At 47.8% G+C, this 71662-nt stretch overlaps 1 long non-coding RNA gene across 1 annotated transcript; it reads right to left on the bottom strand.

Annotated features, from left to right (window-relative positions):
- Positions 1-31870: 31870 nt before the first annotated feature.
- On the bottom strand, positions 31871-71231 carry LOC103349144 (uncharacterized). The gene is made up of 7 exons (XR_517347.4): positions 70936-71231; positions 68429-68517; positions 68296-68347; positions 63651-66181; positions 50006-50059; positions 45676-45805; positions 31871-33206 (listed from the first exon to the last, which is right to left on the bottom strand). It is a non-coding gene; the product is annotated as an uncharacterized lncRNA (long non-coding RNA).
- Positions 71232-71662: the final 431 nt, after the last annotated feature.

The raw sequence follows: 71662 nt of genomic DNA, 5'->3' as shown, positions 1-71662 counted from the left end.
GGGGGCTTGTCGACTTGCCAGGAGAGACAAAACTCAGTAACACAACAAAGTCCACCATGGGAAACAAACAGAGCTGAGCCTGAAACGCATTATCTCCAGCAAGACGGTTGCTGGCCTTGGCCATGACAGGTGCTGTTTGCTTTGTGGGGTTTGCTCCTGGAAGATCCCGGGAGGCCCAGCGAGATCCATTCCCTTGGTGACTTCACATAGGAAACACCTTAGCCCTTGACCAGTGCCTGGAGAATGAGACCCTCCTCTGCCGTGTACACAGGTCAGCATTTTGCAAGTGTGTCTCTTTGGGCCTTGGTGACAGCGACACACACCCAGAGCTCAGAACCACACTGAGAGAGGCACCTCCTGCGACCATAGAACCTGAACCTCACACAATGAGAACCTTGACCTTGGCTGTTAGTCATGGGCTTTGTGGAATAATCGGAGGCCCCAGCTTGGGAACAAAGCTGGTATTTACAAAGTTTAGCCTTCATTTCCTCATTAATCCTCCTCCGAGTCACCGTTAAGAGGCAGGGAGAGGCCAAACACACAACCTTTTAGCCAGCACAGTGGAGCAGTGGCCTGCCCTGTGTCATGTGTGAGTCATGGCCAGACTGGGTCTACCCTTGACCTCTGGACCCTGGCATGGCATTATCTTAACAGCCAGGAGAAAGGGAGGAAGAGGGCACGAGCGGCACGTAGCTCGAGAGCCGCCCTGCCTTCCTGCCACTCCTGCCTGCTCTGGGAAGGTACAGACAGTGGATTCACAGATGGGCCAAGCAGTGTGACTTCAAGTCCTAGGCAAAGGTCTTCCTCTGTCAGCCTGCCCACTGCTGCCCAGGTGCCTACCATTAGTTCCCTTTAGGGCTGGGCAAAGTTCATGGCGGCATTGCCAAAAGCGATCTCCTGGTCCAGGACATTTGGGAAATGCTGGCAGAGTGACAGCCAGGGCTGGCTGAAGCCTTGTTCCCTGGCCCTGGTCGAACATCACCACGGTCCACTCATCAGGGTTAGTTCATGGCTGGCCGAATCCTGGGCAGGGACCCAGGACAGGTCAGTCTGACTTAGGTAGGAGGGAGTCACAGATTCCCGCTTGGCTTTGGAGGACAGGGCTGGTCCAGTCTCTTTCATTTGTTGCCTTCTCTCTCATGCCAGGCTCCCAGTTTCCAGGTGAAGATTTGACGTTCAGAAACGGGCATTCCCTGGGAAATGGCTGAGCTGGAATTTTGAACTCATGCCTGGCTGGAGCTTAAATGTTCCTGCTTCCCAAAACCTCACCCACAGATTTACCCACAGACCTGAACCTGGGGGCAGGCGGGGGGACTAGGGCATGATGGGACCCACTCAGAAGCAGAGAGGAAATGGCGAGGTGGAGGCACGGGAAATCCTGCCCATGTACACATTGGCTGTCTGCACATAAACTGAGCTATTTTAAGGTCAAGGCCAGGATGTAGCCCAATAGAATTGCAAAGAGAGAGAGAAAAAAATATGTTTGCTTGTGCTATTGGCTTTTAAAATACATTTGTTTTCATCATTTGGAGCTCTGGTGAACATCTGGATCCTAAATTAAACCTTTGACATAAAAAAAAAAATCGAGTCAGATAACAGCTAATATGCTGCAGGCTTTGTAGCCAGATGCCTCTTGGCCTGTGATCCAGGCCGTTCTGCTCACCTGGTCACTCCTTTTAATAATCTTGCTGGAAGGGACTGCAGACAAGAGGGTGCAGGCCTGATGAAGTGTGGTGGAGAAACTGGAGCAAAGAGGAAGGCAGGTGCAGCACATGCGGGTGATCATAAACCAGCCGTCGTGGCAAAGTCCGGGACAGCCGGCTTCAGCTGACTCCCATGCGCAGTCTGGGAGCTCTCTCTGCAAGGGGCAGTGTGTGCTGCTCCTACTTGATCTGCCTGTGCGGCTTGTGGGATGGAGACTTATTGCATACTTCCTATGGCCAGAGGGTTTCCTAAGAGATCTCCTTTAATGCCTCTTATCATGGCCTGGTGACCAAGAGGTTATCACCAAAGTTTAGAGCTAGGACACCAAGGCTCGGACAGGGTCAACAGTTGTAGCCCAGGTCACAGAGTTTGGAGACAAGGAGTCAGGGTTTGATCTCATATCAGCCTGACTGCAAACATTGTTATCTGAGTCATTCCAGCTTCCTCCCTGAAGCAGGACGGGTGGGGCAGGGGCAGGCTGGTGTTCCTTTGCTTGTGACACCTGCGTAGGTGGTTTGGTGATCAAACCACAGCCCTGAGGCCAGCCCTGGTAAGCTGCATCACACTCAGTGTCGACTCCCCTCAGGCACGTCTTTCTGGTGAGCCTAGTAGGGAGTGGCCATGGATGTGACACTGGGAAAGGGACCCGTGCATTGCACAGCTGGAGGCAGCTGAAGCCCATCAGAGGGAAATAGGTTGCTCCAAGCCACACACTGGAGGGCAAAGCAGTTTTCTCTGACAGCTCCTTTCTTGACGTGAGGACTCTGCTCCAGTAATGGGTCATAGGCAAAGCCACATATTAAGGCTGGTCCTCTCCCCAGGGGCGAGTTCAGATGATCACAGAGAAGGACCAGGAACCCAGGTCTGGGGTTCTAGCTGAGAGAGAGAGAGGACAAGAGAACGTAGGAAACACAGGGATCAGGAAAGTTAAAGGAGAAAAGACATGAGGGGGAGGAGGGAAGCTGGAGATTTGTCCCGTGGATGGACCGACCGTGGGAGCAGGTGAGAGGCAGCTATGATCTGTGGGAAATTCAGTCTAAACTCACTGCCTGATTGCTAAGCAACAGCTCGGGCCTGTTTACCCGGCACCCTTCCTGTTCCTGTTGCTGGTGCTTCCGGAGCTGGGCTGTCTTCCTGGGGAGAAGGCAGTCTTTCTTCTGGCAAAGGCACTGCCTAGCTCCAGCAGCTCTCTGGAACATAAGCAGCCACGGAGAGGCATACACATTTGACACAGGATTCCCCAAGTGTGTTCTTTGTGGTCTCTGGCAACTGGAAGGCAAGCCCACTTGGAATCCCTGAGAAGGTAGAGACAATGAAGCATGCTGGCTTCATGGGAGATGTGTCCGAGGAGGGCGATGGATGAATTCGCGGAGCCCCCAGTTGCATTTCTCTACATGGTGGCCAGGAAGGGCCTCTGACGTCATCTTTGCAATATGGAAACCAGGCAGGATCAAGGAACCAAAGGGTCACTGGCCTGGGCCTTGGGGCTCGTTTTGGGTTTAAAAGAAGGGGAGAGGATTAGCCACGAGTCTTGCCATGAATGTAGGCCTTGGTTTTTCTCACTGGCAGTATAAGTCAGTGGATGTAGAACCACTGAGTTTCCCACAACGGGGGAGGGCTAGCACTGGGATTTCAGAGGAGGTCTATTTCACTCCTAACTTTTCCACCATGTTCTGAGACGCCTTGAGGGAGAAATGAGCCCCTGGGTGTTCTGGAGGGCTGGCTGCATTCCCCAGAAACGGGGAGACCCTCCCTCAGTTTTAGCTATGAGAAACTGAAAACCCTTTCGGTAGCGTCTGTTCCCAGCCCCCAGAACAAACGTCCCTACAACCAGGAGCAAGGCCGTCAGCTCCTTTCAAGGGCTCTGCGTGTTCTGTTTTCTTTGGAGAAGCTTCATGGAAAATATTAACCAGCTATTCAGAGCTGAGATCCAAAGAGGCGCAGGAATTCCAAGAATTGTTGAGAGTGAAAATGGCTCACAAGGGCCCAGGTTCCAGGCACAGATTCGGGGACAGAGTGAACACCACGTCTGTCCTTCAGCCCACAAATAGCTCTGCTGCTCACAGGTCATCTCAGGAAAGCCTGGACAAAGGAAGCAGAGGATCTCTCTCTCTCTCTCTCTCTCTCTCTCTCACTCCCTCTCTCTCTCTCCCTCTCTCCCACCCTCCTCACACAAATTTACTAAGGTGTAATGGATAAATAAGAACTGTGTCTGTTTACAATGTACAAGATGTCTTGGTAAATGCATACATTGTGAAAGAATTAAGTTATCTGTTGCCTCATATACTGTGTGTGTGTGTGTGTGTGTGTGTGTGTATAGAACATTTGGGATCTGATCTCTTTGCAGCTTCCAGGTATCTAGTTTATCATTATTAACTGTACTCTCCATGCTGTATGCCAGGCCTCTGGATTTATTCCTGCTATCTAACTGGCACTTTGGGCTCCTAAGCAGTATTTTTCTTTTTTCTTTTTTTCTTTTTATTTTTTTGACAGGCAGAGTGGACAGTGAGAGAGAGAGAGACAGAGAGGAAGGTCTTCCTTTTCCGTTGGTTCACCCCACAATGACCGCTGCAGCCGGCACGCTGCGGCAGGCACACGGTGCTGATCTGAAGCCAGGGGCCAGGTGCCTCTCCTGGTCTCCCATGCAGGTGCAGGGCCCAAGCATGTGGGCCATCCTCCACTGCACTCCCGGGCCACAGCAGAGAGCTGGACTGGAAGAGGAGCAACCGGGACAGAATCTGGAGCCCTGACCGGAACTAGAACCTGGTGTGCCAGTGCCGCAAGGCAGAGGATTAGCCGCAGCGCCGGCCCTAAGCAGTATTTTTCCCCACTTTCACTCTGCCTCCCAGCCTCTGGAAATGATCATTCTACTCTCTGCTGCTCTGAGTGCAGTGTTTTCAGATCCCACATGTCAGCGAGCTCATACAGTGTTAGTGTTTATGTGCCTGGTTTATTTCATTAGCTCAGTGCCCTGCAGGTTCATTCCTGTTGTCATCAATGGGATGATTTCCTTCTTTCTTTCCAATGTTTTTTATTTTCTTCTTTTTTAAGGCTGAATAGTATTCCAGTGTGTGTGTGTGTGTGTGTGTGTGTGTGTGTGTTTCACATTTTCTGAATCCATTCCTCTGTTAATGGGCATTTACTTGGATTCTGTGTCTTGACTTTTATGAGTAATGCTGCCATAAACATGTGAGTGCAAATATCTCTTCGACATGCTGATTTTATTTCCTTTGGATATGTTTAGTAGGATTGCTGGCTCATTTGGTAGTTTGGCTCTTAATTTTAAAAATGTTTTCATTCCCACCATTAATATATAAGGATTCTCTTTTCTCATTTTTCTACACCCTCACCAAAATTTATTATCTTTTATCCTTTTGACGATAGCTATTCTAACAATTGTGATAACTCATTGTGATTTGAATTTGCATTTCCCTCCTAATTATTGATGTTGAGCATTTTTGCACATACCTATTAGCCACTTGAAGCTATTCTTTTGAGAAATGTGTATTTGAGTCTTTACCTACCCATTTTTAAATTGAGTTATGTATTTTGTTTCTCTTGAGTTGTATGAATTCCTTATGCTCTTCAGAAGTTAACCCCTAATCAGGTGTACAGTTTACAAACATCTCGCAATCCATAGGTTGCCTCTTTATTCTGTTGGTTGTTTCCATCCCTGGGAAGAAGCTCTTTGGTCTGACATAATCCCACTTTTCTATCTTGGCTTTTCTTGCCTGTGCTTTTAGGGTCATATCCAAAAAATCATCCCCACGATACACATCAAGATGTTTTTTCCCTGTCTTCTAACAGTTTATGGCTTCTCTACTTTGGGACGGCAGGGTTGTGCTAAACATTCAGTAGCAACCTTAGTGGGAATTGTGAGTACTGATTTTTTTTCCTGGGCTCATAGTGTGTGCTGTGTTCTCTCTTGTGCTGGGCAGCTCCCAGTCAGCCACTCAGTCAGTGGAGGGCAGGTGCAAAGAGCCACCAGTGCTCTGCCGGGTGTTGCGTTGGTAAGCTGGGGTGTCAGGTAGGGGATGTGGGTTAAATGCATTTTTGACTTATGACATTTTCCACTTACGATAGGTTTCCCAAGATTTAACCCCATGGGAAGTCAAGGAGAATCTATAGGTCACGACTCCATCTCATCTTACCACCTGTCACATCCTCCTGGTCCCAGGAGCCATGATCTCACACCTGGATTATGCTGACAGCCTCAGAATAAGTCTGCTGCTCCCACCGTTTCCTGTCGGTAGTTCATTCTCAACCCTGAGTCCGTGTGTGACTCCTCTGCTCAGATCCTCCAATGGTTTCCCCTCTCAGTTGGCCGAGTGCTCCCCCTTTCTGTCTCTCCCCTGACTCCCTCCCTCCCTCTGACAGGCTCTCTTTAAGCCAGACTGATCTCCATGCTGTTCCCAGGACACCCCAGGGGTTTTGCACATGCTGGGAAGCTCTGCCTGCCACTTCCAGGTGCCTCAGTCCATCCTCTCCTTCAGGCCATGGCTTTCAGGCTTTCCCAGCCTAGCCCTTGTTGATCTGCCCAACACTCGGTGCCATCCCTCTGCTGCGATGTTTCCACTGCACCTGTCCCCAGCTGCCACCCTGCTTTTCTTATTCTTTGGTTTCTTGCCTGTCCCCCCCATCCCCACCCCAGTAGACTGTCAGCTAGGCAAGGGCAAGGATTTTTGTTCATCCTCGGTGCTCCACCCTCAGTGCCTGGAAGAGTGCCTAACCCATAAAAAAGCATTCAGTAAATACCTGTTGCATGAGTGAATGGATCTGACAAGTGGGTGGCGGAGATGGTTTCAATTTCGTTTAGGAAAATTAAATGGTGTGACCTACTGGGCACAGAGATGCCAAGGGGGAAGGAAGTTCAGACACAGGAAAAAACTCAGACAATGAAGCCACCTTGCTTGATGTCCTGGCTAGCATGGCCCCCTGAGTAGGCATTTCACTGAGCTTTGTGGCTGACAGTATTTTCACATGCTTCTTCTTACTCAATCCTTGAAGTAGCTTTGTGTCTTGGCTGTTATTTTCCTTCTGGGGGAGGCTTTGGAGGGGTACACACTTTGTCCAAGATCTCGCAGCCAGCGGATGCCAGAACTTCTTTCTGCCTGCACTCCTACTGCAGCACCACCTGCCACTATGGTAAATGCTTTTTCAGAAATAGCCAGAGAGTAGCAAGGAGTTCGGTCAGCACCCTTCCCAAAAAGGAGCGGCTCTCGGGACGGGTCAGTCGCTGGGGTACTTGGGGGAAAAATGTGGTGGAGTGATGTAAGGTTTCATCTAGGAAAAAAGGTGCAATGATCTGTTGACTTAGTGGCATAAATGTGCCTCTGAGGGAACTACTTTTGTTTGGGAATAAGGCCTTTTTTTTATTATAAAGGTCTTCCTTCCGTTGGTTCACTCCCCAAATGGCCGCTATGGCTGGAACTACGCCGATCTGAAGCCAGGAGCCAGGTGCCTCCTCCTGGTCTCCCATGAGCATGCAGGGGCCCAAGCATCTGGGCCATCCTCCACTGCCTTCCCGGACCACAGCAGAGAGCTGGACTGGAAGAGGAGCAGCCGGGACTAGAACCAGCGCCCATATGGGATGCCAACGCCGTAGGTAGAGGATTAACCAAGTGAGCCACAGTGCCGGCCCCGGGAAAAAGGTCTTAATAAATGGGTGACCTTGAAGTTGAAGCAGCACTGCCATTAAACATGTGAGTGCTATTTTTTCAGTCCTAAGGGCGTTTGGAAGGAAGGGGAAGGACTGGAAGAGAGCAGGATAGAGAGCGGCTGGGAGAATCAGACACTCTCCTGCCAGATTTTGAGGTTGTGTTATTGAGACCCAAACTGTCCTCACCGCCCGCCCTAGCTCTTTTACTCCTGAAACAGTTGATACCTTCTGCTCGGCTCAGAAATGTTTCGTAGGAGAGATTTTTTTCATTAAGTTGACAAAACTTGGCTTGCAAGCATGGAGAATGGGGATCACACTGGTGGCAAACAGGAGCCCCCAGGGGACGCAGGAGACAGAAGGGTCGCAAGCAACTCCAGCCTCCTGAGGATGTGCAGAACCATGGAGAGAGCTTAGCTCTTCCAGAGGCTCCAAAGTGATGGCTGGCACCTGTGTTACCTGGGTCTGCACCAGGCCTGGGAAACTGTACAACTCCCTGGGGTACAGCCACAAGGAAGCGAATGGGGCCTTCGTTCTGTGGATCTTAATCTTTGTGTCTCTCATCAAGTCCTGCTTGACTCAGAAACCAAGAATTACTCAGGGAGAAGAACAGCAAACTTTTCTTGGGAAAAAACATGGACCTGTTTTTTTTTTTTCTTTTTCTTTTATAGATATTGTTGCACCACTAGTCATAAGATGAGGACTTTTTTTTTAGTATCAGGGAAAGATTTTCAGATATCAAAGAACTTGGAGAATGAACTATAGGTATTAAAAGTAGTGTGTGGATTTAGCAGTCAGTCCCCTGTGACTTTGGTTAGCATAGATCAACTACTACTTTATTTTCTTGCTGTTTGTTCCCACAAACAAACAGGCCAAAGCCTGCCAGCACTGCATATAAGCTGGTATTTTCCACTGTAAACCATTTCTGCTTCCTAATGCTGGTCATGGTCAGGAGGTGACCCTTAGCTTTGACCATAATATGAGAAGGAACACAAGTCCAGCTTTTCTATGGGACATTCCCAGGAGGCAAGACCAGCGGCATCTTCCCTCTCTTTTCTCACTTTAACCTCTTCTCATCCCCCACCAAGTGCCCTGCAAGAAGGGCCTGGGTCCAGGGAAGCTCCATCTGCTTGTTCACTCCTCAGATGCCTCCAGTGGCTGGAGACCCTGCACCTCCATCCAGGTCTCCCATGAGAGTGGCAGGGAAACAACTCCTGGAGCCATCACTGCTGCCTCCGAGTGTGTGTGAGCAGGAAGCTGGACTCCGGAATGGAGCCAGGACGCGAGTCCAGGCACTCCTGTATGGAGCATGGTGTCCCAACTGCTATGCCAGACTCCCACCCCTGAATCCTCACCGTATAGCAGGGAGGCTCGCACACATGCGTGCTAACTCACACACACATATTCCCATCCCAAGAGGAAGAGAGCTTGGGCATGACCTGGGCAGATAGGAGAGAAAGCGGCCGAAAGCCACTTGTCCTGCTGCAGGCCTGAAGCCCCTGGGCCTGGATACTTAGAAGCTAGAGACCCTGGGAAAACCGAGCCAGCCCCTGGCCAAGGCCTCCAGCTTGTCTTCTGCCATGGACAGTGCATCTGAGTGGCAGCCCCGCAGCAGGTGCCTCTGAAATGGGGGTGATTCCCAGGAGGAGGAGGGGCCACTCTCTGGCTGATATCCCCCAGCCTGCCCATTCTGTGATCCTACATTTCTGAGAACAAATTCATTCATCACTGAATGGCTCACCTTTCCCAAGTAGGTGCTGGGGCCGGGGGCGGAGCCTGAGAAGCAGAATCAGTCCTGGCTCACCAGGGGTCTGCTGTAGGGGAGGGTGTAGGGCGCCACACCGGGGCCCCTTCAGCAAGCATGGAGATGCCAGGAGGGGCCCTGCCGCTGTATGAGTGTGTCCCTGTGCTGATGCTCCATCCCCTACACCCTCCCCCATACGCAACCATATATTGTCTCTTCTCTCTCGCCCTGCCCCCTTGTCTTCCCACATCGCCCTGTCCCTCCAAACCAATGGAAGGTCTTGCTGCGCAGGGCAGAGAGAAAGCTGCTGTGCCCTGCAAAGGAACAGAAGCAGAGAGATACGAGACTCGTGTAGAACATCTCCCCGGGGAGGGGAAAGGCCACGGATGATAATGGAAATGCTGCTTGCTGCCATGACAACTGCAATCATCAGCCACAGTGCCAGGGGTTCGGAGGCAGTGACATCAATTGAATGTTTATTTCTCCAACACGACTCACATCCCAAAGGAAGTGGAAGCCAAGAAGGAGAAGCCTTGGCCCCCACCTCTTACCAGCCAGACACCTTAGAGTGGGTGTCAGGGATTGGCTCTTCTGTTTCCAGCCTGCCATGAGTCGTGACATCAGTGACAGCTATGCTCGGCATCTGATTCCTTGTCTGTATCGCCCTGTTTGGCTACGGCAGTCGTGAATCCATTGGGAACTGGAGAGGTAGGTGGGGCCAGTAGCCTCTGCCTGGAGGCATAGGCAGCACCAGGTTGGCTACAGGGCTTGAGAAGACTCCATGCAAACGCATGTCCCAGACTGCGCATGAGAAGGTGGGCCACTCGAGCCTGCCTCACAAAACAGCTATCAAAAGTAAAGCCTAAAACCAACAACAGGAAGCTAAGAATGATGAGTGGGGACAGGGTTCTGGGTGTAATTCCCATAGCTCATAGCTAAAGGTTTACCAGAAGGCCAAGCCAAGAAAAGGCACCAAGGGGCTCATTTGTTATTTCTTCTTTTAAAAAGATTTGTTTTATTTATTTGAAAGGTAGAACCACAGAGAGAGAGAGATAGAGAGACAGAGACAGAGACAGAGAGAGACAGAGAGAGAGAGAGAGATCTTCCATCTGCTGGTTCGCTTGTTAAAGGGCTGCAATGGCTGGGGCTGAGCCCACCTGATGCTAGGAGCCAGGAGCTTCACCTGAGTCTCCCACATGGGTACAGGGGCCCAAGCACTTGGGCCATCCTCTGCTACTTTCCTTGGTGCATCAGCAGGGAGCTGGATCAGAAGTGGAGCAATCTGGACTCTAGCCAGTGCCCATATGGGATGCTGGTGCTGCAGGCGGCTGCTTAACCCACTGTGCCACAGTGTCGGCCCTCCTTTGCCTTTTCTCTAGTCAGAGGTTGCTCAGTGTGGACACGGGTGTGCTAGCATGGATTTCCACAGGCTGCATGCTGAGCTATGCCAGTCAGAGTCTCAGCAGTGCCCACAACCCCCAGCAAAGCTGCCGCGGCTCTGCAGCTGTCAGCTGGTGCTGGTAGATCATAAAGACCTCACCAGTTGCCCTTAAACTAAGTATCAGGGGCGTCCTCCAGACTGTCTGAGCTCCTCTCTGTTCCTGTGAGTACGGCAACCGAACTGAAGATGGAATTAGCACTCTTCTCCATTCTAGATCTGCCCCATCCCACCTGCAGCATGAAGCGGCTTGCAAGGGGCTCTGCCGACTGCCTGACGTTCTCTACTGCAGGAGATGTGGATACACGGATGAAAATATCGCCCAGTGTGTGAGGCTGTCATTAGCAAACTCCTTTAAGAGGATCCCTCTGTGCAGGGGCGTATTGCGAAGGGGAGGAAGGTAGTGGGACGTGGTTTTTGCCACGTTGTCCATTCTACGAATACAATGTATGGCTGAGAGCCAGACAGGCATTTGTGAATCCCACTCTGTGGGCTAAAATGGATCTCAGTGCTTGATTTGTGTGTGGATCAAAGAAAAGCTACTGATCGCGACAGGATCTTTCCTTCCAACTTACTGGCGTTGTTCAGCAGGGAAAGGTGAAACTAAGGCTGAATTTATTCACGGACAGAAGCACCAAAGTCAAAACATCAAGGAAACAAATCAAAACATAAAAAAAAAAAATCCCGACCTAAGTTCTCCAACACTTCATATTTTCAAAAAAAAAAAAAAATCACAAGAAAAGGATGAATTATCCAAAAAGAATAAATCTGCTTTTATTTCCATGTAAATGCTGCAAAGTAAAAAGTCTTGGGTTCTGACTCATCTCCCAGGGCTGTCAGGAAGACTGAGAGCCCCTCATCGACTCCCTTTCTTACTTTGCCCTCGGGGTAGAAATCCACTTGCCCCACCCCTGGATGGGGGCTGACCCTGCACTTCTCAATGTGACAGTTGCTGTGATGTGCCTGCTTCTTGCTTTGGAATATAAGTTTACATTCAAATATCTCACAGATTTCCCATCCTGCCGCATGAACCCAAACACAAAAAAATACTGGCTTTTAAAACAAATGCCCATGGAAAAGTTTGGCAGGTTCTTGAAGAAAAGTTACATGTATACACACGCACCTGCCATATGGTCCAGCCACTACTTTCATAGGTATTTACCCAAAGGAACAAGAAAGCATCTACCCACACATTTTTTTTACATGGAAGAACATAGCAGCTTTACATGGAGTGGCCTTCAACTGGAAACAGTCCAATTGTCCATCAGACACACATGCCTACAAATGGGATACACGGCTGAACAAACTGTGATGCGTCCGTACAAAATGATACTACCAAGCAGTGACAGAGAAGAAATTACTGAGACAAGCAACATCGTGGGTGTATCACAGTGATTACACCGAGTGAAAAAAGCCAGACCAAAAAGAGTAACGTTGGATGAGTTCCTTCATATACACCTTTGAAAAATGCAAACTCTGTTGTGACTAAAGAAGCCAGTCAGTGCTTGTCGTGGGGAGGCAGGGGCCCAGGGTCAGGAGGAAGGATTACAGAGAGGCATGAAGGAGCTTGGGGAGGGCAGTGAATGGAATCTGGTGATGATTTCAGGTGTAGGCACAGATGACAACACTCATTAACTGTATGCTGTATTTTTGTTTGTTATATCAATAATAAATCTGATTTTAAAATTAGCACAAAAAAAGCATGGGAATGGCATGATGCAGTAGTAGGGATTCAGCCGATTCATCTGCGATAAACAGTTAGATAAACAGACAATGTCTATGAAACAGTAATTTCCAACATTGTTTAACAGTCAGGAAAAGATTGGGATCTTAGAAAGGGCAAAAAAGCCGGCACCACGGCTCAATAGGCTAATCCTCCACCTAGCGGCGCCAGCACACCGGGTTCTAGTCCTGGTTGGGGTGCCAGATTCTGTCCCGGTTGCCCCTCTTCCAGGCCAGCTCTCTGCTGTGGCCTGGGAGTGCAGTGGAGGATGGCCCAAGTGCTTGGGCCCTGCACCCCATGGGAGACCAGGATAAGTACCTGGCTCCTGCCTTCGGATCAGTGCGGTGCGCTGGCCGCAGCAGCCATTGGAGGGTGAACCAACGGTAAAGGAAGACCTTTCTCTCTGTCTCTCCCTCTTTCACTGTCCACTCTGCCTGTCAAAAACAAAAAGAAAAAGGGTAGGCCCTGTAAAGCCACCAGGTCCTTGCCTAGAGAGAAACCCAGGGCCCTCACAGAGTTGAGGAGACGCAGGACAGCATTCTGGGAGGCCACAGAAGCTCAGATGTGCAGGGCAGAGTACCTGAGACATGGGAGTTCCAGGCATAGAAAACTGCAGAGATGGTCAGGTGCAAAGTTGACCTTGAAGAAATTCCTCAAGGCAGGGATGAGATCCACCTGCAAAGAGGAGGCAGGACAATTCCTCGGGGCCTTATGTTAGCAGACATGAGGGGTGTAGTTGCTTGGGGTGTCCCAGAATAATCAGCCTCATGGTGGGGGGTTGCTCAGAGGAAAGTTTTATTTACTTGTGACAAGGAGGCAGTGGTAGGGCGTTCCCTAAAGAAACTGCCTCTCTGAGAAGCAAGGGTTAGGGGGAGCATCAGGGATGTGGAAGACGGGGAGCAGGAGTTCAAGCGACATGCATCTTCACACATTGTGTAAAGATCTGGCTCATACTGGTGTCTTAAGCTTTCCTTGTCCCTGGTGGCCTGGTCCCTTCTGAACACAATGCTATGGGATAATCTTTCCCAGAACATCCTCTGAGAAATAAACTCCAGGGAGTAAATTGTTTCATTCTCTGCCCATGTTCCTGTGCCCCCACCTCCCCGAAGTCCTACACTCTTGATTACACTTAGAGGTCCAGAAAGATTTGGTATTCTTACTAGTCCAAATAGAAAGACCTTGAAAAGCTTGTCCATGGTGGCATCTTCAGAAGCCTATTACCTTAATATTAGGGATAAATTGGTCCTAGGCTCAAGAGTTTTTTTCTGAACTTACCATAGCAAAGTTTCAAAGCAAGTCCTGGAAAGAGCAAATGTTTCCAAGTAGCAGTGGTTGGAGCAAAATCTAATATTCTTTCAAAGAATAAAACAAAATCCAGCACTCAACATTGTAAAGTTTCCATTATTTGGTATCTGATACAAAATTACCAGGCTTGCAAAACAGCAGGACAATATGACTCATCATCAGGAGAAAGAAACAGAAAAAGACCCAGAAATGGCAGACATGATGGAATTATCCAACAAAGACATTAAAATAGAGATTATAAATCTTTTATATCCAAGGCTGTTCACAGAAAACTTAAGCTCAATTATGAAAGAAACGGAAGACATAAAAGAGAGCCCAAGTAGACCTTGTGCAGGTGGAAAGTTCAATATCTGAGAAAACAAATAAATCAGGAACAAGAATTCCTTATTTTGTTGATAACGGAACCCAACTTTGAGGCTGTCAGGTGGCAGTTGAATCATCACTTGCCTAGAGAAGCCTCACTGGCTGGAACAAATCCAACAGATTCTTTTAAATTTTTATTTATTTATTTGAGAGGTAGAGAGACAGATAGGCATATAAGAGGTTGTCAAAAAGTGCATGGAAATTATATGTTTTGACAAAACCACACATCTATTTTAGAATCTTTTTTGTACCCAAATAAACTTATCACTTAATTCCTTTTTTCCAAAAACATTTTGAAGTACCCTTGTACATTGGTACAGAACTCTCTCTCTCTCTCTCCTCTCACTCTTTAATTCCTTTTGCTGTGAAAAAAAAACCACAAAATCATTGTATAAAGTAAATTTATACAGTGGATATCTTTTCTAAGTTGGGGACCAACTTGGGGGCCTGCAATCCAGACAGCAGTCTCAAGGAATAAAAAGGCCTCTCTTTTTATCTGAACTGAGGAGACCCCATGACACCCCAACTGCACCTTGTTCCCCTTCTTTTCCTTCTTTTTCTCACCAGCCATTTTTCAGTCCAGTTCCAACAATTCCACACCCACGCTGCCACTGACTTCCTTGCCTTGCTCTTCTGAATAAATTTCCCAAGTTACTAAGGTCATATCATATCATAAGCACCCATAGACACTTAGCAGGTGCCGAACAAATATTATTATTACTATTTAAAGATTTATTTATTTATTTATTTGAAACAGAGTTACAGAGAGAGGTAGAGATAGCAAGAGAGGTTTTCTGTCCGCTGGTTCACTCCCCAGATGGCTGCAATGGCCGGAGCTGCGCCTATCCGAAGCCAGGAGCCAGGAGCCTCTTCCAGGTCTCCCATGTGGATGCAGGGGCCCAAGAACTTGAGCCATCTCTACTGCTATCCCAGGCCACAGCAAAGAACTGGATTGGAAGAGAAACAGCTGAGACTTGAACCGGCTCCCATATGGGACGCCGGTGCTTTAGGCCAGGACGTTAACCCACTGTGCCACAGCGCCGGCCCCAAATGAATATTATTTACTGCCTTTGTCTGGGCTCTCCAGCAAGCAGAACCTGAGCAAGGAAGGGGCCTTGTTCCCACGCTGGGGTTTGTTTAGACGGTGCAAGCCCAGGGCGACAGAGATGAGGGGGAAGGAAGGAAGTGAGGCAAAAGACAAAGTCTTGTGAAGCAATACATTGTGTTCCTGTGATGACCTGTTTCACCAGGAGCAGGGGTGGGACAGCCGCGGAGTTGTCCTCTTAGCGCAGGAATGGCTGCAGGAAGGAAGCGTGATCCAGGGTCAGCCACAGGAAGAAGGAAAGTTGTGGGGGGATTTCTCTGCTCCCCCAGTCTTCTATGTCTCAGGCCAGGGTTCACCCCAAGGGGAGTGAGTCCCCACCTTGTATTATTGTCTCTGATGACTGCTCACCATGGAGAGATGGTTTACCTGAACCCTCCATTGTAGGGCCCCCCACAGCAGATGTGGCACCAGCTGTGGGAGAGAACCGAGTCGCTGAGGGAGCCTGCAAAGGTGTGCTGGTGCCATCCATCATACAGTTATCCTCTTGGGCCCTTTTGCAACTTCTCGGACACAAACTTGCCAGCACCACCCTAGAAGGACTGGGTTTGTGTTGTTCTGATTGCACCTGTGCCTCAAACGTGCAGTGCAGGTGGCAGGGAGAGAGAGGCTGCGTCATTCTGTAGGGTGACCTGGCAGGCTCCACGACAGACAGGCACACTCAAGTGCTGGCATGCAAAATGCCAGGCTCTCTCTCCCTTCGGCTGGCTGGAGGCTACATCAGACCTCTCAGCTCTGGGGGCCCCTGAGACAGTGGCATTTACCCCCAACTCTGGGAGATGCAGTTCCACAGGGTATAACTAATGCTTTGAACAGTCCCTGGACTGGTTTTGAGAAAATGAAAAATCCCCCATACCCTTGTTTACTGCTAGGAAAGGAGCTTTTCCCTCCCAAGAGTCCTTCAAACTTCTGTTTTGGAGAAACCCTGGGAAAACAGTGGTGAGCAGTTGACGGCGATCCCACGAGAACTTCAGACTGCACTGTACTAGGAGGCCCAGCCCCGCTGCCCTGTACCTGTGAGCATGGGTGGCTGGACAGTCGCATGGATGAGTGTGGGACTGAATGGATGAAGTGACTGCTCAGTTTTGGGAATACCCCAGAGACATGGCCCAGGCACCCAATGCCCTGAAACAAAGCATCCCTGTGGGCCTCTACTGTCATGAATCCATCTCTCTGATGTGCATTTTCCCTGTCCCCAGCACAGTCAAACCGCACCCCCCGCCCCCCAAGCCCCTACCCTTCTGGCTTGTTATCAGCGCCTTGCTGTCTCTTTGCATTAAAGTGACAAGAAGCAGCACCAAGCTGACGACAGGAGACTGGAGCTGTAATTTGCCCTGACAGCCACTGGCGTTATCCACTTACCGCCTGGGAAGCCAAAGAGGAGATTTGTCTGATTTTGATCCCGGGAAGTAAAATGATAACCCTGCTTCACTCTTGCCCTTCAAAACAAGGCCTGGTCCACAGGCCTGATCTGCATGGCGGGGCCCTGCCCTGCCCCGTGTGATGTGGGTTTGTGGTCCCTCCTTCCTTTCCTGTGGCTGGGCTTTTCTTTCAGGCCTGACATCTGGAAAACACTGGCATGGTGGCTTCAGGGTGAGGTCGCATGTCATTTTCTCAGCCAGAGACAGTGCTGTCCACAGGTGCCAAAGGACCTCAAAGGGCTCTTAGGGGAAACCAAGTGCCTCTAAGAAGCCAGACTTCAGTTAAAAAACACCTCACAGCTCTTCAGCCTCGTAACCCCTGTCTTTATACACCCCCAGCTACAGAATTTGCAAAACCCAGTGCAAAAAAAATTTTGTTGTTGAAGAAAAGTTAAAGTTGAAGCTATTAAATAGAAAGCTTGTGCCATTCTTCTGTGATCTCTCTCTGACTTGTAATGGTATTTTTTTTTTTAAATTTGTCCTCTAATGCTGTCCTAAGTATAAATAGTTTAAATTATTAGCATGAATTTTGCCATTAATCTTTACATAATGCAATACTGGTTTTAAGTGCACGTGTAAAAGTATTTAGCTCAGATACAGAACCATCTAAGTGTGCAGTGTTCCTTTTGTAGGTCAAATGTTAACCATTTTTTCTCCATCTCTCCTTATGCACACTTTCCTCCAGCTCCCTCTGCCTTCGTCTTTCTGAGAATTAAGGAAGTCCTGAAAGGATCAGAAACTCTTGCTGTCCTTCTTGCCATGCCATACTTTTCAGAATAAGTGGTTGGTTGACACAGAAGTAACGTGAGTAAGAATACGATCAGGTTCCTCGGATGTGCTTAGCACAGCATTGGCTTCTTTCTGAACACGAGTTCTGGTTCAGTGGAAAGCAGGGCTCTTCTGGACTGTCAGCAGCTGCCATTCACAGAGGTAACACGCGTCCCTTGTACTCACTTTGGGTCCCACTGAATTCCCTTTGCCTCGTGGGTGCCCTGGAATTCTGGGCTTAGGGGCCATCATGATTTCTTTATGCAAATTGGGCAGCTCTGTTGCTCACTTATCTCTGCTCACGGGTATGCACTCTTGTCTCATTGTCTTCACTTCCAAAACACAAGTGCCTCGATAAGATAATTGATTAATAAGATGGAAGCCATGAAGTATTGAACTGAGTACAGGACGCTCTGGGCTTCTGCACCAGCTTCACGTCCGTGAGGTTGCTGGACCTGGCAAGGTAACAGGACAAGAGAGCTGACACGGTGCCAGGCTAGGTGCTGGTTCGAGTGCTTCTTGTGTGTTGTTCACTGCATCTTCCTAACCACCCAACACAGCAGGCGAGTTAGTACTGCACCTTCCAGATTTAAAACTTGAGACACCAGGATGTTAAGTGACTTGCCCAGGGTTGCCCAGCAGAGCGGAGAAGCTGGCCCCAGAATTCATGGCCTAACCACCATGCTAAGCTGCCTCTCAGGGTAAATCAAAGTCAGGCTTGTAGGAAAGTCACACGGTTCTCTCCTCCTTGTGCCTGCACTCCACAGCTGGGGTGCCTCTCACTTCCAATGGGAATCTATAACTTTACTTCCTTAGAATGTTAACTGCTGGAGTCCGGATCCAGCCGCTTAGAGACATGTGTGAGGCAACAAGGAGGGAAGGCTTGCTCACAGGGAGCTGTTGGAGTTGGCTGGGTGCAGAATGGAGGGGTGGAAGCCGGGGTCTAAGGGAGCCCTTCCTCCCAGCTGTTGCTGGACTGAGACTGGGAGAGTTTTGTGTGGGAACCAGCCAGTGATGCCTCGCCTCGTTTTTTCTCTGTGTGGGTGTGTAATGAACAGCATCCACATGTGTGCACACACTTGAAACCCAGCGCTGCATCCAGGCCACAGCCTTAGAAACTGAGGGTCCCCTGAGCAGCCCCACAACCTGGCATTCTCTCCAGTGTGATTCCCCAGCCTCTGGCCTGGAGTGGAAAAACCCTTCCTGTCCTGGACACTGGCCAGGCCCCTGCCGACGTCAGCAGTGCGGAAGGAAAGCCAGGATGGAGGGAAGTGATAGCTGCACGCCAGCACTTGTGCAGGCAGGACGGGAAGGGCATGCAGGCAGGGGGAGGAGGGCTGAGGAAGGGAACCGGAAGCTTGGGAAGGGTGCAGAGGAGGGACATACAAGAACTGACTCCATGCCCAGTGGCTCTCCGTGGGCTCTAAGTGGTTTATCAGCTGTCACCAAATGATCCAGTCCTACTTGGTCATCTTGAGGGCCCACAGAACCAGTCACCTGCTCCTCTGTAGCAGCTGCCCAAACCCGGGAAACTCCAGCAGAGGCCACATCTTCCCTCCCATGAAGGTGATGGGCAGACATTCCCGGCTCACTTGCTGCCCTAACTTCTGCTCCACGGTGGATTAAAACAACAGTCTGAGAGCTGGTGTTTATAGTGTTGCTGTTGTCACTGTTGTATGTGTGCCTTCACGCGCACACACAGCTGAGACAGGAAACTTAAATGTGCCATCATTCAGGATTTAAAAATCCTAAAAGGATAACCTAGCTCCAGATCGATTCCTCCAGAATGGATGCCTGGGCTTGATGAAGGAGCATCGGTGAAAGGAGGCAAGGACTTGGGCATTGTTCTCATAGCAGCAGGTGCAGCTTCCCTGCACCGCACCCCACCCCCAGTCATTTTCCATTTCCTCAGGACAGGGAAGGCTCTCTCTGCTTGTTCCCACTCTCTTGGCTGTAAAGTGCCTTTAGGAGAACTTATCGACCAGCAACAGCAGGAGGCAGACTCCTTCTCCTCTCCCGTTTCCTTTTCTGGCTTGTGATGCTCTCTTTCTCTCAGGGCACATTGTCTGGAAACCAGCAGGCATGCACAAGTATGTGATGCATAATGCAAATGTCATATGGTGTTGTTAATGTCACACTGTTGACAAAAGGTGACAAGGAAAGCGATCCCTGCCGAGGGGCTGGTTTTACGTTCCTGTGATACACAGTTGACTCCTGACAGCCCAGAGCAAACAGCAGCCACTGCACCGGTGGGACAGTCTCAAGGTTTTATGTCATCTCATGCAAGAATTCCCCAAGTGGATATTTTTGGGATCTTCATCCTCCTTTCCTTGGTTCTCTTCCCTCTGCCAGAATGGTGCTGGCCTCAGGGCTTACAGACAGTAAAATTATTGTCCCCTCTCAGCATAAAGCTTGGGCTCCTGTGCTACAGGGTAGATTTTGTAGCCCAGATAAAGGTCAAAATCTGCTATAGAGCAGTGGAAAAATAAGACATTCCTGGTTGTCACACTGGGCCACTTTGAGCTACAGAAGGGAGTCCATGGGTGTGAGCATATAGAAAACTCAATCGTTATAGTCTCTTGCTTGTCATATATATATATATATATATATATATATATTTAGTAAACCAGTATATATATATAGTAAACAGTAGATGGAAGATCTCCCTCCCTCCCTCTCTCTGTCATTCTGCCTTTCAAATTTGGTTCACTCCCGCAAATAGCCACAGGAGCTTCCTCTGGATCTCGCACATGTGTGCAGGGACCAAGCACTTGGGCCATCTGCTACTTTCCCAGGCACATTAACAGGGAGCTGGATTGGAAGTAGAGCAGCCAGGACTAAGCTGGAGCTCCGATATGGGATGGCAGCATCACAGTGGCAGCTTAACCCACCACACCACAAGGCCATCATCCTTGCTTGTGTTTCCATAGTCAGGCAAGAGAGATCCCAGTTTATCTGCTTACACTGGGAGAGTTCGACAGCAACAGCAAAAGGCGTTTTTCTTCCTGTGATCATAATTTCTGTTAACGTAATTTTTAAATCTCCAGCAAAAATCTCGGGTTTATGTTGGAGACAGAGGCTTTTGTCGTGGCTTGCTGAATTCCAGGTTTCAGAGCTCAAGGGTTGTGTAGCTGAGTACTGACCCTTAGCTGGCTATTCTAACTCGGGGTTAATTTTCTCCAACCACCAATCAGACAGGAAGCATCCTTCTGCTGGTTGGCCACGGAGGACCACTTCTTTCTAGCTGTTGTGCGTTGCCACGGAGACAAGGACATCTTCATGTTAAGAATAATTTGGTTTGTAATAAAAATGGTCTCTCTCTAAAGGCAAGATAACATGGAGGCCATCGGAGTCTTCCTTAGTTACTGCCCCCTCCCCACTCCCGCCCTGCTTTCTTCTTCTTGCCTAGAGGTCTTAATTTTGATGATCTATGAGGTGTCAGTCAGAAGGTCTTGTGCTCTGTCACCAGGTACTATAAAAAGGCAGATGTATGACTGTGTCATCCACAAATACCCAAGAAAGTTAAGTGTTAAACCCGTGTTAATAATAAATCGTTTCCTCTGAAGTAGGTTATGGCAATATCACCAGGGCCCCTTAAAAATGTCACAAGCCAGTAAAATCTCAGGAGCTCAGGGACACCTGGCCCCGCCTGCATTTGTAGAGTAGAAACAAGTCACTAAATCCATTCCATCTGGTCTGCTGAAACTCTCAGATGGAGAAGGAATGGCCCCTCCAAATCCCTGAACGTGATCTCAACCAGCAGGAAGACGTGGGACAGGAAGACCCCAAGAAGGCAGGAACGCATCTTCAAAAGTCTCTTTTCCAGGACACGTGGTCCCTGAGCTTCATCGCCACTGACACACTACCCGACCCACCATTTTGCATCACCTGATCTCACCGAGACAAGGCAAAGAAACAACCTCCTACTGGGGACCCTGCCTCCACCTTTCAGCCACTCCCAGTCTCGACTCCCGGCTCCTGCAGAGATTTTCCAGAAGGTAGCCTTCAGATGCGGAACCCGTGACAAGGGCCACTGGCCTGTGTGCATAAGAATTTGACAAACTTACTTGACAGTAGTAACCCATGGCTCGGTTCCTCCAAAGCAGAATCTGAGAGAAGCTTCTAGGAGGTGTTCTCAGGGCAACCCAAAGTGGATTGGAGAAATGGAGCTGGGAATGGTTGTGCTATCAAGCCAAAGTCAAGTGCCCTGGAGTGCAATGCTGGCCTGGTCCCTCACGGGGCACAGGAGAGGTCACACATGAGTGACCCCATCAGGGACAAGGAAGTTGGAGACTTCATCTCTTCATTTCTCTGGCCATTAGCTAAACACTGCAACCAGGGAGGCTCATGGTGTAGGCAAGCAAAGCAGTTCCAGTCACCTGCTAGCCATCCTCTGACAGGCACACAGATGTTGGCGGGGTCAGGGCACAGGGGGAGATCAGAAATGGCCACGGTTCCATGGACATGTGGACATAGGACAGACAGCACCTGCTACACGTCACACCCCCAAATAAACAAAGCAGAGGACTCAGAAATGTTCTTGTGTGTTCATAACTCAGTTACTTTCTTCAGCAAACATTTCCCAAGCACTTGCTATGTTCCAATCACTGTGTTTTCCATGATGGGAATTCTTTTTCTAAGAAGACAATACTGATCTTACCCTTGAAAGGCCGGCAGTCAGCAGGGTAGGGTAGGGAACCGACACCCAAATATCCATCATGTTTGTACCCAAAACGTCCACCTGGTCGGGTGTAGATCCAGCGATTCCTAATTTCTCTCCAGGTCTTTTTGCAACAGATCAGGCTTCCTACCTCAAAAAAAGTCTCTGTACAATTATATAATGCAGGGGTTATAAGGCTATGCTGCTTCATGCTAATAAGTCCCTAGGGATGCCTGCATGAAAAGCACAACATGAGTGCGAGGTATTATTAGTAATAAAAGCGGTGTTTGGTAATGCCATAACAAATAAGCTGACACGGGAGTTCTGCCCTGCATTTAGAAGAGTGTTCCAGGCCTCCTAGGCCCTTTATCTACGAATCAAACGCTCCCAGCAGCTATAAAACATTCCTGCCCCGGTTTGTCTCCCGACCTGAACATTTTTCTGGCAACACGCTTTGGTAAAGTGCCCCGTGGATTCCAAGGAGTGTGACTGCACGGACAGCATTTTAGCGACAGCCTAGGCAGAAGGGTTACTTAAGGTCACATCCATCTGTGGCTGTGACCCACAGCCTGGGACGAGGAGGAAGGGGAAAGGGCCTGCAGTCACTGGGGACAAGCGGCGGCACAGTCCCATTTGTGGGGTGGAGCAGGCTGGGAGAAGAGAAGGGTAAGCAGTCTCCTTGTGCCTCCCTTCCTGGGACCAAAGACTCACAGACCAGAATGAGGCAGGTAAAATGTAGGACACACAGTCAAATCTGACGTTCAAATACGCAACAATTACTTACTCAGTTACAGCAATGTGGGATATTGGTGAAGCAGCCCCTGGATGGGCTGGAGCTGGTCTCTGGCAGGATATGCTCGTACTGAAACATGCGTGGCTTATCTGAAGTTCTAATGGAACAGGGCATCCTATATTTTTATTGACTCACTCTTGCAACCTCACCTCTAGTTCTCTTCCAGAAGGAACTTTTTCCATCCATTGCCTGCCCAGAAATAGGAGGCCAGATGCCTAAGGAGGACTGCAGGCTACATGAGAGTGTCAGATCTCCCCAGTGTAGCCATTAATCTGAAATCAATGAAAAAGGCACTTTAAGATCATTCCCCAGTCATACCTAGGGCGAGGAACGTGCACCCCAAACTGTTCCTTAATTCACAATTTCATTCTCTAATGCCAAGCAGGAAGCTCAGCCCTCCTTGGCAGGATAGCAGGCAAGTGTGTTCCTGGGTGGGAAGAAAGAGGCAGAGAAAGAACCAAGGTCAAGGTTCTCTAGCAGGGTCAAATTCCAGAATATTCCTTTTCAAATGTAGCTCCTTACATGTTTAGTCTGTCTGTGATGGGCTTGCCTGGAACTTGCAAAGAAGTTAAACAATGCTTGATTTTTTTCAAATATTTATTTATTTGAAAGAGTTAAACAGAGAGAGAAGGAGATGCAGAGAGAAAGAGGTCTTTCATCCGCTGGTTCACTCCCCAGATGGCTGCAATGGTTGGAGCTGCACTAATCTGAAGCCAGGAGCCAGGAGCTTTTTCCTGGGTCTCCCATGCAGGTGCAGGGACACAAGGAGTTGGGCCATCTTCTACTGCTTTCCCAGACCATAGCAGAGAGCTGTATGGGAAGTGAAGCAGCCGGGACTCGAAATGACACCCATATGGGATGCAGGCGATGGCTTTACTCACTGTGCCACATCGCCGGCCCTCAGCGTTTGCTTTCAAAAACCAGAATGGGATGAAGGAAATCACCTAAAACTAAATGCCACGTGCAGATTTTAAAGCCAGAAGACACATCTTTTTCACCTGTTGCCTGGCACAGCAGTTCCCCAGCAATTACTGCCTTTGAGCCCTGATGCTGTCTTGGGGGCAGGTAGCACCTGTGTTCTTTGAGGGAGACAGGCAGGTTCACACGTGCATATCCAGAGTGGCAGGGGAGGCACAGAACTCCCTTCCTGGCTCTTTGAACAAAGCTGTTTGGAAGCAAACCTTGGAGTCTGGTTCTGGGTTTAAAGGCCAAGGTCTGGGATGTGTTGTGTAAAGGTTTCAGACTGCACCTTCCACGGTGTACCTGGAAGAGTCCACAAAAGCCATAAGCATTTATGGAACGTGTGTGAGGTTCCAGGTGCCAGGCACAGCTAGTGAGGCAGACAGGCTGCTGCCTTCAGGGGACTTATATTCTGGAAGGGGTGGGCAGGCGAGAAGTACACAAGTGAACAAATTAGGAGGGGCCAGCATTGTGGTGCACTGGGTTAAGTCACCACTTGCAACAAGGTTATATATACTGTATCCGATTACTGGTTCAAGTCCCAGCTGCTATGTTTCTGACCCAGCTCCCTGATAATGTGCCTGGGAAGGTGGCCTAGGGGCCAGCGTTGTGGTGCAGCATGTTAAAGCCCTGGCCTGCAACGCCGACATCAGATATGGGCATTGGTTTAACACCCGGCTGTTCTACTTTTGATCCAGCTCCCTGCTAATGCACCTGGGAAAACAGCAGTGGATGGCCCAAATCCTCGAGCCCCTGCACCCACATGGGAGAGAGACCCAGCGGAAGCTCCTGGCTCCTGGCTTCAGATTGGCTCAGCTCTGGGCCATCTGAGGAGTGAACCAGCAGACGGAAGACCTCTTTCTCTCTGTCTCTATCTTTGTAATTGTCTTTCAAATAAATAAGATAAATCTTACAACAACAACAAAAAAAAACTGTTTAAAAGGGGCGGGGCAGATGCTTGAGCCCTTGCCACCCCAGTAGGAGACCAGGATGGAATTCTGGGCCCCTGACTTCAGGCTGGCCCAGCCTGGATTGTGGTGTTATTTGGGCAGTGAACCAGCAGATCAAAGATTCTCTTTCCTTCTCTCTCTCTCTCCCCCTCCCTCCCTCCCTCCATCTCCCTCTCTCCTGTCCCTCCCTCTCTCTTTCTGCTTCTCTCTTTGTCTCTGTCACTCTGCCTTTTAAATAAATGAATCTTTAAAAAACAAACCACTACGCACATGTCAGTGGTGACAGGTCCTGGCTGTGCAGGTGGGAGGCAGGGCTGCTTTAGGGAGGCTGATGGGAAACTCTTTTTAGAGGGAGGTCACCTGACCAGCCAGCCGTGCACACCACCTGGGGTCCTGGCTTTTTGGCAGAGCATCTGCAGGCTCCAAGATGGGCAAGAAGCTTGGGGTTTGAGTGTCAGCAGAGGGCCCGGTGCATCTGGAGTGGAGTGGACAAGTTTGGAGAGCATCCTTAGTGTCTGAGAACCTGGCGTCCTCAGGCCACCGTGACGAGTCTGGGTTTTATTTGTAGTGTGGTAGAAAGGAACGTGTGTCTACCGCCTGGGGCTTCCCAGGAGATAAAATTCTACTTTCCCTGAGGCTTCTAGAAATCTACCAGACCTCCCGAGAAGGTATCAGACCCTGCAGGAGTGATTTTTAGGTCACCAACACCCAGTCTGCCTTCCTGCCATGAAAGAACTGCCCATACCTAACATGGAGTTGAACAGGGCAGGGCCTGGGCACAGCCTCCAAATGTTATATACACCAAGCTCCCTGGACTGGGGAGAAGGCCCATCTGGCACCCCGTGTGGGGCCTGATTAAAATATTCAGACCAGAGGTCTCAAACTATGGCCCAGACCATCTGCATGGGTTCTGGGTGTGGTCTCAGGTCCCTGCACTCTGAGAAGTCCCCCATAGGATTCTGATTCTCAGGTTTGAGCACCTCTGCCTTAGAAGACAGCTGGGCAGGTGGTTGAAAAAAAGAAAATCAAACCCAGCTTTTGCCGAGATTTGGTTCTCGGTGCAAAGTCAGACCAGAGCACAGAGACCTTCCGGGCATTACGGCGTGTGATGTAACCTCTGCCAGAAACCCAGCCAACCCCAGACTCTCCTGTCTGTGCTGTGACTCCCCCATGCAATAAATCAGATCGATAAAGAATAAACTTTGCCAGTTAGGTTCGGCAGCAGTCGTAGGTGCTTGGTGTATTCTCGGTGCTCCTGGAGCTCCCATGCCTGCGTTCTCATGCTCTTGGCTGCTGAACACACAAAGATAATACAACTCTGTCTCCACCCTCAAGTAGCTTGTATCCAGGAGACCACTGTGGCTTGTGAGAAGCACCTGACAATGCAGGGTCCTCAGTACCCAGGGGAGCTTGGGTTGAGGTGGAGGAGGCACTGGGACAGAGGGAGGAGGTCCCACCTTGCCTGGAGGAACAGAAACACAGGAGGGAGCGGGGCAGGGCTTGATCCAGTCCAACCAGTCTTGCGGCTGAGCCACATCTGGCAAGGTCAAATGAGAAGTCTTGAGCTTGCCTCCCCGCCCTCCTCCCCGAGAACAGAACTCTCTGCAGAGCCCAAATATGCTCACTGCCTCCGTGGGCCACTGTGCGAGTTCCAGGTGCTGAGCGCAGACCAGGGACCGCCTCCCAGCTCTTTGCCCTGCGCAGGGTTCTCAGGAACTGAGTGATTGGCAGCTTCCAAGCCCAGCACTCTCACCCCATAGACACTCCTACCCCAGAATTCTGTGCATTGGAAAGTACTCTAAAGTGAGAAAGATGGGACTGGGAACAAATCCCTGCCCACAAAGTCAAGGCTTCAGCCACTCCAGGACCTAGTGACACCACGCATACCCACAGCATGGCCATCTTTGAGAAACTCACTCATGCAAAGCCACTGATTGTGCCAGGTCCTGCCCCGCATGCCCTCTGAGCCATCCTGTGATGGATGGTTACTAATTATGTAGGAATTTTTAGCCTCGCTAGTAATCAAGCAAGGAACAGTGAGCTCCTAGTTTCCACCTGTAAGGTCAGCAACACTTTGTTTTAAAGAGGTGCCCAGTGCCAGTGAGGAGGCTCTGAGGTCGGCACCTTGACATCCTTTCCAGAAAGCAATTCAACAACACGTCTCTCAAACTGTTTAAATGTTAAAATTCATTAATCCAGCAAATTTACCTGGAGGTAAGAACACCGTTGGGGATTTAGGCAGGGATTCTCACTAGTTATCATTTGTTATCTGTATACCAGGTATTATGGACTAAATATATGTAAATGATCCCCTGTGTCACAAAGATGTTCACTGAAAAAGCGTTTTATTAGTAAAAATATTAAAAATAAGCTCTATCTATACAACAATAGAGAATGCTTAACTTAGTGCATAGAATATAATGGTATACGTTAAAGCCTTTAAATAATTTTAAGTCTAAATAATTTTAAGTGCCACAGGAAAAGCTCTTATGTACAAAGGTCCTTCAAAAAGTTGGCAAAAAGATGAAATTAAAAAATTAAAAATAAGTGTACATTGAAAAAAAAATGCAAAAACAATTATGGAAGAATATGCTCCACCCCAAATTTGAAATCCATGAAGAGTTGTGTTTTTTTTTTTTTTTTTTTTTTTACAGGCCTAGTGGACAGTGAGAGAGAGACAGAGAGAAAGGTCTTCCTTTGCCGCTGGTTCACCCTCCAATGGCCACCACGGCCGGTGCGCAGCGCTGATCCGAAGCCAGGAGACAGGTGCTTTTCCTGGTCTCCCATGGGGTGCAGGGCCCAAGCACTTGGGCCATCCTCCACTGCCCTCCCGGGCCACAGCAGAGAGCTGGCCTGGAAGAGGGGCAACCGGGACAGAATCCGGCGCCCCAACCGGGACTAGAACCCGGTGTGCCGGCGCCGCAAGGTGGAGGATTAGCCTAGTGAGCCGTGGCGCCGGCCAGAGTTGTTTTTTTTTTTTTTTTTTTTTTTTTTAAATAATGTGCATTTTCTGTGGACATTTTGAAGACCCCTCATATAGGGCATGAGTATAACTTATAACAGATATGCATGCTTGAAAATAATAAGGCAGAATACATAGAATACTACTAGATAGTGTGGCCATGTTTTAAATGATGTCTGCATCTGCTTTTTTTTTTTTAAGTGATTGATTAGCAAAGTGACAGAGAGGGAGAGACGAGAGCAAGAGATCTTTCACTGGTTCGCTCCCCAAGTATTTGGGCCATCCTCTGCTGCATTGCCAAGTGTTTTAGCCCAGAGTTGGATCAAAAGTGGAAGAGCTGGGGGTTGAACCAGCACTCTAATGTAGGACGCTGGTGTGGCAAGCGATGGTTTAACCCACAATACCATCACCTAATTCCTATTTTCCTACAATTGGCAGGTGTCCCTCTTATAATGAGAAAGTTAAAAAAAATTAAAGCACACACAGATGTCACACACACACACACATACACACACACACTGGATGAAAGCAACTCCTTATCTTCATTCTTCCCTCAGACAGCTGCCTCTTGGTCCAGTCCTTGTGAGTCATTCATCTCGTCTGGGCTTTTTATTTTCTGTTTGCAAAATGGGTATAATAATCCTGGCCTCTCTACCTCATATGATAGTTGTATGCCGCCAGCCACCTTCTGCTCATAAAACCCCAGGTGAATGCTAATGACTGTTATTACCGATACACTAATGCTCTCTGGGAGGAGTGAGTCACAGTGGCTGTGACATCACTAGTGAGTCTCACTTAAGGGAAGAATGCTCTCCTGAGACAGGATGTGACATGAAGAGAATGGAAGGTGGAGAGGACTACCAGCTATTGCTGGGTAGCAAACAGCTCAGCGCCTCAGCAGCCCACCGCTGGTGTTAGTGTCCCACTCACACGTTGCACATCAGCTGGGATTTGGCTGATCTTGGCTGGGATCAGCAGGGTTGAGCCCAAGCTGCTGTTTGGGTACAGGCCTGTTCCATTTGTTTCTCATCGTCTCAGCACTGGCAAGCTAGCTGGGGCATGTTCTCCTTAGGGCAATGGCAGAGGCAGAGGTCCAACACACCCAGTTGGACAAGCGCATTGTAAGCCCCTCGGTGTTTCGTATCTGCTAACGTCCCATGAGCAAGCCCAGAGTCAAGGGTCAAAGCAAAATCGGTATCCTCTTTCCAAGATCGTGGGAGGATCTACAAAGTCCCACGGCAAGGGGTGTAGAGGGTGCATAAGGAGCAGAAGGAGAAGAGTTGAGGCCAGAAATTCAATCAAGCGCACAGAGAGCTGGGAAGGTAACGTAAGTCATGGAGCTGTCATCTGACTCTCCCGCCCACGGGAAAAGAGGGGGAAGGGAGGGACAGAAGTGTGGGCTCTGGCCTGTTGGAGGCAACTGGGAAATGCTATCTGCACATTCCTTCACTCATGCAGACAAAAAACACTTACGAGGGTTGGCTTGGAGCTTGGTGGGGCCCTGAGTTGGAACACAGTATAGGTGAGTTTGGAGCCAGGCCCTTATTCCCTTTAGCTGTTTTCCTTAAAAACTTTATTTCCAAAGCTGCCACCCATAGCCATATTTTAAATGCACTTTACTTTGCTGTTTTCTTGCCTCTTGTGTTGCTATGGTTTTAAAAGGTTGTGCGTGTTTTTATACGGTGTCTCAAGCATTTCGCCTGTGTGTAAACATCTCTGTGATCTGAGTTCTCTCTGGCAGGAGGAAATGGAGATGTTCTTAGACAGGACAACAAGGAGACACCCGACAGTGTCGACCTACAGCCTGGGAGGGTGGGTTTGGTGGGTGCTTGGGCCCACCTGGCCCAGGAGCACCTGAGGAAGATGAGCTTGGGGTCCTACAACCATGCACCTGCGGGGCTCCCTGAGGAGGTCTCTGCAGAGACAACAGGCAGGGAAGTTTGCAGAGACAGAGGCAGGGGTCAGGGGCTGGGAGGCAGCCGGCCATGCACGTGACCTGGGCTGTGGCTCTGGCTCATCAGGGCGAAATAAAGGCATGAGGAAGAGAGGACGACACAGCGGCAAACAGAACCGGATGAGAGATGAGTGGGCAGGGCAGTGTCTTCCAGGGCCAAGGCCCCGCCAGTGCTGCTTTTATGATTCCTTTCTGTGTTGGAGTTCCGGTCTGAGCAGGGATGAGCAAGGCTAGGCTGGAGGGATCAGGGAGCTGACTGCAGGTCACCTGGGGTATTGTGAAGACTGGCACAGATCAAGGGCCCTTCCCCCATACCAGCTGGAGTCTGTGTCAAGATTATTCCTCTTAATTGGGACCAGATGACCTGGACCAACTACCAAACAGGAGTCTGGTTTTCTTTCAAAAAAGAAACAAATATGTAGTGTGTGTGTGTGTGTGTGTGTAGTGTGAATTCTGCCAACTCTTGGTAGCATCAATACAGATGTCTCTCTTAGCAAGAGCTCATTGTACCCATCAAAATCAATGATTGAACTTCAATCTAATCATGAGAGAAAAAAAAATCAGACACATCCCCAAATACCTGACTAGCTCCCAAAGCCATCAGGGTCATCTTGAGCAAGGGAGAAAGGTCACAGCCAGGAGGACCCTCAATGTAATGTGGTGTCCTGCATGGGATCCTGGAACAGGGGACAAAATGAGTAACAACTAAGGGAACCCACAAGAACTTGGGCTTCAGTTAGACATCTCACAGGAACACTACTTCACAAACTGTAGCTAATGAACGATGCTAAAGGCAGACGTTTATAGAAGAATTGGGTATGGCATTTGCTGGGACCCTCAGTACTGTCTTAATTTTCTGTAAATCTTTTTTTTTTTTTTTTTTTTTTTTTTTTTTTTTTTTTTTTTGACAGGCAGAGTGGACAGTGAGAGAGAGAGAGACAGAGAGAAAGGTCTTCCTTTGCCGTTGGTTCACCCTCCAATGGCTGCCGCGGCCAGCGCGATGCGGCCGGCGCACCGCGCTGATCCGATGGCAGGAGCCAGGAGCCAGGTGCTTTTCCTGGTCTCCCATGGGGTGCAGGGCCCAAGCACCTGGGCCATCCTCCACTGCACTCCCGGGCCACAGCAGAGGGCTGGCCTGGAAGAGGGGCAACCGGGACAGAATCCGGCGCCCCGACCGGGACTAGAACCCGGTGTGCCGGCGCTGCTAGGCGGAGGATTAGCCTAGTGAGCCGCGGCGCCGGCTTGTAAATCTTTTCTAAAAAAGACAAATCTGTTCTTCAAATCAGTGTCACAGGGGGACAGCACACGGTTGGAAGCCAGGCTGCTGGAGTCTAATCCCAGTTCCTCACAGGTTGCGCAGCTTGGAAGGACAGACGTGTAGCCTCCTGTGCCTCAGTTTCCTCACACTGCACCCAGAAGAACCACACACACTCCCACACACCTTTAGTCCCTGGGGACTAAAATGCATCAGAAATCTCTGGCACGGTGCACATGTAGCTGATTTCATCCATCAATAAAAATAAAGGTGTGAGTTTACCTGAAATATTCTCTAAGACAGGACAATGCAAACATCAGCTGAGTTTTTTTTTTTTTTCTCTCTCTGTAAACAAATAAGCAAACAGGAGCAAGCTCAGGACTTGATTTGCTCTCCACTGTCCTATAAGTCCCCTGACTCCGCCCCCTGCCTCCAGCTCAGCCTCAGTTTATCTCTTCCTGCACTTCCTGCAGTTCCTCCTTAAGTTTTCCTATTCATCTCCAGAGTCAAAGGGGATGACCCAGGCAGGAAACTCCTCCCCAGAGGCCATATTGGCTCAAGTGGATCCATCGCCTCTGCAGTGTCTTACCTCCTCCTCCTTCCCTGGAGTGGCCCACCAAATCTAGGGTTCAGTAATAATTCCCTCTGCCCCTGGGCACCTCCAACCCCACCTTCAACCTCCAGACCCATGGCCCCAGACTTCACATGGTCCAGCTGCCTCTCTTGCATGTACCAATTCCTTTGCAACTTTGAGCACCCTGGAAAGGAAAGGGATGTCACCACCCAACAGGATGCTGGGGAAATGCGTGTGTCCCTTTGTGCTCAGGAAGTGGTCTCCCTAATGAATTGTCCTGGGCCTTGTCCAAGGGGGCTGAAAGCTTGACCCAGGCCAATTTCCTGTTAGCGTAGCCTCCACTGCAGCATCAGATTCACACACCCGCTGTTGGCTTCAGCTAATATTTTGCCTTCCTGGAGCACGTATTGTCCACATTCATGACACACTCCCTCACGGGGGACTGCCCAAACAAAGCAAAAGCCAAATGCCGCAACTACGTGGCAGCGACTGAGAACCCTAAGCTATAGGGTGAGGCTGAGTCTACCAACCCAATCCGTTCTTTTTTTTTTTTTTTTTGACAGGCAGACTGGACAGTGAGAGAGACAGAGACAGAGAGAAAGGTCTTCCTTTTTGCCGTTGGTTCACCCTCCAATGGCCGCCGCGGCCGGCGCATCATGCTGATTCGAAGCCAGGAGCCAGGTGCAGGGCCCAAGAACTTGGGCCATCCTCCACTGCACTCCCGGGCCACAGCAGAGAGCTGGCCTGGAAGAGGAGCAACCGGGACAGAATCCGGTGCCCCGACCGGGACTAGAACGCAGTGTGCTGGCGCCGCAAGGTGGAGGATTAGCCTAGTGAGCCACGGCGCCGGCCTCCTAATTCGTTCTTTAGTAGCATCCCCCCCCCCCCGCCCCAGTCCTTTCTTCTGGAAAAGCCTCCTCCTGTTTTCCAAAATCCTGAATGACGAATGAAGGTCATTTCTGGGGTCTTCATTTTGCAAGTGGGAAAACTAAGTCCCTCTGGGAGACTAAGAACAGAGATCCCAGGCAGGCTCCTCATCTGCAGAAGGAGCTGCCAGCCCTCTTCCATGCTCTCTCCAGGGTGAGCACATTTGCTTTTCTTTCCTTTCCTTTTCTTCACGCCAGTATTTGGCAGTGACCTACATAGACCACATGCCTAATAATAATTTGCACTTTATTAGCACCCTACATGCAAGGCCTCAGGGGATTTGGCAAAGAGCAACATTTATGAAATCATTGTCTTGTTGCAAAGAAACCTTCACACCTCTGGGTGGCCTTTGGAGAGAAGAGAACGCAGGCAAGGACTCGAGGCACAGCTGTCACTTGCATGACTCCTCTCCGTTTTCATTGTTTTTTTTCTTTTTTCTTTTTTTTTTTATGGAAGTCTCCAAGACCAGGGCTGACTTGCTCAGGGTTGATGTTTAAGATTTACGACAACTAGCCCTGCTCAACTGTTGACGAATCAGAAGGGAGTTGGCCAGAACAACCAATCAGAGCTCAATTCCCACTGCCACTGCAGTTGGTCTGGCATTGCCCCTTTTAATTGCAGGATTAGAAGGTCCAGAGAGTTCCCAGTGATCAGGGTGGTGTGACAATAGCTACACTAAGCAATATGGAAGTAATTCAGTGACTATCTGGCTGACTGTGAACTCAGATTTCATATACTATCTCAGTTTCTAGAAAGTGCTGATCCACAGTAGATGATTGGCTTTTTCCTAAGTATTCATGGTGAGTAATTACAGCAGCCCACAGAGCAGGCACATTTGGATTCAGTTGATTGAAAGACTTCATTTTACTACATTGCTCTTGTGCTCTGATTCACTGGGGTGGAGATGGAACTGGAGGTGGGTCAGGTGCATGGTTACCTGAAATAGACTAATGTAGGTAAAATGAGAGTAGGTACAAGTCTCAAATGACAGCCTGAAATGGACCAAGCTGGGAAAGCCCAAGAGGGTCCCCAAGTTCAAAGGACAAGTGTGGGGTCAGACTCAAGAGACATAACAAAAGCAGGGAAGCTGCTGGTGAGACCCTAAGGCGAGAAGGTTGAGAAGATCCTAGTGCAGTGGAACGAGTGGGTCTAAAACCCTTGCATCGAGATCTCTACCATGGCTTTGCTGTGGGAAGCTTGGCTATGAGCCAGCGTGGGGTAAGGGATAGTGCTGCTCTATCCGTGCCAGCTCTTGCAACCTCCTTGTGAGAAGATTTCTCCACGTGTTTGTAGTGCACATGGCAAGTTCTTTCCAGAAACGACCTGCCGGATGCCAAAGCTAATGCGTCAGAAGGACCTTCATCGTCGGAGGGCTGCTGCTGGCTGTGAAAATGCCTGAGGTGACTGAGTGACCTTTTCCAGCACAGAGTCCCAATTCTGTAGGACTTTGGCTGTGCTAGGTAGCTTATAAAAGTTTGCCAATGCAGTGGTTCTAAGCAGACCGCTGATGGTATGGAAGGATTCTCCTGATGAACAGAACTCATCTCCAAACATATAAATCCTTTCTCCCGCTCTGCTGGATGCCCTAGGTCCTCCCACTGACATCTGCGTGGAGAACTCATTGCCCCTTGCTAGTAACCTATTAAGAGAGTCATGAAGGATGACTGAATTTGGAATTTGTGAACCAAAATTTATGCATGACCTGAATTTAATGCCATGTGCTACACCCTCTTCCCCCAAATTCTGTCATCCATGCCACACGTAACTACCACACTTCCTGCTGGGCTGCCACACCTGGGGTGGCTGGAATGCCCACACCCAGAAGGAAGCAAGCTTCGCTGTCACTTCCATCAGTTGCCACTGCTGTGTTATCCATGGAGTTCATTGCCTATGATCTCATCACCCTACAACGTTCAGGATTCTGTCTCCACCACAGCGGTATTCAGATCCTATGATTTTTCTAATAACTAGATCGAAAGACATGCATTGAGAGTCAATAGGAGTCAATATCCCTACTGTGAGAGCAAATGTCTTCATAACATCCCCTCCTAAAAGTCCTTCTTGTACCGTGACACTCAGGTCTTACAAAGGAGACTCATCTTTTTTAACCTTCAAAAGTGAGACAGGGTAAACTAGATGGAGAACGAGGGCTTTGCTCCACATTAGTAGGTTGACTGTAAAGCAAAATGACAACGATGGAAGGTGATTGCTCTCCGTAGGCAAAGTTTTTCAAATGCCATTTTCTTTTTGTTTGTGTGCATGGTTATTAATACCTATGATTCAAAAGTCAAAATGAGATCAAAAGAAATGAGTGAGACGTTGCAGTCTCATGGCTGCTGCAGTCTGTCTGTGTCCTCCATGCCATCCCCTGGAGGTCATGGTTTCATATTTCAGCATTCCTGTACGTCCTCTAAAATTCCCTCATGCAAATTCTTCTGTTTTCCCTAAAATGGGAGCTTTTGTACTGGTGCAAAAAGCTCCTCTCTGCCCACACTAGAAGATAAAGTCAAACAAGGCAGACAAAACGAGAACTGACCCCAGAAGACTGAGATTGCATTCAGAGTCTGTGTTCCTGTGATTAGCAGCAGCACCAGAAGTTTCCCCTGCACCTGGCTCTTAGGAGAATGGTGAAATAGAGTGTTTGCTTCCTTCTCCCTGGCTCTGCTCACCTGCTTCTTCACGCTCACAAGTATCAAGTCCACAAACTTCTCTGCTTCTTCACGCTCACACGTATCAAGCCCACAAACTTCTCTGACAAAGGTCCGCTTTTCGTTCTACACCTCATCCCCATAACCAGGAAGCATACCTGTCCAGGGTCTCATCACATTAGGGCCTGTGGGTTGGAGAAAGGGATTCTAATGGACATACATTCAAGAAAGAGGTGGCTGACTTATTCAAGCCAGGGTTCCTTCCGATGAGATATAGCCCTCAAAATGGGTCTCATAGGGAAACAATATTGTAAGACATCTCCAAATGTGCAGTGTTCAACATATTTATGGAAGAGGTTAAACCAGGGGATGTGGCAGGTGCCAAGCAGAAGTTCTGCCCTCTTGGACAACCTCACAGCCTCGTGAGGCAGATTACAACACAGTAATAAGAGCTATGGGGAAACACAGAAGAAGGACCCATCACCAGAAGGCTGCACAGCGGAGACCTCATCACAGCTGAGGCCAGTGAGGTACACAGGACTCAGCCAGACAGTAAGATGGGGTCTGCAAAGACACTAGGTTGAGCAAGTCCTAGCTCGTTCCTTCTCTCCTACAACTTCCTTTCCAGTCGGGACCTTCAGGAGATAATTCTGGTAACTAAAGGAGTGACTTTCATGCAGTGCTAGTAGCAGTAGGAGCTGGAGCTTCTTGGAAGTGGTGGAAGAGTGGAATCCTTCACGTCACAATACATGGATAGGGCCAACTCTGTGCAAGGCCAGGTCGGGGTGGCATCAGGGAAGAATCAGGAAATCAAAAGACTTCTCTTCCCACAGCCTGTAAGTTGATAGTAGATACCACTCCATGCAACAGCTTTGGAAACCTCGGAAAACCCAGAAGCTACGGGAGCTTCCAGGGAAAAGGCTTGAAATGTGAATGAGTCAGAGGTGAATCCAATTCCCAACAGAAAACAGATGGCACACTCAAAACAGTGGGTGGAAGCACAACCAATAGTGCAATAGTTGGTGTCTCACCGCCCTGAGGCCCACAGGAAGGGGGTTAGTGGCAGTAATCAGAGCCTAGCAGGAGGAAGTGACTTATTAGACCCCTGGGTCTTGAGAGGAGCAATGATCTTCAGCAAGATTACCCAGCAGAGAGGGAGTCAGTGGGACCAGTTCCCCAGCCTCCCCCTCCTTCCAGTCCTGCCAGGCCTTCAAAGCAGCCGAACCCAGATATTCAAGAGGGCAGCCTGTGTTGAGGAGGCTCCAGGCACAGAGAAGCTTAAAGCATGGGCCTGGAGGGGCTCAGGAAGCCAAATGGCAGAAGGAAACACGTGTCCCCACTGGGGCTCCTGGTGGCCCAAGACCAAACAAGCTTTTTTTCTTCTTTATGCTTTTCTTTGTTCTTTTGATATCCTCAGAATGAGTGCATATGACTCCTAGGGTTAAGAAAATGCTATTTTTAAATATAAAAAATGGTGTGGGGGGGGAGCAACAACAATTAAAACAGGAATGTGGCACAAGGAGGCACCCTGGGGGACTACAAAAGCCTTCATTAACTAGTGTGGGAAAAGGAGGCCCCCCCAGAATTCCTCTTCCAGTCTAAGTAACCAGCCAATGTTTTCCCACAGGATGCAGACCACGAAGAAGGCAAATGCAACTGGTACTGTCAACCCAGTTGAGAAGAGTCCCTGGGCCCTGAAGCAAGTGGTGGCCGCGCCCCTCTCGGCTCTCTGAAGTGAGTCTCCTAGGGAAGGAGGAGGCAGGGAGCAGATGCTCAGCACCCCAGGGCCATGGGCTCTAGGCTCAGGTTAGCCACTTCATCCTGGATCTCCAGCAGGTCACTCAGACTCATGCACCTGTGAGTGTCCATGGGGGTCCATGGCCTTGTAAACTGTTAGCCACCCTACAGATATTCCTTGCAAGTGTCAGAGAGGAAGGCTCAGAGAGTCACAAAGCCTACAGAGCCGAGGAAAAACTCCCAAGATCCCCTGGGCCATGGCCCACAGCGCTGGGAAGGCCTGCAACACAGCTAAGCATTGAGTGGAAAGTGCCTGAGTTAATTTAACAAAACACACGTGGAGGGCCAGAGGCTGGTGTCATGTATTTGTCTAATTTCTAGTCACATGACCTCTCTTCTGTTTCTCTGTCTTTTCCACGCCGCCATGATGCTTTGAGTTTCCTGTGTCTAGGACCTGGCCAGGAGTTTCTTGAGGGGGCCACTCCCTCCCTTCTTAGAAGTGGACGCAGACCCCCCGGTTGAGAACGTAAGCCCCCTGGTGGAGACATAAACGGAGAACAGCATCCCTAACACCCAATTTCTCTTGCTCCTGCACTGCTTTTGGCAGTGTGATTTCAACAAGTACTTGTGCTGAGAGACTCCTGTCCCACGAAGAAGGAGCAAGATAGAGGAAGGCCCATGAGAAAAGTCTCGACAGAAGAGGGCGTGAGAAGAAGGCAAAGTGAGGACACGGGTCAGTCAGTATAAAGGCTGCACAAATCGGGTAATTTAGTATAAAGCCTGCCTACAAATGCGGCCACATTCTTTCAGAGTCATTCTCAATCCTTTTGACATTTGGCACTGTGGGGTCTGATGTACTTTCGGCAGGGCATGATGGTTTTAGGGTCAAAGGGAAACACAGTTGCCAAGGAAGACTCATCAGATTCTGCGCCCTCACCACCCCTTATACCTCTTGCCACCACCTACAGGAGAGAAGAGAAGGAGCACCTGAGACAGAGACACCTGGCCCTTCCGTTGGCTTAGCGTGTTGAACTAGTCTTCTTGCCTAGTTTAAAACACCTAGGCTGGCTTGCACCTAGTGGTGTTGGCACTCCACAAAGGCTAAGTGGGGTAGGGTGAGTGATTGGGGTAGGGACCTAGAAATAGAGAAAGGCTATAAAAGTAGAGCATCTGCCCTTCCCATTGAATAGGGTCATGTCTAAGAGTATGAATTCTGGAGTCTGATTGAGAAAGTTCAAACCACAAATCTGCTCCTTGTCTGGAGAGCCCAGTTAACTTACCACTGCTGTTCCCTCCAACCCTCTAGACCCTTGGCTTCTCCAGGAGTAAAAGAGTTCACTGGCAGAACTATTACATTTATCTTAGCATGGTGCCTGGCCAGAAAGAAGGGCTCAATCATTGCTAGCTACTGTTTTCATTATTGTTCCTCTATTTGTTGAGCAACCTCAGATGAAAAGGAGACAAAACTATTTCTAAGTACCTTTGCATGAACTAGAGAAACTTGGCATACAAACATTGGCCTCTGGGCCTTAGAGAGGCAGAGAGCCCAGGACTGGGCAGAGAGCAGGCAAGGAAGAGATGGAATTTCTCTAATGCTGACTTAGGTGAGTATGTAGTAGGAGCAAACCTTGTAGATGGTCAGATGTCACAGGCTCTATGAATTTTCATTCATCTGTATCAGTCAGCTCCTGCCTTATTCATTCTACTTAATGAAGTATCCAAAAGTCAATGGCTTTATCAACTGTGAGCATGTATTCCTGTGCTCATGAGCCAGTACGTTGACTATAGCTTGGCTGATCTAGGCTGGGCTCAAGTAGTGGCTCTGTTTTGTACTGTGGATTGGCTGAGGTTAACTCTCCCCTTCAGGATGGGTTCAAATACAGTACATTTGTGTTTGTTCTGGGACTCAGGAAGAAAGGACAATGGTTATTCAGGCCACGTTTTTCTCATGCTTCATGCAAAAGACACAAAAGTCCAGGCCAGACCACACAGGAATGTGGAAGTCCTCTGCTCACCCCTGCATCCACACACGTTCGATGTCCAAAACGGGTCACATGTTCAAGTCCTACACTGGTGGGGTGGAGCAATGTACTGTGCCCACAGTGGGAGGATACTGCACAGCTAATTGGCAAAGGCATATAACCCTATTATTCATGGGGAGTAGAGAATTGAAGCTGATAATCCAATTTACCACAACCCTCCTCTTCTCAGAGGGTAGCCAAGTGTGTGGTTCATTGGCTTGCAATGCAAATAAGGAGAGTGTACTAGATTGTTACCTGGTGAGTTGTGGCTGGGTCAGAGGAGACCAGTTCATGGCTGGAGGGTACCTGCACAGGATCAAGCATCTAATCATCCCACATACATTTCTGGGCCATCTACTATGTCTGAAGTACTGTGCTAAGAAAAAGGAATACAGAAGGAACTGAAAGACATCAGACAAGACTTAGAGTCTGGGAGGACACATGAGTTAACCAAGTAACCACACAACAAAGGCACCCGAATCAGTTATAGTAGATCCATATATTGATGTAAAGCCAACACTCTGTAATCTGAAATTTGAAATTTGAATTAGAAATGGGATGTGAGGCTGGCGCCACGGCTCAATAGACTAATCCTCTGCCTGCGGCACTGGCACACCAGGTTCTAGTCCCGGTTGGGGCGCTGGATTCTGTCCCGGTTACCCCTCTTCCAGGCAGCTCTCTGCTGTGGCCCGGGAGGGCAGTGGAGGATGGCCCAAGTGCTTGGGCCCTGCACCCCATGGGAGACCAGGATAAGTACCTGGCTCCTGCCATTGGATCAGCGTGGCGGCCATTGGAGGGTGAACTAACGGCAAAGGAAGACCTTTCTCTCTGTCTCTCTCTCACTGTCCACTCTGCCTGTCAAAAAAAAAAAAAAAAAAGAAAGAAAGGGGATGTGAAATTATAGTTTTCCCCTTTAAAAGATACTTATTTGTAGTGCTAGCCACTGAAAAGCCATGGCGGGGCTAAGCTCCTTAGTGCCCAGCTTGTGGTCTCTACATACCATTTCCCTGTATCAGAGACAGAGCACCTTGAGGGAAAGGACTGATTCCAAGAGTGAGGAGCAAATGTGCAAGGTGATGCTGGGATGTCTTGGTCCAGAAGGGGACATGTGGTCCACCTCAGAGGTCAGCCGGAAGTTTCTACTCGAAGGTAGAAAATTTTTAGCAACAACAAAAATAGAACAATGGAGTAAACTGTATAAACATGATTTCCGAATTGTACTTCACAAAAGAAAATAAAGGAAGAGAGAAGATAGCAGTTCTCCAATAGAGGTTGCTGGGATTTCAACTCATTTCTTAAAAAATTAGTAAAGAGAAAAACTTTATTCTACCTTTCCTTTCTGTGTGTGTGGGTAACAAAACTATGGGTGGGGAAATCGCTTTATATAAAATTAATTGCAGAAAGAATGATAATAGCCCTTAATGAATTTAGGATACAATCGTTGTTGGATGCTGTCAGCCTTAAAGGAAAAGATGATGGGGAACCTATGGCAGATGAGTGAGGCTGACCCCACCTAAACCCAGGAATCCATCACTGTAGGTGAGATAAACAGACATACGCTTCCTGCGGTGGCTTCATGCAAAATGCACAGGCACCAACTATGAGACACTCTTGCTTTAGAAAAATTGATCTTGGCTCTAATCAAGCTTCTAGATCTCCTACCAGTTTACAGAAAAGGGACCAAAGAACAATTTAAGCAATATTATAAACAAGCAATCAGCTCCATCTAGAATGGAGAGCATTCTACAAGATAAATGACCTACTTTCTTCAACAAATTAATGGCATGGAAAAGAAGACAAAAGGAAATGAGAACTGTTTTGTTTTTGAAATAAAATTATATATACAAGGGTACTTCAAAGAGGTCATTGAAAATGGAATTAATAGACAAGTTTATTTTGGTGCAAAAAGTTTTGAAACCCATGCATGGTTTTTTCACATTGCAGATCTATGATGAATTTTTTTTGAAAAGCCATGTCTGCAAGGATTTAACAAAAAATGAAATCCCAGCATTTACAAGAAAATGGGTGGAACTGGAGAATATTATGATAAGAGAAATAAGTCAGTCTCGGAAAGACAAAGATCCCATGTTTTCTGCTATTTGTGGAAGTTTGTAGAGTATAAAAGTTTTGTGGATGTCATATCATTTGGTATATAGTTATGAATATTGCTTCATTAAATGATACCATGTAAAAGACAATATACTCTATTTCCCCATGAATTTCTCACTTTATGATATTAATATTTGTTTTCAAGAAAAACAGAAAAAATAAATGAAAAAACATTTTTGCACCAAAAGAAACTTATCTTTTGAGTGTAATGATGTTTTAAGTATTTATTTATTTGAAAGCCAGAATTACAGAGACCGGGAGAGATTGAGAGAGATCTTTGATCTGCTGGTTCACTCCCCAAATGGCTGCAATGGCCAGGGGCTGTGTCAGGCTGAAGCTGGGAGCCAGGAGCTTCATCTGGGTCTCCCACAGTTTGGGCTGTGGGGCCCTAAGTAACCTAAGCCATCTTCCACTGCTTTCCCAGCCACATTAGCAGAGAGCTGGATGAGAAATGGAGCTGTTGGGACTCGAACTAACAACCATATGGAATGCCTGCACTGCAGACAATGGCTTAACCCATTACACCAAGTGCTTGCCCTTGAAATGGTGTTTTAATAGACATATACATTGGAAAGTGTGGCCTATAGTCAAGCTAATTAACATGTTCATCAGTCCCCATGGTTACCAATGTGTGTGTCGTTACAACACTGAAGATCTACTCTGGAGCAAATTTTAAGCATAGAGTAACGTGACACTGTTATTGGCTATAGTCACTATGCTGGGCAATAGATTCTAGAACTTCTCCATCCTTCTACAAGACCATCACCTCCTTATATCATCCCCCAACTCCTCTTCCCTGGTGTTGAAAGATAAACATAGGCACCTTCAATTTTGAAGAGTTTATCTGAGCTGATTCATGAGTCAGGCAGCCCCCCAAATATTTGTTTTGTGCCCTGAAGGGGCACAAAGGGAAGACTTCTATATTGTGAAAGCGCAAGTAAGACAAAGAAAATACTGATTGATTAAGGGGGGGGGGCACTAAACTTACTTGGATCATTCAAGAAGAAAGCCCCTAATTAGAAGTTAGTTGGCAGGGGCCAGCACTGTGGCGCAGTACGTTAAAGTCCTGGCCTGAAGCACTGGCATCCCATATGGGTGCCAGTTCTAGCCTTCTAGTTCTGGCTTCGATCCAGCTCTCTCCTATGGCCTGGGAAAGCAGTAGAAGATGGCCTAAGTCCTTGGGCCCCTACACCCAGGTGGGAGACCTGGAAGAGGCTCCTGGCTCCTGGCTTTGGATCAGCACCGTTCTGGCCGTTGTGGCCATCTGGGGGATGAACCAGTGGATACAAGACCTCTCCCTGCCTCTACCTTTCTCTGTAACTCTGTCTTTCAGATAAATAAAACAAATAGTTTTTTTTTTTTTTTTAAAAAGGAAGTTAGTTGGTAGTTTCTGATTGATTAAGCTCAGATTTCCTCCTACCCTTTATGCTGAATTGAGTTTCAGTTTGCTTAGGTAAGAACCCACGACACTGGAGCTGTCTCATCCTAATGGCCTCCCAGCGATAACCACCATTCTACTCTGGTTGTATGAACTCAGAATCTTCAGATTCTACGTGGCATGAGTGAGGTCATGCAATGTTTTTGCATGCATCTGCCTTATTTTACTTAGGCTAATGTTCTGCAGGTGCATCCACGTTGTCATAATTGACACAATTTCCTTCTTTTGAAAGGCTCAATAGTACTCTATTGTGTATGTATTCATTGTATATCCATATTCCTTTTCCATTCATCTGTTCATAGACACTTAAATTAATTCCATATCTTGTCTATTGTAGGTAATCCTTCAGTGAACACAAGGGTTAGCCATCTTTTTGACATACTGCTTTTACTGCCCTCGGATATGTACTCAGAGTGGCGCTGTGGGATTCTATGATAGTTCTATTTTTTTTTTTTTTTTTTTGAGAAGCTTCTTCACTGTTTTCTGTATTTGCTATACCAATTTGCATTCCCACCATCAATGTACTGGAGTTCTATTATGGGGGCTGGCAGTGTGATATAGTGGGTTAAGCTGCCTTCTGTAACTCTGGCATCCTACATGGGTGCTGGTTCATGTCCTGGATGCACCACTTCTGATCCAGCTCCCTGCTAATGGCTTGGGAAAGCAAAGGAGGCTGCCCTGAGTGCTGGGGCCCCTGCCACATGGGAAACTCAGATTAAACACATGACTTTTTGGCTTGGCTCAGCCCTGGTCTTTGTGGTCATTTCAGGAGTGAACCAGTGGATGGAAGACACCTCTCCGTCTTTCTCTCTTTTTTTTTTTTTATAAGATTTTATTTATTTATTTAAGAAGCATAGTTACAGTGAGAGAAAGAGAGAAAGGTCTTCCTTCTGTCAGTTCACTCCCCAAATGGTCGCAACAGCCGGAGCTGCACCAATCCGAAGCTAGGAGCCAAGAGCCAGGAGCTTCTTCCCCGTCTCCTATGTGGATGCGGTGGCCCAACGATTTGGGCCATCTTCTACTGCTTTCCCAGGCCATAGCAGAGAGCTGGATTGGAAGAGGAGCAGCCAGGACTAGAACCGGCGCCCATAGGATTAACCTACTGTGCCACGGCGCCAGCCCCCACCCTCTTTCTCTCTGTGTGTGTGTGTCCTCTGTCTGTAGCTCTGACTTTCAAATAAATAATTTTTAAAACATTCAAATACAAACATTTTTTAAAAAGTATTTATTTATTTATTTGAAAGTCAGAGTTACAAAGAGAGAGGAGAGACAGAGAGAGAGAGAGATCTTCCATCCACTGGTTCACTGCCCAAATGGCTACAATGGCCAGAGCTGGGCCGATCTGAAGCCAGGAGCCAGGAACAACTTCTGGATCTTCCATGTGTGTTCAGGAACCCAAGGACTTGGGCCATCCTCTGCTGCTTTCCCAGGTGCGGGATCAGAAGCAGGGCAGCTGAGACTTGAACTGTTGCCCACTTTGGATGCTGGCACTGCAGATGGCAGCCTAACCCACTGTAGATATTTTATAAAAAGTGTGGAAAGGGGCTGGTGCTGTGGTGTAGTGGGTAAAGCCATGGCCTGCAGTGCCGGCATCCCATATGGGTGCCAGTTAGAGACCTGGCTGCTCCACTTCCAATCCAGCTCTCTGCTATGGCCTGGAAAACAGTAGAAGATGGCCCAACTCCTTGGGCTCCTGCACCCATGTAGGAGACCCAGAAGAAGCTCCTGGCTCCTGGCTTCGGATCGGCACAGCTCCAGCTGTTGCGGCCAATTGGGGAGTGAACCAGCAGATGGAAGACCTCTCTCTCTCTCTCTCTCTCTCTCTGCCTCTCCTTCTTTCTCTGTGTAACTCTGATTTTCAAGTAAATAAATAAAATCTTTAAAAAAAAAAAAGCACGGCATAGGCATATAAGCAATATTTTTTTTAAAAAAATTCTGTTTTCTTTGCATCTTGCCAATATTTGACATTTTTTGTCTTTGTGATAATAACTATCCTGAGAAATGTGCAGCGATGTCTTCTTGTGGCTTTGCTTTGTATTTCTCTGAAGACTAATGATGTTGAACACTTTTTCATATACCAGCTGATCATTTTTATATTCTTCTTGGAAAAATGTCTATTCAAGTCCCTTGCCCATTTTAAAATCAGGTTATCTGCTTTTTTTGGATATTGAGTTGTCTGAGTTCCTTATATATTTCTGATATAAACCTCATATAAGATATATGGTTTGCAAATATTTTCTCCAAATCTATAGGTTACCTTTTCGTTTTGTTGAATGTTACCTTTGCTGGGCAGAAGCTTTTTTACTTTGACATAGTCAGGAGTGGGAATTATTAAAGAACAAAAGAGACTTAAGAGATATGACAATTTGATAAAATACATGAGCCTGTTTTGGATTTAAAAAAATTTATTTATTTGAAAGAGTTACAGAGAGGCAGAGGCAGAGGCAGAGAGAGAGAGAGGGAGAGAGATCTTCCATCTGCTGATTTGTTCTCCATATGACTTTAATGGCCAGAGCTCAGCTGATCTGAAGCCAGGAGCCAGGAGCTTCTTTTGGGTCACCCACGCAGGTGCAGGGGCCCAAGCACTTTGGCCATCCTCTGCTGCTTTCCCAGGTATATTAGTAGAGAGCTGGATTGGAAGTGGAGCAGCCAGGTCTCTAACTGGCACCCATATGGGATGTTGGCACTGCAGGCAGTGAGCAGGGCAGTGGCTTTACCTACTATGCTGCAGTGCCAATCCCCTTTTTTAGATTCTAACTTTGGCAAAAATATCAACCTGAAAGAGAGATGTTTAAGAGAACTAATCCAGTGTTAGGGAATAATTGTTCATTTTGTTAAGATGGATAATGGTGTGATGGTTACATTTCTCAAAAGTCATTATCAGGCCGGCGCCGCAGTTCAATAGGCTAATCCTCTGCCTTGCGGCGCCGGCACCCCGGGTTCTAGTCCCGGTCAGGGTGCCGGATTCTGTCCCAGTTGCCCTTCTTCCAGGCCAGCTCTCTGCTGTGGCCAGGGAGTGCAGTGGAGGATGGCCCAAGTGCTTGGGCCCTGCACCCCATGGGAGACCAGGAGAAGCACCTGGCTCCTGCCATTGGATCAGCGTGGTGCGCCGGCCGCAGCGGCCATTGGAGGGTGAACCAATGGCAAAGGAAGACCTTTCTCTCTGTCTCTCTCACTGTCCACTCTGCCTGTCAAAAATAAAAAAGTCATTATCAATTACAGATGCACTAGTGGGTGAAATGAGAGGATGTCTGGAATTCACAACAGGGAGTAATATGGACGGAGCTGTTGTTGGAGGTGAGTGATGAATATCTAACTTTTAGTATACTCTTCTGTCTACATTATGTTCTTTTGAAAGTTTTCATAATGAAACATGTAAAAATAGCACAAATATGTGACAACAAATGGTGTGAAGTTCTGAACAAGCCAGCTTTGATGTGACATCAGTTTCTGTGTGACTTACCTGTGCTTGTATCCATGGCTGGGATGGACAGCTCCATGCGGGCTCTAGCCTCATTCCAAGAGTGAGCCACCTGTCTCTCGGACTTGTGGTGTGCGATGCCAACTGCAGATTGCCACCAACACACATGCTTCTGCACAGCAAAGGAAGCAATCAGCAAAATAGAATTTTTTAAACCAGGTATTTGATAAAGGATTAACATAAAAATATGTAAAGAACTCAGACGACTCAAGAGCAAAAAAAAAAATCTGATTTTAAAATGGGCAAAGGACCTGAATAGACATTTTCCCAAAAGAGGACACACAAATGGTCAGCAGGTATTTGAAAAGACATGCTGCCAAGAGAAGCTCACAAGTGTAGCGAAGGTAATGTCCCATGGAAGATAGCACAGGTGCCTTGTCTTAAAGGGACAGAGACTGAGGTTGTGTCAACTACTTGTTGACAGCTTGCAAGTATAGAACTGGGCCAGAGATTGTGTCTGCTGTGGCGATCAGCAGAGGGCTTTGTCCATGGTAGCCCCTTGCAGGGATGCTTTACATGGTTAAATAAATGCTTGAGCAAAAGAATAGAGACCACAACAGTGAACACGATTGGGAATGGAGGCATCTAAAAATAGGTCTAGTTTGTTTCACAAGACTGATTGTAGGAACCCAAAATATCATAAAAGACAAGAGCAGCTGTAAAGGAGGGCAGTCCTTCGTCCCACAGCAGCACCATCCACCTAGGTGTTAAGATGCCAATCTTACTGTCTCTTAACTGTGCCTTCAACACAGGGAACACAGTTTCCAAGCACAGAGACGTGCGTGCAAACAGGTGCGTGCACTCCATATTGTTGCAGATAAAAATAGCTCATGAGCCTGGAGAACAATCTGCTTTAATCCTAAGGAATTTGGAAAAGCATTTGTAGCCAAGAACAGAATCTCAATTTTGAAGATAATTGGCATCCCCCCCCAACCACAAATATTTAAAATATTTAAATCAACTCAATTAGCACACAGAGACAACTCTGCAGGCCCAAGTCCTTGTGACCACAAGAATCCAGGCTGTGTCCTCTTCTCTCTCTTCCCACTCTCTCCAGAGTTTTCAGGTGCTCCGATCGACTCTGCAGGGTTGTCAAGGTTAGAAATGTAAGCTCCTTGGCTTTCAGGGGAAAAGGACATCCACACTTTCTTTTTCGTGTAAAGAGCGAGGTAGGAAATATTTATTAGAAAACTGGCAAGGAGAAAGCTAGTTGAGTGAGGAGGCTTCCAACTGTGTAGGTAACCTGTTTATCCAGGACCAGATGGTTTGGATGGCTGGAAATTAGGAAGTGTTCTCTATCTAGGTCAGCTCTGAACTCAGCCTAGGTCACAGATAACGGAGGATTGTTGGGCAGGATAAGTGTTCAGGGGCTGGCGCAATTGAGAGGATGTTCTGAAACAGATGTATTTGAATTTGATTGTGATTTACCTTCTTTTTTGGGCAGCCTTTGGTCCTGAGTTCTCAGGTGTGGTTGTCGTGGAAGGAAAGATGTATTTTTTTTAAATATTTTTATTAATTTATTTAAAAGTCAGAGTTACAGAGAAAGAAGGAGAGACAGAGAGAAACAGAGAGAGAGAGAGAGAGAGAGAGAGAGAGAGATTCATCTTCTATCTGCTGGTTCGCTCCCCAGTTGGCTGCAACAGCCAGGGCTGGGCCAACAGCTAAGAGCTTTATCTGGGCCTCCCACATGGGTGTAGGGGTTCAAGCACTTGGAGCATCTTCTGCTGCTTTCCCAGGTTCATTAGCAGGGAGATGGCTCAGAAGTGGAGCAATCCATAAGGGAACCTGGTGTTATAAGTGGAGGCTTTAGCCGCTATGCCAGTGCTGGTCCCAGAACCATTTTTAAACATTTATTTATTTGAAAGGTAGAGTTACAGAGTGAGAGATGTAGAGGCAGAGAAATGAGTCTTCCATCCACTGGTTGAAATGATCTCAAGGGCCAGGGCTGGGCCAGACTGAAGCCAGGAGCCAGGAGCTTCATCCAGGTATCCCACATGGGTACAGGGGCATGTGGACATGGGTCATCTTCCGCTGCTTTCCCAGGAACATTAGCAGGAATCTGTGTCAGAAGTGGAGCAGGCAGGGGCTGGCAGCGTGGCATAACAGGTAAAGCCGCTGCCTGCAGTGCTGATATCTCATATGGGCGCTGGTTTGAGTCCTGGCTGCTGTGGCCTGGAAAAGCAACAGAGAATGGCCCAAGTCTTTGGGTCCCTGCCACCCGCACGGGGAACCTGGAAGAAGTTCCTGCCTCCGCACTTTGGATCAGCCCAGTGCTGGCCTTTGTGTTCATTTGTGTAGTGAACCACTGGATGGAAGATTCTCCCCCCTCTCTTTATCCTCTGCCTTTCAAATAAATAAATAAACTTTTTAAAAAAGGTGAAAGGAACATATATAAGCACCAAGAGAGAAGCAAGCCAATAAAAGGGACCTTCTTAGCGTTCTCAGTTTCAGGTATTTCCTCCTAACATGGTTGTGTCAGTGTTGGGTGGGTAAGTAAGGGATGGGTAATGATGTCTGTGGATAATGTTCCATTTTCTCTTTGGCCTTGTGGGGCTAGTGGTCAGCATCACACAACACACACACACACACTTTAGCACAAGAATGTTCTCCATGAAAGAGGGTATAGCAGGCAACCCTAGGATGAGTAAGTCCCCCCACCCAGAGTGCTCACATCAGCTCCCAGAGCAAGTGAGCCAGCAGCCCAACCGAGGCTTTGGATAAAAGGAGAGAGCACTGGGGTGATGGCTGAGTTGCCATGCAACAGCCTCCTGATTCTTCCATGGCGTGGTCAGGAGTTAAGAAGACACATGAGTATAGAGGTGACCCTGTCTAGACCAACACAGCCATCCCCAGGCCAGACTCTAATGAGCTCCTCCTGGTGCCAGAGAGGAAGGGGATTTGGGACCACACGGGGCTGATTCTGAAGAATGTGGAAGCCAACGGCACAGTTTATAGCATTCCTTTGGATAAGTGACATAAGCTCTTGGGATCTTCGTACTCTTGTTTGCGGCATGGAACTGATAACAAAAACCCAGCAGGAAGCATGAGCATTAAATAAGCCGGAGGGTCTAGAAGAATCTGCTGTCAAAATCTCGTAGTTACCTAGACTGAAAAGGAGCTCCCAGAATTCTTTCTTCCTACCTAAATTCCTAGCACCAATGATTGCTAATCACATATGCCAACTTGGGTTCTCCCCTTTTAGCTCTCTGGAATAAAGACCACATGGCCCAGCTTCTCTTGCAGCTAAGTGTGGCCATGAGGCTGTTGTGGCCACTGGGATGCACTGGGACTGTCAGATGTAGCTTTTGTCCTTGGAAGGAGTAACTTTCTCCACCCACTTCTTTGTCTCCAGGGCCAGAATACAGATTTCATGGCTGATACAGTGAGTCTTCAAAAGGTTTGTGGAAAAGGTATATTATGAAAAAACTGTGCGTGGATTTCAGAAACTTTTGCACCAAAATAAACTTCCCTTAAATTCCACTTTCCATGAACTTTCTTGAAGTACCCTTGTCCTCAGATTGTCACACTGGCTCATGAGTGAGAATGGTAGAGCCACAAGACAGAAGGAGCCTGGGTCCCTGGCACCATCACCGAGTTACTACAGAGAGAAAGATGAACTGCTGTGTAGCTGAAGCCACTGTTGTCTTGGATTTTCACCAACCTCAAATACCACCCAGCTGGAGCACAGGCCACTTTTATTTTTTGTGTCATTGTCTGGAAACAACGATTAGCAGCTTACCATCCTAACAGCCTTTCACGTTTCTATCTCCTAATAAGCCTCCTCCAGCTCATAGCCTCTTCTGTCACACTGCCTCCCTTCTCTCCTACCTGTCTTAGAGAAAGTCACCTCCCACCCTGACGAGTGCCCCGCTGGCACAGTGCTCTTCTGTGGGGCACCCTCCAGAGTAACCAACTCTGAACACCAAAGAAAGATGATTCCTCTAAGAGGGGAAGTAAATGCATACACCTCAAGGACTGGGCAGAGGGGATGGTATTTGGAATTCTTTAAGCTGCAAATCTTCAGAGAAATTGTTAATATCTGCTTATAAGCTTGTAGGAGTGACTTTTTCCCCCTTTAAGCAGAGAGTTTATTTTAGTCTCTCATTTCCTGTTCCTCTCCTTGTTTATTTTATGATGAGTGACCCCGATAGGATAAAATAAGCTTGGTTTGTACTAATTTTATTTTCTAAAGATTTTTTTTCCCGAGAGTGTTTTGTACCAAAAAATAAAAGTTGTTTTATTGGCTATGGCTTCTTTGAGATGGCTAGAAAGAACTTCATGATTTATTTCAGTGATTGCTAATGATACTCACCTGAGTGTGTGTGGTAAAATATAATAAAAATTTTGAAGGTCTTTCAGAAAGTTCCTAGGAAAATAGAATTAAAAGGTAAGTTTGTTTTGATGTAAGACATTTTGAAATCCATGCATAGCTTTCTCATGGATTTTTTCATGAACCTTTTAGAGACACTTTGTGTGGATTTCAAAAATTTCTTGTGCCCAAATAACCTTTATACCCCATTTTCCATGAACTTTTTGAAGCCCCTTTGTATGAGTACAGTGTAAATCTTACTGTCTTAACTCTTTGTAGGGGTATGGCTTGGCGACATTCACACTGATAGTATTGCACAACCATCTCCACCATCCATCTCTTGAACATTTTCATCTTTCCCAACTGAAACTCCTTACCCCCCGAACATGAACTCTCCTTTCCTCCCACCCTATAGCTCCTGGCAACCACCCGTCTACCTTCTGTCTCTGTGAATTTGCCCATTTAGGAACCTCATAGAAGTGAAATCCTCTAAGTATATTTGTTCTTTTGTGCCCGGCTTATTTCATTTAGCAAAATGTCTTCAAGGTTCATCCATGTTGCCACAGGCATCAGAGTTTCCCTCCTTGTTAAGGCTGATTTATCTAGTCATCCATCAGTGGCCACTTGGATTGCTTTTAGCTTTTGGCTATTGTGAATAAGGACACTATGAACATGGATATACACAGCTATCATAAAGGCCCTGGTTTAAATTGTTTTAGGTATATGCCTAGGAGTAGAATTGATGGATCATCTGATAGTTCTGTGTTTAATTCTTTTGTAGAACCCCTTGATACTGTTAAGGATTACTTCGGAGTTAGATTGTAGGGATGCAGTTATTCCAGCGTTGAGTAAAGCAATGTGTGCATCATGTACCAGAACTTCCTGGGAAATCTTAAATACAAATTCTTGAGTGCCTTCCTGCCTAGGATTACTGAATGACAGTACCTAGGGGAGTAGCGGGGAATCTAGAATTTTAACAAGTGTCCTGAGCCACTCATCTGTGGGGTGGCCTTTGAGGTCCTTAGCATGGAGAAGGAGGGATCCAGCTGCCAGTGTGGTGTGTACTACACACACTGAAACAGACCAGCTTTGTTTAGACACTGGGTGTGAGTGGTCACACTCTGCCATGTGTGGTAGAAGCTTTTCATAAGAAAGTGAAGGAGCAAGGAAAGCCGTTGCTAAGGCTTCATGGAGAAGCAAAATAATAGCTCCCATCCTTGCAGGTGCATGGTTGCTTGATGTCCTAACTATCCTTGTTAATCCTCCTGGTGGTCAGAGATGCTTCTCAGAGAGAACCCCTTCCTGACTAGTGCTGCCTGTCACTCACCAATATCAAATAATCCCATTTGATAGTGTGTGGGGGCCCAAGCCTTCCCCACCTATTGGAAGCTATACCCATACCAGGGTTTGCTGGATCAGTGGACTGTGTTCACTATGGCCGCGTCACTTGGTGCCAAGTGTGGCAACCTTGTGCAGGAAGAGCCAGCTGAAAGGATGACAAGTAGCTCCCCATCCCAGTCCCAGAGACTTCCCATTGAACTCAACTCCCTTCTTGTGTTACTCTCTGCATAGTTTTTGGTTTGCTGATTTATCATTACATCAAAAATATCCCCCATGCTACTGTAGATTCATAAACATGTTCCAGGGGGTATTTGGATCTACCATGGTTTGCTTAACTGTTTCCCTACCATTTAACATTTTGTATTGCCTCAAAATTGTCTCTCTTGCAAACAGTACTACAATATACATCTTCAATGGAAAGCTTTCTACCAGTCGTTTTGTTAGGATAGAATCCAGGAAATGGGATTACTAAGTCAAGATCATGAGCGTATTAAGGTCTTTGATATGGGTCCTATCTCATTTATGAAAGTATTGGTACCAAACTGTGTACCTGTTACCAAGATATGAAAATGGACACCATTATCTAAACTGTAATCCAGTGGTTCTCCCTAGGGTGTATTTGGCAGGGTCTGGAACATTTTCAGTCATCATAACTGGGGGGATGCCAGTGGCCTGTGGTGTGCAGAGTTCAGAGATGGTGCTTAGCATCCTGCAATGCATGCTGCAGTTATACTCAACAGAGAATTATCTGGATTAGAAAGTCAACCGCACCAGGGTTAAAAAAATCATCTCTAACCGTCACTTGCCTTGCAGTCCTCTGAGAGAGGAAAATAGAACATCTTAGCTGTCCAATTTTAGGGCCCAATGGTCAGCTCCTGTTTCTTCTCAGTGTCATGTGATGTCAGTGTTGAAATCTGGTCTCACACCAGCCCTATTTGCTCTTGTCCAGATGTTGTGCCCTGTTCCAGAACCTGCTCTCCCACTGTCCAGCCCAGCATACCACTGAAGTATATACCCCTTCTCTGGGGGTCCAGAGAGTACTTAGCAGTCAGTTCTCAATCCATACCACTGCCTCCCATCAGAAATGTTCTAATACAATTGCTTTTTTAGAAAAAGATTTTATTTACTTATTTGAGAGGCAGAGTTACAGACAAAGAGGGAGATAGAGAATAAAAGGTCTTCCATCTGCTGGTTCACTCCCCAAATGGCTGCAACAGCCAGAGCTGGGCTGATCCAAATCCAGGAACCTAGAGCCAGGACCTTCCTCAGGGTCTCCCACGCAGGTGCAGGGGCCCAAGCACCTGGGCCATCTTCCACTGCTTTTGCAGGCCGTAGCAGAGAGCTGGATCAGAAGAGCAGAAGAGGAGTGGCCGGGACATTAAACCAGCACTCATATGGGATGCTGGTGTTGCAGGCAGAGGCTTAGCCTACGTCACTACAGTGCCTACCTCACAATTGCCCTTTAAAAAATGGGATCCTGATGCCCTGATTTTAGGAAGTTTTCTGGGTTCCTAAGTAAATTTGTCCATATCTCCCCCAACCCCAAACCCACAGTAGCCACTGTAGTGAACTCTAAAGCTCCAAGACTGTGAGAATACAACTTAAAAATCGCAAATCTAGTCTAGTAGTGGCAGACTCACTCCTCCTAATATCTGTTCTCTTTCGCTCCTCCATAGTTTCAGAATGAAGGCACTTGGCTGGTAATGGCTTCTCAGAAAATGCATTTCCTGTCCTAGACTCTCTTGCAGCTGTCCAGTAGATTCTAAGTGGAAGTACTAAGTATCACTTCTGGTGGTGGTGCCGTCTCAGTGAAGCAACATGCCCCTTTTAACTCACAGCAGGAAAGCTGACCTGATGGCTTGAGCAGGAGCAGCCATCCTCGAGCCGGAGGTGGAAGTGCTGTTGGAGGATGGCAGAGCAACAAGCTAGCAGGAGCACGGGACGTTGGTGATCGTGAGTTACTGTTCCAGCCCCACACTGTTTACTTCCTGTGCTTGATTGAAGCCATCAGCATTTGCGTGTCTGTTTAAGCTAATCCAAAGCCGAACCCAGACACCACCCAAGCCCCTCATTTGAAAAATAAAAATGGAAACTTGAATGGACTATATCCAGCTCGGTTTGGGATGCCTCCTCTGTCAGCTGAATAAGACAGAGACTATGTAATCATTTCAGGGAAATGCTGTATTTTTGGATACCTTGTGAGACTCATAACACAGAGAAGATAAAGGACTTGAGTTTGGAGACCAGCAAAGGATTCAGAATCTGGGAGGTAAAAATCGGGGTACTGTCAGGACAGGGAAACTAAGACACCAGCTTGCAGCTTTCAGGGCTGGAGCGTCTGAATATGGGCATAGTTACAACGCTAATGACTCCCTGAGTGATGCAATGATCCATTTTTAGCAGTTGGCATGCCTGCGTGCAGCCTGTTTATAGAGCAGTGTAATTAGTGGATACTTCACGGAAGTGATTGTTGCTGGCTCAATTATTCTTTAATAGATTGGCTAGATCAAGGGGCTGCTCTAGGAGGAGAATCAGCCTTTCTTTTCTCCCCGCCGGGGTACATGAACACATAATTTATTGAGATGATCCCCTTGATTTCATTTCACTCACCTTCTTAGAATGGACGGCTCTCTGTCCCCCCTGCAATCTAGAAAGTAAAGACAAAAGATCATGGGCATCCCGTTGAGTTAGAAGAAAGCTATGTCTGCACATCACCGAGGCAACCAGTCACTCAGGGTGGTTCTGCCAAAACACCACTCAATTCTGTGAAAAATTCATCAGCCTGGTTATTTGACGTCCATGGCCTTCTGTTTGCTCCTCCCGATTGAGCCACTGAATTTCTCCTTGTCTGCTGCCTACAGTCTGCTCCAGGAGAGCCTGCTGCAGGTGAAGCTTTGATGTCCCTTGACACATGATTATTGAAATGAGGTCCCACTGCCCCGTGGAGCTGGGAGGGCTGGCTGCACCACGCCCGGTCCCCTTGGTGAGAAGAAACAAGTTGAAAGGCCATCATTAATTGCATTCTCCTTTTCCTTCTTCGCGGTGCCCACAGAAAATGGTTTTTCTTGGCTATGAGACGAAATGGAGTGAACACCTGGTCCAGATTTGCTCGGAGCCTTCTTCTCTAAGCAGCTAATTCTTGATGGAAAATATGCTCACACCATGAAGGCTCGCTCCAGAGGGAAGGAAAAGCCTCCATTTATTTTGACTCTCTGATTTCATTTCCACCTCTGGGAGGCCAAGGCAGCCCAGGCAGGTCTCTCCAGGGCTTCCTGATGGCAGCCAAGTTTGGCCTGGCTGGCAGTGTTATTACCATAGTGCATCAGAGCCTTGGCTGCAGCCTCTGCACCAGATTTCTGTGTTTCAGGCAGCTGTTTGCATGGTCAAAGAGAAACTCAGCAGTGCACCGAGATTCATCCTATGGCATGTGTGGGTGACCAGCCCTGGGCACACTAGACCTTCTGTGCCATGTTAATCTTCTCATCTGTGACAGGTTTACTCTCATTCTGCCTCCTTCTCTCTTACCTCTTATACTAGCCACTACCAACCTGACATGAGCTGCCACTCCCTGGTTCTGTTTTTTGAATACCTCCTTTCAACTAGTTGTGTGCTGGAGCCCGCTCTTACTTCCTCAAGACTGTCAGTTAGGCATATCTCTTCCCAGTGCCGTGTTCTGTAGCATCACTCTGGTAGGCTGAAATCAGGCTGAATAAGGGTTCTTGTACTATAGAAATCAGCAGATCCTTCCGATAAGGCTCTTCTCCTCCAAAGAGCTAGTGGGTAAACATGTACCACTGTGCCAATCCAATTAGGCCTGGTTTCCAATGAACAAATACTTAGCTCTATTTTCAGTTCCTAGGACAACAAAAAGGAAAGCACCAACACCAGGCACAGTTGTTAGTGTGCCCTGTGCACCACTGCAGAGTTTTCTTAGCAACAGGCTCCTCCAGATTGGTCCGCCCCTCCCCTGCACCACCCTGACTTACACCATTCCACCTGGACCCTTGCTCACCAATCCTGCATCAAAATATACCTGACCAAGGTTCCCTTCACCCCAGCCAGGCTGATAGGCTCACTATAACTGGCAGTGGCTCCATATTTTATTTCTATTAGATGAGAACATTTTTAACATAAGGCATTCAATGTACTAGCTCTAAGGAGTAAGACAAGGGAAATTTCAGTCCCATTGGCAAGGTTATCAGATAGTTAGAGAGCACAGGAATCTACTGCTGTCTCTTAAATAGATCTTACATGCTTACTTCCTTAAAGAATTATAACACGGAATGGCTGCGTCGGAATACAGTTTGGTATTTCCTCGAAATGTTAAACATAGACTTCCATATGACAGAAATCTCACTCCTCAGTGTACACTGAAAAAATTGAAAATGTGCATCTATACAAAAACTTGTATATGAATGTTCATAGCAACATTATTCATAAGAGTAAAAAAGTAGAAGCAACTCAAATATCTATACGGTGATAGATTGATGAATAAACAAAAGGTAGTCTATCCAGACAATGAAGTAGTATTTAGCCATAAAAAGGAGTAAAGTATTGCTGCATTCTGCAGAGTAAGGGAACCTTGAAAACATTACACAAAGACCATGGACTGTGTGATTCTACTTGTGTGAATCGCTTAGAGCAGAGAGAGAGTCTAGTAAAATGAGAGTGATCCGTAGAGACAAGAGGTAGACGAGAAGTTGCAGGGACAAATGGAAGAAATGGGGAGTGATTGCTCATAGGTATGGGGTTTGTTTTAAGCGTGGTGAAAATGTTTCCTGCCGGCGCCGCGGCTCACTAGGCTAATCCTCCACCTGCGGCGCCAGCACACCGGGTTCTAGTCCCGGTTGGGGCGCCGGATTCTGTCCTGGTTGCCCCTCTTCCAGGCCAGCTCTCTGCTGTGGCCAGGGAGTGCAGTGGAGGATGGCCCAAGTGCTTGGTCCCTGCACCCCATGGGAGACCAGGAGAAGCACCTGGCTCCTGCCATCGGATCAGTGTGGTGCGCCGGCCACGGCGGCCATTGGAGGGTGAACCAACGGCAAAGGAAGACCTTTCTCTCTGTCTCTCTCTCTCACTGTCCACTCTGCCTGTCAAAAAAAAAAAAAAAAAGAAAGAAAGAAAGAAAGAAAAGAAAGCCAGGATCCAGGAGCTTCTTCCAGGTCTCCTAAGCAGGTTCAGGGGCCCAAGCACTTGGGCCTCTTCCACTGCTGTCCAAGGCCGTAAGCAGAGAGCTGGATCAGAAGGGGAGCAGCTGGGACATAAACTGGCACACGTACAGGATGCTGGCACCACAGGCCCCCAGATAGTATTTTTTTAAATTATTCACTCATTTGAGAGGCAGAAAGACAGAGAAAGAGAGCTCCTAACCACTGGTTCACACCCCAGGTGTCTGCAACTGGGAGCCAGGAACACAATCCAGGTCTCCCAGAAGGTGGCAGGAAGTCAGTTACTTGGGCCATCACTGCTGTCTCCCAGGGTCTGCATTGGCAGGAAGCTGGACTTGGGAGCCAGAGCAGGGAAACAAACCCAGATATTCTGAAGTGGCATGCAGGCATCTTAGCCAGTGTGCTAACCACTATGCTAAATACCCGCCTCAGACGGTACGCTTCTATCAGTCAAATGTGAATGGCTTTACCGTCATAAAGAATAATTTAAAAATCAAGATCTGTAGGCAAACCTGGATTAGATTTTGCTTTGGGAAAAAAAAAAGTCAACTGCAAAGACATTTACTTTCTAGGTGTCTTTTTGACACATTAATTTGACTTTTTTTTTTTTTTTTTTTTTTTTTTGACAGGCAGAGTGGACAGTGAGAGAGAGAGAGAGAAAGGTCTTCCTTTTGCCATTGGTTCACCCTCCAATGGCCGCTGCGGCCGGCGTGCTGCGGCCGGCGCACTGCGCTGATCGAATGGCAGGAGCCAGGTACTTATCCTGGTCTCCCATGGGGTGCAGGGCCCAAGCACTTGGGCCATCCTCCACTGCACTCCCTGGCCACAGCAGAGAGCTGGCCTGGAAGAGGGGCAACCGGGACAGAATCTGGCGCCCCGACTGGGACTAGAACCTGGTGTGCCAGCACCGCAAGGTGGAGGATTAGCCTAGTGAGCCGTGGCGCCGGCCTAATTTGACTTCAATTAATCAACTCATTGAATGCTTTTCTTAACACTCCTTAAGCAGCAATGCATATCTCGATGCAGAATTCCAAGACAAATATTGGTTTGAACAAATTTAATGTTAAAAAGACACTAGGAAATTCTGGAAAATTTAATGGGGAAATTCAAAGATAAGGAACAAGACAAGAATGCCCCCTCTCACCCCTCTTTCAACATTAAACTCGAAGTCCTAGCTAATGCAGTAAGACAAGAAAAGGAAATAAAGGGGGACAGATTGGGAAGGAAGAGATAAAATTGTCTTTGTTTGCATATGACGTGATTGTCTTATGTAGAAAATATGAAAAAAATCAACAACTGAGTCCTAAGAGGAGAGCAGCCTGTAAGCTCTGTCACCAGCCCTCCATGTGCTGCCGCATCAGAGGAATGTCCGGGGCACAGCATGACCGCGTGGAGAGCATTTGGCTTCTCTGTGACGTGAATGGTACCCCATGGTCCATATGTGCCCTCTCAGCACATGAAGAAATTGAATTGAGAGGCACTGAACCCAGCAGGGGCCCTTGGTAGGAGACAAGCTGGCAGCAGAACCAAGGAGACTGGGACAGGCACTCAGAAGGGCATGTGCTGCTGACCGAAGCAAGGATGGACCGAGTCAGCCAGGCTGTGAGTTACAGCAGTGACGGCAGCAGACGGCAGACCCACCAGGAGACCAGTGGTCCCTGTGCCTACACCAACCCCAGCTAGCTGCTTTGAAGCAGAGACTGGCCAGGAGCCAGCAGACCTCATATCTATCCAAGAACCTAGCGTCCCTCCCATGTCACAGGATCCTGGGTAACGGAGTCCTCTCCCATACACTTGGATGCCACCCCAGAGGAGCAGCAGGAGTGTAGCATTTCCCCTGTTAGATCTAGAAAGAATGTTTAAATGACTGGACCTAATGAAGCACATTGGCCCAAACTAAATATGCTCCCTTCTGCTCAGACCTCATCCACCCCCAACAGGGTGGGCTCTGGTGAGGAAGGTTAGACCCCTTTTAGAAAAATAAAGAAGTGACATTTGCTATGCTCACCTGAATGTAATGTGAGAAGATCTGATTCATGCTACAGCCTAATGTATTCCACAGAACACCCTTCTCCCAAGAGACTCACAGGGCAAAAGTCCCATGGCCAAACAAGTCTTGCATCTCTGTATGCTGGCTGCTCCTTCTAGAACTGACTGCACTGGGCACCTGGCATAGTAAAGGCTCTGAATGGTCCATTGTGAAAAGCTTGGTGAGGGGCCGGTGCCGTGGCTCACTTGGTTAATCCTCCACCTGCGGCATCAGCATCCCATATGAGCGCCAGGTTCTAGTCCTGATTGCTCCTTTTCCAGTCCAGCTCTCTGCTGTGGCCCGGGAGTGCAGTGGAGGATGGCCCAAGTGCTTGGGCCCTGCACCCCATGGGAGACCAGGAAGAAGCTCCTGGCTCCTGCTATCGGATCAGCGTAGCTCTGGCCATTTGGGGAGTGAACCAATGAAAGGGAGACTTTTCTCTCTGTCTCTCTCTCTCTCTCACTGTCTAACTCTATCTGTCAAATAAATTAAAAAAAAAAAAAAAAGAAAACCTTGGTGAATCTTGGTTAGCCAAGCACCATGTGGCCTCCAAGGCCTTCCTTTGGGTATTTCCTCTTAATGTCAGAAGGAGCTCATGCTCTGTAAACATCTTGGGACCGTTCCTCACTGGAGAAGCAGACAGATTTCTGGGCTTTTCTGTGGGAAACTGCATTTTGGTTCCAAGGTCAGGGAAGGTTACTTCCGCCTACCTCTTCCCAGAAGAAATGGAGCAGCCCGCACCAGGGCTCTCCCTTCCTAGGTCACTCAGGAACATGATGGAGACACGTTCCAATGTTTCTTTGCCCCTGCTTTTTTTTTTTTTTTTTTTTTTTTTTTTTTTTTTGAGAGCTAGAGACAGAGAAATAGAGCTCCTGTCCATTGATTTACTCCCCAGATGCCTACAAGAGCTGGTGCTGGGCCTGGCTGAAGCCATGTTTTAGGAACTCAGTGTAGTTTCCCACGAGTGGCAGCCACCCAAGTATTTGAGACATCACCATCTGTCTCCCAGAGTGCATATTAGCAGGAAGCTGGAGCCGCGACGCACACCCAGGTACTCTGACATGGGACACAGGCATCTTACCCGGCTTCTTCAACCACTAGGCCAAACCCCAACCTCCCCGTACCCTCTCCCCCACCCTGAGTCCCCTTGTGACAGACACAACTTGTGTGACGAGGACCAAGTACATCCTGGAGGTAGGATGTGACTCTAGTTCACTCCTACTTTCACTTCGTTAGCAGAAATGAGTGGCTGCAATGCACACACAATTGTGCTTTTCCTACAGCAACCATTTACTGCGGTAGAAAGAGCACTGGACCAAGAATCCTAGGAAAACTCAGGTTTAAGGATCTCCCTACCCACCAGTGGCCTACTGGCCCCAGTCCAAGTGTCAGCACCCATCAAAAGCAAATAGAAACAGGGTCCTGGAGCCCTCACCAAAATCCTACCCCAGCAGGATACGAGCTCCTCAGACTCTTGAGGATTCCTTGCAGGTCATTCCTGTGGCCTTCCTGCTGTCTCAGCCCCCTCTGCCCAGCCTCATTTTGTTCTTTTTCAGGGGACAGTGAGGCTCATGCAGGCTCCCAGTACCGGAGGGATTGCTGGTCCTTGATTCAGGATCTTGTAGAGGCCAGTGTCTCCATCTCCGATCTTCTTCCCCTCCCTCAGCTACTGATTCAGAGCTGCGTCTCTCTCTCTCTCTCTCTCTCTCTCTCTCTCTCTCTCTCTCTCTCCTCCCGGCTGGTAGGTTAAAGAGCACCACCAAGCTGACCGAGGAGGGCCTGTAGCCTTGGATACCCGGTGACATCTAGTTTCACTTCATTATGAGATTAATAAAAGCTGTCAGCTTTATCCACCTGGCAGGCTGCTATAAGAATCAAAAGAAAAGTCGACCCAAGTATGAGGTTTGCTGTATGAGGTTTGCTGTAAAGCCCAATACAGATGTCCCTTGTTATTATCTATTTTACATAATTTGATTTTAATGTTATGTATATCTTTGGTGACACTTCAGACAACCAGTATTGTTCTTTGTGTTCTCAAAAAAAAAGATTAATGTATTATGTTTCTACCCAAAAAAGTTTTTTTAATAAAGATTTATTTATTTATTTGAAAGTCAGAGTTACACAGAGAGAGGAGAGGCAGAGAGAGAGAGAGAGAGAGAGAGAGAGAGAGGTCTCCATCCAATGGTTCATTCTCCAGATGACCACAACGGCCAGAGCTGCGCCAATCTGAAGCCAGGAGCTTCCTCCAGGTCTCCCACGTGGGCGCAGGCACTCAAGGACTGGGGCCATCCTTTACTGCTTTCCCAGGCCACAGCAGAGAGCTGGATTGGAAGTGGAGCAGCCAGGTCTCAAATCGGTGCTCATGTGGGAAGCCGGCACTTCAGGCCAGGGCATCAACCCGCTGCGCCACAGTGCCGGCCCCAGAAAAGTTTTTTTTTTTAAAGATTTATTTATTTATTTGAAAAGCACAGTTGCAGAGGAAGAGAGAGAGAGAGAGAGAGGTCTTCTATCTACTGGTTCATTCCCCAGATGGCTGCAACGGCTGGAGCTGCACCAGTCAGGAGCCAGGAGCTTCTTCCAGCTCCCACACAGGTACATAGGCTCAAGGACTTGGGCCACTTTTCACTGCTTTTCCAGGCCATAGCAGAGAGCTGGATCAGAAAGCAGAGCAGCTGGGGCTCCAACCAGCACTCATATGGAATACCGGCACTGAAGGCGGCATCTTTACCTGCTACAACACAGTGCCGGCCCCCCAGAAAAGTTTACAGCCCTCTGCTGTGGCCCGGGAGTGCAGTGGAGGATGGCCCAAGTGCTTGGGCCCTGCACCCCATGGGAGACCAGGATGGGTACCTGGCTCCTGCCTTCGGATCAGCGCGGTGCGCCGGCCGTAGCGCGCTGGCCGCAGCGGCCGTTGGAGGGTGAACCAGCGGCAAAGGAAGACCTTTCTCTCTGTCTCTCTCTCTCTCACTGTCCACTCTGCCTGTCAAAAACAAAACAAAACAAAACAAAACAAAACAAAAAAAAACAGTGCCGGCCCCCCAGAAAAGTTTTCATGTAGGGTGGCTGGTGATCCGTGTCTTCAGCTACATCCCACGAAATGCTCTTGTAAAGGGAAGCTCAGTGGGCTGGAGGGGTTGGTCTAGGTGCTAAGATGCCCACATCCCACATCAGAATGTCTGGCTATGATTCCTGCCTCTATCCCTGACTGTGGCTCTTGACTCCAGCTTCTTGCTAATGTGGACACCAGACTGAGACAGCAGTGATGGCCCAAGTAGTTGGGTTCTTGCCATCCATGGAGGAGACCTGAATTAGGTTCTTGGCACAAATTTAAAAACACAAAAATAAATAAAAGCAGACACTTGGGTTTGCGCGGCTTTATGGTTCCTAGAACATGTTCTTGTTCTGCTCATTAGCTGCCGATCTGGTTCCTGCTCATTTGGAAACTGCTAAGAGAGTTTTCACTTGCTTTGAGTCTCTGTTGGCCTGCCTGCCTGCCTGCCTGCCTCATCCCTCCCTCCCTCCCTCCCCGACTTCCCAGGCTTTTGTGATGTTCACCTCCTTGGCACGGAGGGCTGCTGACATACCTTTTGCACACCAAGCTGTCATGCTATACTTTTAGAAACACACACACACACACACACACACACAATCAAAGTTTGTTTTATAGAGTTTCCAGAAACCTCTTGAGAGTAGGTTTTCTCTAGTTGTATACAAAAGTTGAACAGAAAATTTTCCATTCTTTCTGCTTCCCCATCTACTCATGGCATATCCTCTCCAGATTCAAGGGTCAACAGAACTGTCAGCTGTCAGTGGAAACAAGGCCTTGCATCCCTCACCCAAAACCTGCCTGCAACATAGCATGGGTTCAGATATTCTGCATCAGTAGTATTCCAGTGGCACCACCAAAGCTCTCAATCTGCAGTCTTCTTGGGAGAGCTAAAGTCCCCCCCTCCCTGAGAACTGCTCTCAAAGCCCTAAAGGTGAAGGGGACTTGTTCCAGGCCAAATGCCTCATAGCTGTAGTGGGCTTGCTGCTGAATGCTTCCTCATGTGGCCACCTTGGCCCTCAGGCAGATGTCAGCCAGCAGGGAGGATTCTGGGAATGCAAGCTGAGTTAGCTCTGCTTCATATTGTCTATAAAAAGGCTTTCTGAGTTGACATCGGGGGTGCCTCAGGCCTGGAATTTGTGACAGTCCCTCATATTTGGTCACCTGCTTGTCCCTCGGTTGTCAGAAGATTAAGATTTAACATGTCAAAGCCTGCCATTTCGTCTGCCTTGACATTTCCATTTGTAAAACACTGAAAATCTTGAATCCTGCTCTCCCTCCTTCCAGCAGCTGAGACTTTGAAATCCGTATCTGTTCACATGTGTGGTGAGTGCCCACATGTAACAGTTTCTGTTTTTACATTTATTCCATCACTAAAATCTCACTACAGTGGCACGAGGACAAGGCAAGCATTACCAGTGCTAGTTCACATTTGAAGAAACCGAGGTTCAGAATTTGCGCCCCTCCCCCAGCCATCTCACTGTTGGCTTGTGATAGGGGTACATCTCAGTCCCCATACATCTCAGTCTAGGTCTCACATACTTTTCTTCTCATTCATTCAGAGAGTTTTTAACCTAGAGTCTTCGGGCTGGCTTTAGGGGATTGCCTAGAAAAATTTCTGTATCCGTGTATTTTTCTAGGAGAGTCCACAGCTGTCCTGGGGTTTTCAAAGAGATGCAAGACTAAAACATTGTGCAGAATATGCTGCCTGCTTCATTTGGCATAGAGCAGGCATTCAACATTTGTGTGCCGAATTGGATTGAGGATTACTGGGGGGCATAGAGGTGGGTCTCAGAGGGACAACACGCCTGTCCAGAAGGGCGCCCAGTGGGGAAAGCCTCCCATGCTGCCACAGCCAAGGTTGTGGTCAAGGAGCCTAGGACAGGCTAGGCCAATTTCATGATGAATCTATAGACCAGAACTCAGGACCAACCCAACTCATCTGGAGATGATATGTCTCTGATGAAGCCTATAGCAGGAACCCTGGGGAAAGAGAAAGAAGTCTCCCACCGCTCTCTTGGACTCCGAGTGGGTAGTTGCCAAAAGGATAGACCCTTTAGGACTTACCTAGAAGCCAAGAAACGAAACCTTCTCAAGGTGGTGCCTCCATCTGCTGGCCCATGGCTCATGACAAAGACAGAGGCGAGGCTGAGTTTGCCAGCCTTATACACAGAAGTTAAATGAATATGAAGCTTTGGCATAGGAGCTGAAGCAGATGCATAGATGAAGGTGCATCCTTGTCAAGATGGTTGTTATCTCAGCGGTTGGACTAGCTCTGGGTACACTCAGGGGGGCACTCGGAAGAGCTGGGTATGATCATGGCTTGGCCTCTGCACTCAGAGCCATGGAGTACAATGAGGGCATTTGTATCCTAGGGACAGAATACTGAGCAGGACACATGGTGTCAGAATGTGTAAAATCTGATTAGCTTGGGCAGTGCAAAACGAGTCTAAGAAACTCCAAGTCCGTCTGGCTCCCAGTCTGGGATGTTTTTGGTCTTTGTGTTTGACAGGATGTGTTTGGGGGAGAGACTTCCGTGCTGCTGAAGCACAGAGAAGCCTGGTGCCCGAAGAAGAATGAGTGGAAGCAAAGAGCCTGTGTGTGTCTCCCGGTCAACATCGAGGCCGGAAGTGTCCACCTGGAATGCAGTCAAGAAAAACAACTGCTTGCTCAGATGCTGAGCCGTCAGTCACGCTCCTGAAACAGAGCAGCTCCCTGGGAAAGCTTTTCTGGATAATGGATATGAAAAAATGGGTGTGTGGGAATGGATGGGGAAAAGTTGGGATCAAGTGAGCTTCCCAGCCAAATTGTGGGCATCTGTGTGTGTGTGATAGAGACAGAGGAGGGACAGGAGAGAAGCTGGATTCTGTCACTGGTGTTGTTCTATGTTTAAAATTCAGCCCACACTCCATCTAAGTCCCTTTCAGTACAGTCCTGGCACTAGACTGGGGTCTTGGCAGCTCTGCGGGTGACCCTGAGTATAATAGCATGGGAAGAAATATGTGATGTGTTTTGAGATCCTTGAATGCTTCTTAATCAAGTAATGGTGAGGAGGTTCAAACTGCAGCCCCGGCGTTATTTTCATTCACCTAGCAGAAAGTTATGGAAGCATATTTCTGATAATTAGGGTCAAGAATGGATTTGGCATCATTTAAGGTAAATGCGCTGAACACAAAGCAGATTTGGCTGGCATGATTTCTGGTCTTGAGAACAACGAGTCTGGCAATAATTAATCAGGCAAGAGGAAGCAGTAAAGAGGCCACTGTTTGGCCACTCTCTGCCCAAGCCAGGGCCAGGAAGTGTGCAACTCCAGCAACCAGCAATGAAAAGGGTCCCTCTGGTATACAGCAAGACGCTGTGGGTAATGGCTTGTGTCCGGAACATCTCAGGAAGCCTTATGAATGCTAATTTAATTGTGTGGTAGGCTAGGAAAGTAAGTAGCCCTTGTTTTACAAACACTAGGCATCCTGGGAACTAGACCTTCTTGAGGCTCACCAGGTGTCTTGGAGTGAATTGGCCTAGGGTGAACTCCTGAGAAAAATAAAAGAAATAAACCGACATTATTAGCAACACAGCTGATGAACAGAACCAGGATTTGGAGTGGAGCAGTGATGCTTAACACAGATGCTTCCAATCAGGATTTAAAAAATGTCCGGAGCCTCAAAGCTGTTGAGCTATGTGCAAGACAGGATGGCAAGGCAAGCCCCCAGTCAGCCTCATGGCGTTCTTGGATCATCAGCCTCCAGGGAGATTGGCTTTCAGTGTGAGGTTCAAGTGTGGTAGCAGCTTGCTGGTGGATGCTGTGGAGCAGGGCTGAAAGGCACACATGGAATTGGTTATGGTTGCTCTGCTTTCCCCTTCTGGCCACTCCAGTAGATGGCTTGGATATAAGACCAGCAGACTGGTCTCCAGGCATGTAGCCAGGGGAGTGTTAGTGGGCAAAGCATCACCATCTATTATATAAGACAGAGCAGATGGGTGGACGAATGAAGAGGGGACGCTTCATAGAGACATCATAGTCTAAGAAAATCCCAAATTACAGCAACTCAATAATGGAAGCTGCTTCTCTCCCATGAAGCACACTGGACATTAGTAGTCCAGGAGAGGTAAAATGGCTTTAGGATGGAGGGATCTAGATTTCTTCAATCTTATTTCTCCACTGTCCCCAAGATCTTGTCCTTATCCAAGTAATCCAAGATGACTCATCATCATTCCAGTAGGAAAGGAGAAGGGGAGGGTCCTCCTCCACTCCCAAGAGAACAACCTGGGAGTTCCACATATTACTTCCACCCATTGGTCATAAATAGTCCTGTGTTCACACCTAACTGCCAGGGAGGATGGGAAGTGCAACTTTTTTTTTTTAATTTTTCTGACAGCTATGTGTCCAGCTAAGAGTCACATTTCTATGGAAGCAGGAGAGGGGCAATCTAAAGTAGCAAAGCCATGTCAACCAAGTGTTTGGCTCTCTGTTACAAGTCTTCCACCTCAGACTGTCTATCATCTCCTTCTCCGTACAGCACCACAGACCCTCTTCCAGTCACATTTCATGACCACCGTCCGCACTCTCTTCTTCTCCTTTTTCCACATTCTCTTCTTCCCTAAGATTAGAGAAAATTTAAAGTAAGGAAAGGTTGCACCTTGCACAAACATTTGGGAAGCACTTTTTCCTGCATGCAGCTCCTTGTTATCCTGAGACTTTAAACAATCACTTCCCTCAACAATAGAGGCCTTCTGGGCGCAGGAGGTGCCTCTGATGTTGTCTGTACTCTGCAAAGCAGTAAGTGGCTAACTTCAGACATTCACTTGGGCCTGAGGGTGGTGACACAGAGACACACACTTGCAGAGGGCAGACCAGACCACCTATGACAGCAGAACTCTGCTCCACGTGAGAAGCCCAGGAAGCGGCATCGCAGGCTCTGAAGCAAATGGCCCAGGATGATCAGGATTTGGTTTAAAACTGCCAGCTTCTCTAATGTTTTTGCCTCACCTTTCCAACTTGGGACCAACCAAACGAAGCCAAATATGCTCCCCGAAACAGTCACTGAAGACATCTACCGTTCATTAATCTATCCCAACTTCTCCATACCAACACCCTCCCATCAGGGCACACCTGAAGCCTTCTCGCGTTTCTACTGTAAAATTCTCCCATTGCCCTGCCAGCCTTTGAGTCTCTGCTGAAGGTTAGTGATGAAGCGGATTCCCTCACTGTAATAAATTCTAATACTAATCTCTGCATGCTTTCACACCTGCTAAAAGCTCAGTGAGCTGCTGAATATTTAAGATCAGTGCTTTTTCCACTGATTACTGTATAGGAGGGGACTTCAAAATGTTCTTGGGGGCCGGCGCCGTGGCTCACTTGGCTAATCCTCCGCCTGTGGCGCCGGCACCCTGGGTTCTAGTCCCGGTTGGGGTGCCGGATTCTGTCCCAGTTGCTCCTCTTCCAGTCCAGCTCTCTGCTGTGGCCCGAGAAGGTAGTGGAGGATGGCCCAAGTGCTTGGGCCCTGCACCCGCATGGGAGACCAGCAGGAAGCACCTGGCTCCTGGCTTCAGATTGCCACAGTGCTGGCTATAGCGGCCATTTGGGGGGTGAACCAATGGAAAAAGGAAGGCCTTTCTTTCTGTCTCTCTCTCTCTCTCACTGTCTAACTCTGCCTGTCAAAAAAAAAAAAAAAAAAAGTTCTTGGGAAGTGGAGTTAAAAGATAAGTTGTGGCCAGTGCCGTGGCTCACTAGGCTAATCCTCCGCCTGCGGCGCCGGCACACCAGGTTCTAGTCCCTGTCAGGGCGCTGGATTCTGTCCTGGTTGCCCCTCTTCCAGTCCAGCTCTCTGCTGTGGCCTGGGAGTGCAGTGGAGAATGGCCCAAGTGCTTGGGCCCTGCACCCACATGGCAGACCAGGAGAAGCACCTGGCTCCTGGCTTCAGATCAGCGCGGTGTGCCGGCCACAGAGGCCATTGTGGGGTGAACCAATGGAAAAGGAAGACCTTTCTCTCTGTCTCTCTCTCTCTCACTGTCCACTCTGCCTGTCAAAAAAAAAAAAAAAAAAAGATAAGTTGTTGCTGGGGGGAATACAAAAACTTTCAAAATCATGCATGGTTTTTTTTCATAATATGTATTGTTACATGAACTTTTTGAAGACTACATTTGCATGGATTTCAAAATTTTGGAGGGCCAGCGTTGTGGTGCAGCAAGTTAAGCCCCTGCTGGCAATGCTGGCATCCCATATGAGAACATTATTCAAATTAAACCTAGACAACTGGAGGATAAAGAATTTCCCCAGCACCAGCAAACAAAGTGATATTTATTTTATTTTGCAGAATTTAATTCAGTGTATTTGTAGGAACAGATATAAATTTTTCCATCACTTTGGCTGAGTTTTTGATAGAAGTTTTAAGGCATACGTATTAAAAGAAGTAAAATGTAAAAAGAGAGAGATTTCGCATTGGGATTGGGTGTTGTCTGAGTCAACAGTGCCATTTGCTGCAATGGCGAAGGGCTGTTCATCCAGATTCCAGAGTTAAATTTCAAAATCAGCAATAACCTCTTCGCTTTGTACTCCAGCAGGCACAGGGGAACATGGGCAGAGCATACCAGCACAAAATATCAAGTATCAATGACTTGACACTGAGCAAAGAATGCTTAGGACCCAACAGACTAAACTCAGGGTTCCCACCAGGAACATAAACAGATGATGGATGGAGAGAAGGATACCTACCAACAGACAGCAGGTGCACGAGTCAACGGAATGGTGTTAACTGGTTGCAGCACTGGAAAAAAAAGACATTAAATATGGATACCAGGAACAAACTAATTATACACAAGTCCCGTGAGCAGCACGGGCTTCTCACCTTCCAGGCAGAACCTTCCCTGTTATGTGTTACAGGATCCGTCCCTGCTTTCTGAATTAATCCCCAGGAGCTCTGGAAGCAAGTTCTTTCTAAAAAAAAAAAAAAAAAAAAAAAAACAAAAAACAAAAAAAAACTTTTATTTAATAAATATAAATTTCCAAAGTACAACTTTTGAATTATAGCAGCTTTTCCTCCCATAACCTCCCTCCCCCCTGCAGCCATCCCATCTCCCACTCCCTCTCCCACCCTGTTCTGCATCCTGATTCATTTTCAATTATCTTTATATACGGGAGCAAGTTCTAATATTTCCTGCATTTAAAGCTACCTGGAAACATCTTTATCCTGGCAGCACATGTGGTGTCCGCGTTGCTGCAACCATCACCTCTTGACTGGTGACACCTAAGCAAGCTCCTTGCCCAAGCCCCTCACCCTTCCTCGCCATCAACCACGAATTCTGCTCACGCTCACACCTTTTTCTCCCAGTCCTCCTGCCTGCCACTGCTCAGGCCTTTGAGTCGGCTCAGGGGGACTCTCGCTTTGTGCCCCAGCCTCTCTCCTTTCCTGCTGATACAGCTGCTCCCCGTTCCCCTCCAGACTAACCCACACTCCGCAGTCAGACCTTCCAAGCCCTGCCCCTCCCAGCCCTGCCCTCAGTCACTTTCCCGAAGACCCTTCAGGGCACCCTCTTGTCCAGGCTCCTGCTTTCAGACCACTACTGCCTATTTCTCCTTTATTTATTGATTGAGTTTTAAATTGTGAGCTTTAACATGAAAATCCCACTTAGGATATTGAAAGCCACCAAAGAACATGGCTGCCACTCTAGCAATATGAAGAACCAGACAATATTCAAAATCTTAAATTTTCTGGAGCCCCCAGACAGCTAAGGTCACAAGGGAACTAAGTGACATAAATTCCAGAGATGACAAAACACCTGAAGGAGATAGGAGACACAAACCCTGGTTTGCCTTTGGCACAGCATGGAAGGAAGAGGTCAGTGCAAACCACCATTAAATATAGAATTGACTTACAAAGCTTAATGAATTATTGGCGAACAAACACCTGTATAATCATCACCCAGGCCAAGAGGCAGGGTACAATTTTCCTCCCTTTAACAAGGAACTACTCAGCTGGTCTTTGTGGATACCTGGCTTTTCTTTATCCTTTGAAAGACACAGTATGAGTCCCTAATTCACAACAGTTTAGTTTGCCTTTTAAAAAACTTTATGCGGCAGGGGGAGGGGAGCAACCATTTGGTTCAGTAGTTAAAGAAGCTGCTTTGGATGCCTGAAGCCCACATTTGAGTGCCTGGATTTGAGCCCCAGTTCTTCCAATTCCAGCTTCTTTCTAATGCAGACCCTGGGAGGCAGCACTGATGGCTCAAGTAGTTAGGTGCCTGCTACACTTGTGGGGAACTGACTAAGTTCCCAGCTCCTAGCATTGGCCTGGGCCAGCACTGACTATTGCAGGCATTTGGGGAGACCAGCAGATGGGAGATTTCTCTTTCTCTCTCTTTGAAGTGAAGAAAAGCAGTAAATAAAAATTACAAAAAAAAAAGAACTTTATAAAATGAATCATACAATAGAGATAGAGTCTCTGCAGCAATAGTATGTGTGTGAAATCCTACCACGTTGCTGTAGCTGTAAATTTTTGCCCACACATCTTGGCTCCAGACTTCTCCCTCCTAAATGTCTGTCCCTCACTGTGTCAAGATTCTCAAAGAACTTTTCTGCAGTGTGTTACTGCAACAGACATTTCTCAAAATGTGAGCTGTCACGACTCTCAGGTGGGGCTCTAGATCCTGGTACGAGGACAGGCATAGTTAACTTGAACTCCCAGTTATGAACCACTCCTTGTTGCTGGCCTTTCTGTCAGCCGTTCCCCCTTGTATAGTTTACAACGTGTAATCTATGTGTAAATGTCACCCAGTCCCCACCTGCCAAAACATCACCCATCTTTAGAAGTCAATGCAAATGCCCCTTCTCCTCCAGGAAGTCCTCCGTATAACCCCCCAATAGATGCTGTCACACCTGCATGCCACTCCTCTATCACTTTGAACTTCTAGCTCTTTTTACCTATGCCATTCTGCGTGATGGTTACTTGTGCTGTGATTTGAACTTGTTATAGACTGTGTCCTCAAAACCAAACAACTAGACCGTTTTATTTATGTGGGATCCTGCAGAGAGAGAGTGTGTGTGTGTTGAGCACTCTGCCGGGCTCATGGTGAATGTTCATTGAACTCATCAGATACATGCATCTACTGCCTGCACGGAGTAAAAGCACCATGGGCTCCGTTGGGCCATATCCTGGCTGCTGTGGTTTGAATGGGTCCTCAGGAGTTCATGTGATGGAAGCGTAATCCCGAAATTCCTACTTGATTGGTATTTGGCCGTAGAGTGTTAGGTAGAGAATCAGGATCAGATGAGATCATGAGTGTGGAGCCCTCATGATGGCATCAGCGATGTTTTAAGATGAGAGAGACCCAAACCAGCATGTTTGCTCTGTCTTACCGTGTGATGTCCATTGCCGTGTTACAATACAGCAAGCAGAGTCTCGCCAGTGCCAGCCCGATGGGAGTCCCAGGCCCTTGAACTTTCAGCCTCCAGAATCATGAGTCCAATAAACTTCTAGTCTTTATAGAACACCCACTCTTGGGTATTCTGTTATAGCAACAGAAAACAGACTCACACACTGGCAGTTTGTCTTCTTATTAATGTTTCATCATCTCCATGGTCCTGCTGGTGCCGGAGTACCAGGAACTAGAAGCAAGACTGTAGCTTGTGCTGGCAAGTGCTTTGGAGACCAATTTTCCAATTCAAACTATTTCCATAGTACCTGTCTCTTAGAGAAGCGACACACAGAATGTCATCTGGCTCTTTGAATATTATTTGGATTACAGGAAACAGAAGTCTCCTTTCTGGCTCTCTCAGATTAAACAAGCTGGTATGTTATTTCATTTTGAACAGAAACAGAGCAATGATTCTATCATGTGCATGTTGAGAAATGGAACCTGGGGAGCCTAGCTCGGTGGATTTTTCATGACCCATCATAGAGAAAGAGATAGTTGAGAAACATTAGCAGACCTTTCTCTTTGGCCCAAAAGGGGACATGAGGTGGAGAGGGAAACAGAGGAGACACGGAAGCTGATCAGGAGACCAAAGCATCAGGTCCCATGGGAATTGCTGCGAGCACTGAGTCTCTTGCTGCACCCTCCAGGGGCCTTGTTGCCAGGTAGGA

The sequence above is a fragment of the Oryctolagus cuniculus genome, chromosome 10 (genome assembly GCF_964237555.1).
Source record: "Oryctolagus cuniculus chromosome 10, mOryCun1.1, whole genome shotgun sequence".
Taxonomy (NCBI): Eukaryota; Metazoa; Chordata; class Mammalia; order Lagomorpha; family Leporidae; genus Oryctolagus; species Oryctolagus cuniculus.
This window is presented reverse-complemented; position numbering and strand designations above follow the sequence as displayed.